The 72,089-nt window shown below is 45.4% G+C and overlaps 2 protein-coding genes, 1 long non-coding RNA gene and 2 pseudogenes across 3 annotated transcripts; 4 read left to right on the top strand and 1 right to left on the bottom strand.

Moving 5' to 3' along the window:
• The first annotated feature begins 2,086 nt into the window (after nt 1–2,086).
• Nucleotides 2,087–3,719, top strand: LOC119280721 (putative serpin-Z8). Its single transcript, XM_037561474.1, has 2 exons — nt 2,087–2,172; nt 2,641–3,719. The coding sequence occupies exon 2, from the start codon at nt 2,878–2,880 to the stop codon at nt 3,502–3,504; it is 627 nt and encodes a 208-aa protein (XP_037417371.1). The 5' UTR covers nt 2,087–2,172; nt 2,641–2,877; the 3' UTR covers nt 3,505–3,719.
• Nucleotides 3,720–17,432: 13,713 nt separating this feature from the next.
• LOC119280720 lies at nt 17,433–18,927 on the top strand (annotated as a pseudogene).
• Nucleotides 18,928–21,815: 2,888 nt separating this feature from the next.
• On the top strand, nt 21,816–22,825 carry LOC119279232 (putative cysteine-rich receptor-like protein kinase 20). The gene is made up of 4 exons (XM_037560549.1): nt 21,816–21,851; nt 21,937–21,984; nt 22,068–22,335; nt 22,596–22,825. Exons 1-4 carry the CDS (start codon nt 21,816–21,818, stop codon nt 22,823–22,825), a joined length of 582 nt encoding a protein of 193 aa, XP_037416446.1.
• A 10,330-nt stretch (nt 22,826–33,155) lies between these two features.
• On the bottom strand, nt 33,156–34,573 carry LOC119280719. Its single transcript, XR_005138162.1, has 2 exons — nt 34,353–34,573; nt 33,156–34,264 (listed from the first exon to the last, which is right to left on the bottom strand). It is a non-coding gene; the product is annotated as an uncharacterized LOC119280719 (long non-coding RNA).
• Nucleotides 34,574–63,690: 29,117 nt separating this feature from the next.
• On the top strand, nt 63,691–63,829 carry LOC119282959 (annotated as a pseudogene).
• The last annotated feature ends 8,260 nt before the right edge of the window (nt 63,830–72,089 follow it).

Genomic DNA, 72,089 nt, shown 5'->3' with positions numbered 1-72,089 from the left:
TGAAAAGCCCTTGGAGAAGGGAATGCTCAATACTTGTTGTTGCAACACAACTTGCCTTTCATGGTTATCTGTGGGCTTTGGGCTGGGGTAAGATCGATGACAACTCAATGAACAAGCCGAGAGCAGCGCCTGCAGGTTATGTATGTAGGGTGTATCAGTATCAGATTGGTCATGTGCTTAGCCTTCTCCTCTTGGAAGCTGGAGTAGAGGCCTGCTGTTGTTGTCTGAGGGTGATGATCCTAGTGCCGTGTGTCATCATCACTCCTAAAGCTGAAGCCCGCGACCGGGATCAGCGGCACTGAACTTCCCTCTCTTCTTCACCAACGGCTCATAGCATCTCGCAATCATCTCCTGTAGATGTGATCACATTTCAGAAACGGTGCAATAGCAATGGTGCATCAGTTTGCGTTTTCCTTCCATGACTCGAGAACCTTATTTACAGGGATTTCAGATGCTGCAAGGGTACTGCTGAAGCTGATGGCCTGATTCTCAGCAAGCATCCATAGAAACACCACGACAGCGATCTCATCTCACAAGGTTCGAATTCATTAATTTTTAAATTCGCGAACATTTTCCTAATCCGTAAACAGTTTTTGAATATTTTAATTTTTCGATTTGTTTTAAATTAGAAACCGACATAGGTAAAAAAACGACATAAGTATAAAAAAAACAATTGTAAAATTCGACTAAAAACGCTGGCTCTTGGGAGCCTGCGCGTGGCGTGGCATGCTGGTTCGCTGGGCCAAATCGGAAAATAAAAAAATAACGCTGACGTGATACCCCTAGAAAAACCCTCTTAATAAATAGCCAGAAAGTTCATTGACTAAACCCTAAACCCAGAGGCAGAACCAGGATTTCGCAAAGCCTAGGGCTAAAACTAATTGGCCAAAATTACGAACAACAATACGCATTATAAGTATGCCACAAACTCACGTTCAAAACGAAATATAAATTCATTATTATCATGAGAGGTTTTTTTTTTGCATTACTAGCTCCAACTGGTTCACTTTCTTTTGCATTACTAGCTCCAACTGGTATTGATTCTGTAGGTGATACGTTGTTGGTGTTGTTGACTGAAGGCTGATTCGATGTTGACTGAAAGAAAGATTTAATTGTACGAGTCCTCTTGTTCATCTTGTATGTCTAATTTGCTGACAACAAATGAAATAAAATTGACTAAGTAAATACAACTCACTAAGTTTGGCGGATATAAAGAAATTAGAGAAAACAAAATTAGATGATAAGTACAAATTACCTGTGCGGCCAGTGTGCGTTGGCCTAAGTGCGTGCACTACAATTCGGAATCAGATGGAGAAGAACAAATGGCGGGCGGGTTGTCAGGACGCCGGACCCGGTGGCTGGCGCGGCGGGGAATCGCCCATCGTTGGTTGAGGAGAGCGGCGGCGCAGTGCTTGGGGCATTGGGCTCTCTGTTGACGCGATCAGGCGAGGGGTGTTTTTTCTCTTTCTTGATTGACGAACGATCAGGCTACAGATCAGAGATCGAAACGTCAACCGTGTACTGCGTGATTCATTCTCTGTTCTGATCGATCGATTGGGTTGGGCTAATGGGCTGAACGCTTGTACGTGAGTATGTCTATGTTGAAGCCTGGGGCTGGGCTGCTATGTATCCCATTTTCTGTTTTTTTTTTACTATGCATATAGATGCTAGCTGGGCCATGCCTGGGGCTACAGCCCCAGTTGCCACAGGCCCAATTTCGCCCCTGCCTAAACCTACCGTGTGGTGTATTAGTACCTAGCCAGAAGAAGCTCGATCGAGGAAGGCGACATGAGAGCCTGACAGTACGGGCAGACGGCGCTGGCCGCGCGGCTGCTCAAGCGCGTCGCGGCGGAAAGAACCAGCGGAAACCTCATCTTCTCGCCGCTGTCCATCCACGTGGCTCTCGCGCTCATGTCGGCCGGCGCTGGGGGCGACACCCTGGGCGAGATCCTGGCGATCGCCGGCGCTCCATCCCGGGGCGAGCTCGAGGCGTTCGTCAAGGGCGCCGTGGTGGAGCGCGTCCTCACCGACCGATCCGGCATCGGCGGGCCGGCCGTGGCCTTCGCGTGCGGCGCGTCGAGCGACAAGAGGTGGCCGCTCAAGCCCGCGTACCGCGACACCGTGGTCGGCACGTACAAGGGCGAGACATGGGCCGTCGACTTCCACAATCGTGTACGTCTATACATGTCTCAACTCTCATCTTCGTACTGAAAAAAAAAGCTATCACGTGTCTATATAATTCAGATCTCATTGTCTTATAGAAGTTCTACGTGAGGTCAATTATGCTGAATTATTGTTCCATGAATTGATAATCCACACCGCATGGGGCTATTTTGTAAGTTGTCTGAATTTTCTGTTAGAGTAAAATAAGATTGAAAGTGAATAGACGGTTAGGCCTGATTTCTATTTATTCTCAAGTATTACCTCCGTTCCAAAAAGTTTGTCTTAGATTTGTCTAGATACAGATGTTAAATACCTAGACACAATCATATACGTCTATACAAGCTTTTATGAAAGATGTGAGAAGAAGAGGTGCCTGTTCTGGAGGCACACTTCACAATAGACATGTGCTCTTGAACTAATTAATTCTAACAGGGCGATCAACCGACTTTTTAAATTCAACACTTGTTTTATGTGCAGCCAGTGGAATCAAGGAAAGAAATAAACGCATGGGTGGCCAAGGCGACGAGGAACCTCATCACGGAGGTTCTCGACCCATACAAGAAAAGCCACACCCTCCACGTGGTCGCTAACGCCATCTACTTCAAGGGCGAGTGGCGCAAGACCTTCGACAAGTACGACACCGTCGACGATGAGTTCCAACTTCTCGACGGCAGCATCGTGGGCAAGGTGCCCTTCCTGCAGAGGCCATGGAGGATGTACCAGCAAATCGCGTGCCACGATGGGTTCAGGGTGTTGAAGCTGCCGTACAAGGCGTACAACGACGACAGCCCGCCGGCGTACAACTCCAAGCTGCGGGAGGGCCTCCCGGAGTTCTCCATGTGCGTCTTTCTCCCCGAGGACTGCGACGGCCTGTGGAGCTTGCTCGACAGGATCACGGCCCACCCAGAGTTCCTACACGAGCACCTGCCGAGGGACCATGTCCCTGTCGGCAAGTTCCGGCTGCCCAAGTTCAAGCTGACGTACATGAGCAGCATCCGCGGCGTTCTCAAAGACCTGGGCCTCCGGCTGCCCTTCGATCCCCTTCTGGCCAACATGACCGGGATCATCGGGGACGACGAGTCGGTCGTACCGCTGTGCGTAAGCGAGGTTGTCCACAAGGCGGTGGTGGAGATGAACGAGGAGGGGTGCAAGGCCGCCGCCGTCACCGTGGAGTCAGACGACGACTTGGGGTTCTCGCTTTACTGCGATTACGAGTACGTGCCACCACCTCCAACAGTGGACTTCATCGCCGACCACCCGTTCGCCTTCTTCATCGTTGAGGAGACTTCAGGCACCGTTGTCTTCGCTGGGCATGTGCTCGATCCTACCAAGGAAGAGTAGATCTCCGGGCATAATCGATACTAGCGGGATACGCACGCTTTGCTGCGCGAGTCTTCTTTTTGACGTCTTTCCTTTTTTTTTTGGCTGTTGTTTCCCTTTTTTGTGTGTGTGTGTGGGGTGAGTATGGGTCGAGCTAGTATGTTTTGTCCGGATTTAAATGTGATTTTGAAAAGAAAAAAAACGCCGTGGCTCACTACACGATGTGAAATAAGCCAACTTGGCTTTAAGGAGGAGTTATAGATTGACAAGGAGGTAATAGCACCCCAGGTACCCTAACTTGCACACAATGTGATGATTTAGTCCCAAAGTTGCAAAACTAGACCAAACCATACCCCAACTTGCATCCAATGTGATGTTTTAGTCCCAGGCCAATCAGAGCTCGCCAATTGGCTGCCAAGTGGCTGGGCCGGTCAGCGCCGGCAATTTTGCACAAAACCCCCTGCCGTTTCCAATTATGTTGTCTCCGCCGACTTTGTCGTCTTCGTCGTCTCCGGGGTGGCCAACTTCGTCGTCTCCGGCGGGCCGCAACCGGCAATCTCGACCACTCCGACAAGGAGTCCCATCCCCATGACACCTTCGGCTTCCTCCGATGCAGCTTTGGCTCCACCATCGAGGCTTCCCCATCGCTGCTCTGTGCCTCGCCTACGTCTGCCGGCACCGGCCCGAAGGCCGCTCCGACGAGGTGCCCCCCGGCACCCTCCGATGCTGCTTCGGTGCCGCCACGATGCCTCCCCTTGCAGCCCTATGCCCTCGCCTACTGCAGCACCCTGCCGCCGTCATTTGAAGCAAGCCCCGTCAGCCTCCAAGACAGCAGGGAAGGTGCTCGGTAAAATGCTTCTAAGTGCAAAACTCATCCAGTGTCTACTTATTTTCTCATTGATTTAGTTCGGAAAGACTAATTGTGTACAAATAATTATCCAACCAAATACTACCATTCAACTTGACTCATTTTGTTTTCAAACTAAGACTCAACTTGACCCGTTCGAGCATTTTTTAACAGGGTTATGTCAGCTTGGAGATTGGTCACCACCATAGCATATGAACCTACAGTATCTGACCTCACCATTCAGAGTTAGGCGTGATCTAAATGGCACTGTTAATAGCTCGAGGGAAGGAATTTCATTGACTGTGATTTAGGTTCGGAACTTTCCTAGCGAGTGGGTAGATTCTACAATAATTGTTTCTTCGCATTACTGTTTCGTTTTCTTAAATGTGCCTATACCTCATAATTTTTTTCCCGTAGATCATCAGTCAGAAGCCAGAACGAGAATGCTGACCAGGCTTATGAAAATTGTTCCATTATAATTATATAGAGGGAAGCGAACATTATGGTTTTTGCTGGGAAAATGAAGTTTCTGAAAAGTACAGGAAAAGGTTCAGCTGTCACATTGAGAATGTTTACATGGCTTGTGAAAGTTGCTTTATTGTTCAGAAGGAAGAAAACATTATGGCTTTTGGAGCAATTAGGAAAATTTCGAAAAATATTATACTAAAAAATTGTTCAAGAGTTAGTCTTTCGTAGGCGTTGTCGAAATGCGTGTGGTGGTGTAAGTTCGTGTGTTCATCTATGTTTCTTTATTCAGAGTTCAGAGATAGACTTTTCCCCCTCGGTATCAAGTTTCCAGCGCTATTGGCGCCCACGCCTAGCATTTACCAGTGGCGGGAGGCTTTCCTCATGGTATCTGGCTTGATCTCAACAATCAGAGCTCTTGTTCCCTTCTTACTATTCAGTGCTTATCTAAGATTATGACATGTGTCCATCTAATATTTGCTGTCATCTGTTGTACATCCCTTGAATGGAGCCGCATTGACTGCCTAAGTTATGTATTGTCATGTTTTCAAAATTGTACTATAATGCTTATGGTTGCAAATGCATTTGTAGCTGTACATGTAGATTCTTTGGCTTCACGTACAGGTTTTGTATAATGAATTAACTGTATTGATAATATATATCTTGAAGGAAGGGCCCTTCCCCTGATTTATTATGACGCTGAAACCATTTTGTACATTAGCGTTGCATGCTGTCAGGACTAGGCATGCCTCCCCAGCAAAAAGAAAGAACCAATGGCAGAGGGCGGAGCTCCGGCGACCCGCACGCTTTGCTCTGCTATGAAGAACAGAACGGGTTGATAATTGGAAACGGCAGGGGGTTTTCTGCAAAAATGCATGCGCTGACCGGTCCAGCCCCTTGGCAGCCAATTGGCGAGCTGTGATTGGTCTGGGACTAAATCATCACATGAGGTGCAAGTTGGGGTATGGTTTGGTCAAGTTTTACAACTTTGGAACTAAATCATCACATTGGATGCAAGTTAGGGTACCTGGGGTGCTATTACCTCATTGACAAGCATAGTAGGATGCTCTTCATTGATTACCAATAATAATACACAGAATATTTGCTGATGACTAATCTGAATACCGAAGTGTATAAACCAGCATTGTAGCAAAATAGTGAACATCCATGTGATTAGATTGAAACAGAGCTCACATTTGTTCTTATATAATACATGCTGTATAAAAGAAAAGAACTACATGTTACATATAGGACTAATATAAGCAAACAAAAATCACATTAAAGAACTTGTTGCTGGTGCGTCCCGTTTATTTCCATGTCTTTTGCTTGCATATTTCTATGATTATCACTACACTTCCTCGCTAACAGCAGCTTGGAATCTCTTCCAGAGCTTCCTCTTCAGCGAGCACACTGTCAAAAACTACACATGAAGGAAGTACACCAACGCCAGTGGTATGGTACACATCACAAATCATGGAGCGAATATCAGAAATCTGCTCAGTGATGTGTGTTCCATATCTGCAAGATTGCTACGCCAGCCATTGGTCAATTCCTATACTTTTTCCTGTAGAGCATGATTTTCCTCTTTAAGCCTACCCACTTCTTTGCTCCTATTGTACGCACTGCGTGCAAACATATATTTTTCATACCAATTTATGTCATTAATGTCAAAGCTATACTTTCTGCATAGAAAGGCTATCAGGTTATCTGCTGCTAGTTCTTCAGCACCCTCAAGAGTGTTGCGAGCCCTGTAACTGTATGTGAATGTTGTATCTAGCTTGGAAGGATCATCATGGTTTGGTATATGGGTAGTGGCACAGGAGTGCCATTCTCCATACTTTTTTTGCCTGCATCTTAAGTAGGCTGGGTACTTCAAGCACCATCTTCTAGCAGAACCTCGCGAGAGGCGTATTTTCTGAATTTGTGCTGCTCAACAGGATGGCAGTAAACATTCAGATGGCTAATGAAGTAGTCATATGGATGATAAAAAAAGATGACAATTTCGAATGTACATAAGTGAAATACTTATCTAGCCAGCAAGGCTAATAAAGCAGAATGTGTGTGAGATACATAGTCACTTCGTCATTCTAGTAGAATAATGTGCCAACTATCTCGGGATTTGTTCTTGGTAGGCTTGGGACACATTTTTACTGTTTTAGTAACAAGAGTAAATTGTAACCAAATTGAAACAAAAGAATTACCTTTTTCTAATTAGTTCCCACAATATAAAAGCACAACACAACAAAATGCAAAAATAGGAGTAGACGTGAACTGAACCAGTACAGACCTTGTCTAATTTAGTGTCCGGATGCTTATATTTAATAGCAGACAATTTAGGTACTATTTGTCATAAGCGGTTGTGTTAGTGCTTAAATCCTGCTGGTGAAATGGTACTGCACATTCAACAAATATTACTACTATCTTTGCTGCTGCACATTCAACAAATATTACTACTATCTTTGTTGCTGCACATTCAACAAATATTACTACTATTTTGCTACTGTACATTCAACAAATATTAATACTATCTTTGCAATTGGAGCAGTGCGTCCACGGTCCAGCATTAATATACTACAAAACACATGTGACTGGAAATTAACACATATATTTTTATCTTTGTAGGCAATGATTCGTAAAATCACATATCAATATGACTCCATACCTTAAGTGAGTGATCTGGTGATTTTAGATTCGTGGCTTCACTATTCCTTCCATCGAGGTTTACTCATTTAGTGTTTACTCAGCACAAATGCAAAACAGAAGAGCAAAAGTGTGAGTTGGACGCAACCCCACGCCATGAGAGAGAGAGAGAGAGAAGAAGAAACCCCACGCCACTATGTATATGTGATTATATGATGTAAATGATAATAAGATGCATCTACTCAACCATAACCAAGCATCTATTCCAGGCAAGGTTTTCGCGCTGAGGTTTAGCCACTTGGGTGAAAATGACTCATGGTGAATTGTGGATGTGCCACATGGTACACAACGGTGTACAAACACCTTGTGGATTTAGGTTTTTGAATCAAATTTTTTGAACTTCATTGCTTCATCGCTGTGTAGTCACCGTGTAGCTCTAGCGCTAGCTTCTTGTTTGTCTTTTGTGTGCCGAGGTTGTTTCTGTAGTTGCTGATTGCACGGATCACGTTGCATGGTTTCCAAATTGGGAAACGCTTGGGGTCGGGGCGCCGGCCGAACGCTCGGCCGGTCGCATCCGAGCCTTACGATCGTTTTCCATCGTGCGTTACGGGAGCGCTCTTTCTTTTTTTAGCAAAACATGAGCGCTCTTTAAATCATTTTTTCTAGATGCATCACGGGAGCACTCCTCAAATCGGTTTTTCCACGTACGCCGCCTTCTTCTTCCCTACAACTCTGCAATTGCTCCTTTTCTCCTATCTTCGCCGACATACGCAGCGCACCGCGATGACGTGCCCTTTCTGGTAGGGCGAGCCACGGCGGGGGCGAAGAAGATGACATGACGGAGAAGTCACAACGGGACGAGCTGCAAGAGGCCGTGTGCAATGTTGGTGACCATCGGTGACGCGCGACCAGCCATGGCGAGCAACCAACCATGGCGTGTGACAATGGAGACATTATTGGAACCATTTATTTTGAAAGCCGAGGGATGTTACATCCGGCGGCGAGGGATGTTATAACCGATTTTTTTTTATTGGAACCAACCACATGATTTTGTCGCTGATTTTTTATTTGCTGCAACCAGATTTTGTTTTGCTACTTCCAGCGTTTTCATGTGCTACTACCGGCAACAACCTTTTTTTGCGACACAATTCGTGAAGATGATGCAACCTTGATGACGGGCGAAAACCCTTTTTTTGCTGCAAATCATGATGTTTTTTTGCTACCACCGGCTACAAGGTTTGTTACCACCGTACACGGCGCCCGGCGTGACGTTTATTTTGTTTTTGCTACAACCACGTAATTTTTTTTGCTGCAACCGGCAACTACGAAAGCTACATCCGATCAACATTTTTGCTACAATGGCGACGGCAGACGGCAGCCGTAAGCTTTTTTTTGGTGGAAGCGATAAACTTTTTTGCTACAACCTTGCTGCAACCGACGAGAAAATTTGCTACATCCATTCATGGCGGGGATGCGACCCGGGGCGGCGGCGACGGTTATTGCTGCAACCTCGTTGTTGTTGGCTACGACCGATGAGGTTTTTTGCTACATGGCGTTGACTGGTGGCCGTCGTTCGTGCAACCCCGTGCAGCAAGCGTCGATGAAAAAAGCTTCAACGGGCATGGATAAAAGTTTCACCGGTGTAGGGAAAAGCTTCAACGGCGGGGTGCATAAAAGCTTCAACGGCGTGAGAAAAAGCTTCATACCAAGGTGCGAGCGGTGACGCTGAGAGCCGTGACCGGCGGTACGGTGGTGCTTCGATGGACGTGTTACGGCGGCGACAGCTAGGTGCTGCAACAGCAGAGACGTCAGGCGGCACAGTTTTGCTACGAGGGGCGACGTCGTACTATTAAAACCAGTGAGGACGGGTGCTACGAGGGCGAGCGTCAGCAACGAGGGCAGCGACAGGCGTTAAGGCAAGCGGACAGGACGTCCGGCGAGCTTGCTGCCTTAAGGCTACTGGCTACACGCTGAGAGCTGCATGGCTTTTCCTTTGTTTCCGTAATGAAGCCGTTTTTTTATAACTAGCAAATATGCCCGTGCGTTGCAACGGGAGAAAAAAATGCATGCCTCATAAACACAACGACATCAACAAACCCCTTAAAAAATTTCATGATGCCACACAACAAGCAACATGATAAGTGGTGTTGTGCAAAAACATAAAGGTGTGATGATTTTTGAAGTGTACTCAAGGTGTTTAGAATTCATTATACAACACAAATATCTACCTAGTTGCCAGTATATGTTTACGCATTTGTTGTTGTTTCTCGGTGATGCCCAAAAAAATATTGCATTAGAATGAAAATAGCAAAGTACATTTAAATATTTAATGACAACATGTGCATAAGAGCATTATTTTTGTCATATACTTCCTCTGTCCGAAAAAGCTTGTTCCAAACTTGTCCCTCAAATGGATGTATTTAGCACCAAGTTAGATTTAATGATGATATCATATTTGAAATCTACGTATTTTGTGTGTGTTTGCAATCATAATTCAGTTACTTAATTTGGTTGCAAATATATTGGATAGCTCCACCAAAAACAACCAATCTATAAGGACATATGCAATAGGCATTTCTAAAATATCTCATCATATAAAGAAGGTATTGTTTAAGTTTGCACTCTAAACATAATTTTAAAAATTAATGATGATAGCATATTTGGAATCTACGTATTTTGTGTGTGTTTGGCATCATAATTCAGTTACTTAATTTGGTTGCAAACATATTGGATAGCTCCACCAAGAATAACCAATCTATAAGGACATATGCAATAGGCATTTCTAAAATATCTCATCATATAAAGAAGGTATTATATAAGTTTGCACCCTGAACATAATTTTAAAAATTAATGATAATAGCATTTTTGGAATCTACACATTTTTCTGATGAATTTTCATATATGACATGTCACACTGAGTTACGGTTTTAAAGATATGAAATTTCAAAAATAACCAATCTATAAGGACATATGCAATAGGCATTTCTAAAATATCTCATCATATAAAGAAGGTATTATATAAGTTTGCACCCTGAACATAATTTTAAAAATTAATGATAATAGCATTTTTGGAATCTACACATTTTTCTGATGAATTTTCATATATGACATGTCACACTGAGTTACGGTTTTAAAGATATGAAATTTCAAAAATAACCAATCTATAAGGACATATGCAATAGGCATTTCTAAAATATCTCATCATATAAAGAAGGTATTATATAAGTTTGCACCCTGAACATAATTTTAAAAATTAATGATAATAGCATTTTTGGAATCTACACATTTTTCTGATGAATTTTCATATATGACATGTCACACTGAGTTACGGTTTTAAAGATATGAAATTTCAAAAATAACCAATCTATAAGGACATATGCAATAGGCATTTCTAAAATATCTCATCATATAAAGAAGGTATTATTTAAGTTTGCACCCTGAACATAATTTTAGAAATTAATGATAATAGTTTTTTTGGAATCTACACATTTTTCTGATGAATTTTCATATATGACATGTCACATTGAGTTAGGGTTTTAAAGATACCAAATTTTCAAAAAATATTTGATCTTTTAAAGAAATTAAAAGAAAAAGATGGAGGGTGTGGGTATCGAACCCACGACCTCCAGCACGCTAGGTCAAGAAACCAACCAGTGAGCTGCTCGTACCCTTGTTGTACATGCGGGGATCTACACCTTTTGAGTGATGGGCTAGCGCGGATAAAAAAAATAAATGTTTTTCTCACTTAATGGTGGCATTGGTGGGTAATTTTTTGCAACTTTAGGGGCAGTTTTAATGACGGACGGGCAGAAGCGATAGCCACTTTATTAGTATATATATATATATATATATAGATAAAGGCAGTTTTAATGACGGACGGGCAGAAGCGATAGCCACTTTATTAGTAGGTAAAGACTCTAACGAAGCAGTTAGCGAAGGAAAAGGCTACGTGCAGATCCAGCGGCTGTAACTTAAACGGATCTTACGCGAGCGGTGCGACCGGCCGAAATTTCGGCCGGCGCACCGGCGCTCACTGGCCTTCCAAATTTGATTTGACTACGTCGGGTTGGGCAGTTCCTATTTGGATGGATCGGTGATCATGTGTAATAGATATTTTTCATTCCATGTTTGTTGGCTAATAGGGACATTGCCACGCGAGTAGTTGGATCTGAGACGTTGACACGTATTGATTTAGAACGGTGCCTTCGATTGGTATCTGGATGATCGGAAAGCCCTCGAGTTTCGTGAAGGATCCTGTCGAATCTTGTTTCATCGTTGTTTGTCTCTATATAAAACCCTCCACACTCTCCCAACGTCGTCCTTCGGTCGAACAAGGAGTGGGCGTCGTCCCCGGCTCCGACGATCCTAGCCAGAGTTGTTAACGGCGTCGTCCGGGCACGCTCTGGGGGCGAACCTCCCACAGGAAGGTGCACAGAGAAAGATGCGTGCAGACCATGCCGGCGGCCATGAATGCGGTGGTGTCGGTCTTGCTCGTGAGTTGCGTCAGGCTGCGGCTGACGGATACGAGTGGGCAATCACTGGTGCTCATGAGCGCCGGCCGTCCGTCTCCGCTCCCCCTCTTTCTCTCTTATCTTTCACTGCGGCTCCATCCCCAGCACCCCGGCCTGTCGAGATCAGCCGCGGGCCTACCTTCTGCAGTCCTCCTTCCGTTCTCCTAGAAGCACCATGGAGTTTCAGCCAGCACTGTTGGGCGTCTGTACTCTGTACGCGATGACAACGTACATGCACACGTCGGCCAAGGAGGAGGCCCTGGTCACCGTCTAGCGAGTCTTGTGGATTCGCCGACCTCCGTGACCGCGGCCTCCGACGTGGTTTTCATCATGGTCGACAAACACGACGACGTCGGCACGGTCGGCTTGGACGCCGCTCGGAGGTCCTTGCAGTTGCAGGGCTCCGCCCGTACGGCATGCTCATAGATTGCACGAGCTCTTCCCCTCCCACGCGGCGCCTGCTGCCACACTGTTGACTCTGGCAGCGGCGTTGGCGCTCGCGATGGCACGCTCACCCTCCCCTATGGCAGCGACGAGGCCGTCCTCTGGCTCGGAGGACCTATCTGCATGGGCCCGCCGGCAGCGGCCAGAGCAGCAAAATTGCCGTGGCAGGCGTGGTGGCTGGCCTCGAGCCCTTAGCGAGTCCTTGGTCTGGTCTTTGCCAGCGCCGCTGGGCTTAAGCGCGGAGGAGGAGGCTCGGGTGAGCGGCGACTTCGCGTCCGGGGCGCCGTGCGGTACATCAAGGACCTCGGCATGGCACTGGAGCCTGGAGGTCGCTGACGTCCAGGAGGAGGAGGCCGGTCTGTATCCAGGTTTGTACCGGCAGTCCGGCAGATGTTCTCGGCCATGGAGGCGAACCGCAACGGCGGCGTGTATGGACTGGTCATCATCGTCGAACGCCTGAACGGGGTCCGCGAGTAAGGTACGTAAGGCAGATAGCTGCCGACCAAGGTTGTTGTTAAGGGATCGAGGGCGACGTCCGTGGCGCATCTAGTGGCCTCCATCGAGCGGAGCTACCCACGGCGGCTATCACCGTGTAACCCGACACGGCGCGCCACTTCCCGGGGTCTTTGCATTCATCTCGCGTGCTATATATATATATATATATATATATATATATATATATATATATATATATATATATATATATTGATCCATTCACAACGCTACTCTTCAAAACTTTCTACAATTATAATTTGTGTAGTAGTTTGAGTGGAGGATAAAGGCAAGGCAGCTCCTCCTCAGATCTTCAGAGTAAAGGCATAATGTCTGTATAGTGTCATTTACTGTTCTTGCTGCCAAGTTAGTGTGCATTTATGCCGTATTAGCTGCTGCATTTGCCTCCTCAGTATTCGATCAAATCCTGGTTGAGCCGTAATGATGGTGATTACGTCGTCGTCGTTGTTGGGCTAAGAGACACTGGATTAGGCCGATTCCTATACGTATACTCTGTCAGGCAGCTTTTGTATACTTGTTTCCGGTTTTGAGAAGTTTCAGACATTCTGCATTCTAATTCTAAATTCTCAATTCTCAATTGCTAGCTGGGATTTTTTAGGCTTTTCTGAGTGTTTTGGCAGGGATATTATAGCCAATGGGGTGATGACACATTAATTAGTGGGGATCTGATCAGGTGCACTTTGTGGTGAGGTGGATCTTGCAATTATGGTGGCGAGCAGTTCCTGGTCAACCACACATCCAGTTTGTCGGGCGGTGCTATTCTTTGTCTGTAGCAGGTGGAGCACGCAACATGTAGAGCGATGGGATGGGATTTTTCTGATGTGACCACGTGCATGCGCCGATTGGCTCTCTGCATGCAGCGGTTTTCAGATTTCTCTTCATTCTTTATTCATTATCTTAAAAGATAATAACTCCATTGGATATCCTGAGCACGACGGGTCGCCGTTTCGACCTTCTATGGTCGCGTGCGGTGGCCTTCGTATGGTCTAAGCCGGCATGCCTGCAGCCAGTGGTTGATAGCTCACGGCCCTAGTGCTCTCCATTCCATGATAGCTCACGTCTTCTCGCCGCCGGCGTCGGTAAATCCGTCGATGTTCTTGATTTCGAGCTCTCTCGCGCCTTGAACCCATCCAACTCGCCAGCTGTTCTAGCTTGCGCCCGTTGAGTCGACTTCATGCCCGCCAGACCGCCGAAGCAGATGGCCTGTGGGGCTACAGCTGCGAGGTCCAGCTCCAGTGATAGCATGTGCGGTGCATGATGAGCATGGCACGCCGGATCCGCACTTTTTCATGTTCACATTGTGAAGATCCTATCATTATATACACAGGTGCCAAGCCGCCTATGGGCCGGAGGCAACAGTTCGCAGAAGTGCTTTATCACTTCATCGCGAGCACTAATCCTGCAGGAGGCCACACTACGATGATGAAATCTAGCAATAATTATCTATATTTCTTTCATCTTGCTGCAATAGAGTCGTGCCACGACAAGAATAAATGATCCTATCAGAGATGTATGAACATGTGTTTATGTGTTTAGCAACATGCATGATGCCAATAAATTAGCTTATTTCCTACTTATTTTCCCTGTATCCACAATTTTATGTACAATAATCTGCTATATGAGATACATAAGACTAATGCAAAAACTAAACACAATTGAAATGAACACATCGTACCAACGGCGCGGCGTGTCGTCGTGCGGGCTATGCTAGTAAACAATTATTGAATAAATACAACATGATGTGGAGAGAAGGGGGCAACCGCCCCCTGCCTGATGTCCCTATTTTGGACAGGGATTTCACTCGGTCTAATATGCAAACTCCACCAATAATGGCTACAATTGACACGAGTTTTCTTGGTGCAGAATGGGACTTATCCATGCCTAACTCTTTGTTGCACAGCTTGCAGCGTTCCTCGTGGACGACGGTGGGACTCACGGATAGAGCCTTAATCAATAACATATATTTTTAAATGTTGTGAGGTTCTTGGTTTAAAAGATGAAAATGGCATGTTTGGGTGAGGTCCATACAACAAGTTTTCCAAAATTTTGGGTGACGTTTATGAACCATGCTATAAAAAAGTTAAAACTCTTATAATATTTCCACTCATCTCTGTAGAAACTTTGGGTCGCATTGCACATTAAACTAATAAAGTACATCACATCTGAACTTTTTCTGCCAGATTTTGCATTCTTCTTTCTTCATCTTTGGTTCGAAAGAAGTAGACGTTGCTTCCCCTCTAGTTGCACATGCAGCCGCATCATTGCCTTCGATTCTACTAAGGAGTGCACGGACGTCTATTAAGTTTCTTTCTATCAATAAATCAATGTATTCTCCTTCCCAAAACCAAAATAAGCATCCGTCTTCCTACACACATGAATGAGCATGTTTTAAATGAGCTACCGTAATTGAACCAAAGAATGAGCTATCAAAACTAGCCGAACAAAAACATCGACTAAGTTTTTTTACCGGAGCCGGGAGCTACCGGTGACCACTAGCCAATAGCAGTGCTCCAGCTCTGACGTATCTCAATCCTTCTCTATCGTATTTGATTCCTTTTCTGGTTTTTTATATGTATTTTCTTTACCCCGAGACCCATGCATGGAAGAGACAGTACTGACACATGCATACCTTTTTCTGCACATAGTACAGTACACATTGTCTGTTTTCTCTTATACAACTCATCGCTTATAATTTCCTGTTGATAATTTAGATGGCTCATATTTTTAAAACCAAAATTTAAATTTTGAAACTTTTTATATATTTGAACTCCTGATTTCATGATCTTTAGAACAAGCTTAGTTTTGGTTCCATTTATTTCACTCAATATGTTTCAGTTATTTCAGAAGAACTATTTATTTCAGTTATTTCGAACCACTAATTTCACACGTTTGAATCCATTGATTTTCTGAAATACAATTTCAATTATTTCGATCATTGTTAAAAAAAAACAGATTTCACTCATTTCAAAAGATGGATTTATCCCCATTCAAAAAACTATTTCACTCGTTTGAAAATATATATTTAAATCAGTTCAACACAGCTGATTTCACTAAATTAAGAAACATATTTCACTCAGTTTAATGGAATGCACTAAATTAAGAAAACATATTTCACTCAGTTTGATAGAATGATTTTATCATTTCAAAAAATGATTTTACTCATTTCAAAAAATGATTTCACCCATTTCAAAAAGTGATTTTAATCATTTCAAAAAATATATTTAAAACATTTCAAAACTTTTCCGTCTGTTGATTTCACCCAGTCAACGTTTCCGTCTGCTGCTAGTGACGCCCCTCCTTGAGAGTCATCTCCGTGATCCCAACCACCATAAGCCTCTCGTGTGTGCTAGGGCACATGACCGTAATACACTAACTCCTAGACTTCCAGGTTTCTTTGACGTTTCATGCCACCATGGAGAAGGTAGAAGGGCTGCTAAAGAACCTGAAGTTGTCGGAGGCGGAGAGGAAGGGAGTGCGGATCGGAAGGGCGGCAGGGGGTAGATCCAAGGAAGTGGAGCCACAGGCGTTAGGGAAGGTGTTCTTGGAGAAGCCGGTGTATGTGGAGGGGATGATCAAGTCTCTGAGTAGGGTTTGGTGTCCGCTAAAAGGGTTGAAGTGCAAGGAGATGGAAGACAATATTTTTCTGTTCACCTTTTTGCAGGTGGCGGGGAAGAGAAAGGCATTGGAAGATGGCCCGTGGATGGTGGGGAAGGAGTTGATTGTCATGGAGGATTTTGATCCAATTAAAACCGTGGAGGACTATGAATTCAAGATCATACCGATTTGGGTGAGGGTAACTAGGCTGCCTCTAGGTTATCTGAATCAAGAGAGTGGGGAAATCCTAGATGAGCAAATTGGGGAAGTGATGGAAGTGGACGTAGGGGAAGGAGGTGGGCAATCTGGAAGTTTTATCCGAGTTAAGGTCAAGCTAGACATCACCCGACCACTATTGAGAGCTATTACAGTGGAGATCTCTGAAGAGAAGGAGGATATGGGGAAGATGAACATGGTCGTGAAACTGAGAAGCTGTTTAGTTTCCAGATGTTCTTACAGCAACAATGTACTCCCTCCGTTCCAAAATAGATGACTCGACTTTGTACTAACTTTAGTACGAAGTCGAGTCATCTATTTTGGAACGGAGGGAGTATGTTTATAGCTTAGTATCCTAGAGATTCCATCTCATGCATGTTTAGTCGTGAGGTCGGGTGCCGGCTCTGTTGGTTTGGTTCCCCCTTGGAAGCCGGCGGCCGGTGGTGGAGGCCAAGTCATGTTCGTTCCCCGCTCTCTGTTTTGTGGCTCCATGTCTGGCCGCTCTGTGGGCTGCTGGGCGGCGGACGGCGCCCCTCCGGCAGTGGCTGAGGGGAGATAGTGATCTCTCCTCCGGTTGGTGGCTTTATAAATTTGATGAAGTTGGGATGTTATGCTTTTCTCTGAAACAGATCTGTCTTGCTCTGGTAAACATGGATTTGTGACCATCCATAGCTTGTGCCTTGTAGCAGCTCAGCTCGAAGCTTGTTCAATCATCAGAAATGGCAACGGGGGCTAGCGGAGGGCAGCCGAGCGTTCTGAGCACATTACCCAAGGATTTGCCGCTAGATTTTCTAAAGACTATCACCGATCAGTTCTCACAGAGCGTATACTCGGTACAGGCGCATTTGGAACTGTTTATATGGTAATATGGTCGTGCGTGCCTTCACATTTTCGTGCCAATTAGATGCCAACATTTGCTGAAAACGTGTTTTTTGAGCTTGAACAGGGGATTGCGCCAGACGGGCAAAAAATTGCGGTGAAGAAACTTGCCGAAAATACACCAATCGCGCGTGACAAAGTATTTACTAACGAGGTTGATAATATTATAGCTCTGCAACTGCATCATGAAAATGTAGTAAAGTTGGTCGGCTACTGCCATGAAGCCCAGAAGAAAGTGGTGCAGAACAATGGAAGATATATTGTTGCAGACATTGTTGAAAGTTTATTCTGCTACGAGTACTTGCCGCACGGGAACCTTCAGAAGAATCTTTTGGGTATATATATATATATTCCATTTTATTTTAAAACTGTATTTGAGTATCTCCATATTCTATTAAGTTGGGCATCTGCATATTCTATTAAGTTTTCAACGACAAGAAAAGGCAGTAACATTCAGTTTATCCAATGGAAATGTTATTTGCATTCTGAGAAATAAGTATTGCTGGAAGTTATTATCTGTGAGTACTTATATTATGCAATGTTTCACTTGTTTAGAGGTATCTAATGTAAAATATGTAATGGACTGGGACACACGCTTCAAAATCATCAAGGGAATCTGCCAAGGTTTAGCCTTCCTACACAACACTAACATTGTTCATATGGATCTTAAACATGAGAATATATTGCTGGATGATAAGATGACCCCGAAAATTGCGGATTTCGGTCTCTCGAGGCTCTTCGATCAAGAACAAACACGGATGAGAATACAAAATGTTGTTGGATCATAGTAAGTGAAACATCAAATCCGATAACATTTTGTTCCGTCATTACGAAGTGAAGTGCATTTTGTTCTCTCCGACAATACTTACTAAAATCTTTGTTGTCAGTGGATACATAGCTCCAGAATATCTATACAAAGGTGAGACTCCACCAAGTCAGACATATATAGTTTGGGCCTATTAATCTTGGAGACCACCACAGTTGAGAAAATTTGTTCCAACAACGAGCCATCTGCGACGCAATTTATAAAAAGTGTAAGAGAAATTATTACTTGATTCTTGAAAGACTGTGGTATATATATATATAGAAGCTTATGATACAATTGGTTTATATTATCCCCAAGGATCATAATTCTGATTCTGTACATAGGTACGTGATATCTGGACGGATGAGCACATAGTGTCTCAGTGCTCACATCTTGATGGGGATCGCCTTCAGCAGATAAAAGTATGCATCAAAATTGGACTAGAATGTGTGGAGATCGATCGGCAGAAGAGACCTTCCATAGAAGAGATTGTCGATAGGCTCAACGGACTACGGTCAACTGAAAGTTGAATGCCATATGCGGCATGAAATAAACGGGGGGCACACAATGGCTTTCTATTGTTATGATTTTGTTAGCCCCACCTCGATATAACATTGCCCAATGGCCCAAGTCCGAGTTCATTGTTGTAATGATTTTGTTTTATAAGAATGCAGAGGAAAAGTTTTATTCCTTTTTCTCTATAAGGACAATCAATTCTGTCAGAACCATTTAGTTGATGTCCCTAAAAAATCATTTAATTCATTCTGCATTTCAGCTGGTGGTTACATACGTACACTATATATGATTCAGGTCTTCAGTTTCCACGGAGCATGAAACTTCGGTCTTTTCAGGAGAGATGTGAAAGATGGAAGAACATGCTTCATTGTTGCTACTATGATTTAGGAATAATTCTCACTGATGTGCGTCATTGTGGATCATGTTAAATTTTATTTTTGGTGGTACTTAACAACTACTCTCTAAATACACTTTCTTTTACCTGCAACTTAATTTGATATAGTTTGATGACATATAATTCATATTTTGTTACCCAGGTTAGGGCCCCTGTTCTAGGGGTAACACCCTACTCTTGGTAGATGTTTCTCTCATGTGTGAACGATGTGGCTACAATATGATGTCCGAGTGACCTCGTAGATCTCGGTAATTCTAATGACCTTTTTTAGATTATGTTTTAACTTGGGATTATATAGGGGTGTCGAAGTAGAGAAAACAGTGGTATTATGGCCACAACTTGGTAATGGCGTAGATAAGTTGGCCGTTACCAGGGTCTAGATGATTTCATGGTGTAGCTGTTTTTCTTTATGTTGTTGGTAACATCAATCTTTAATGCCAGTTCAGTCGGATGAACGTCGTGGTGCGATCTAGGAAGGTGAGCGAAGAAGAATAGGTGAATAGTGTCTATTGGGCCATATCCTAGTCATGGGCCTACCCGGGGGATCTCACGATCATACATCAATCCTAAATAGGAAAAGGAGACATTCTTAAGCATTGGTGCCCAATTTCTCTATATGAACTCTGAAGGATCATATTAGTAATATATATTGCCACTTCAGCATTGGCACCCAATAAATCACTCATTCTTCAATATTAGTACCACTGACATCTTAGCTAAGCAACTCTTTGTGCACATGTTGTCTACATTATCTAACATGGCGTTTGTTGGGGCTTATGAGATGGTCCCTTCATATTGTTTCTGAAAAATGAAATCATTGCCTCTTTACAAAATCAACCTTGCAAATAACTTTAATATGTCTGCTTGGAAACTAATATTGAGGTACTAAAGTTTGATTCTGCAATTTTGCATGCGTGCGTGCGTTTGATGATGCTTGGACAATGAATCAAACCCAATTGGGTACATTGTGGTTTTATGGCTACACTTCTAACAATGGTCTACAGTCGAATCTCACAATAATGTCATATCAACCTTTCCGGTGTATTTAAGCTTGTGAGACGTGTACGGGGACCAAACTATTCTAATATAATTGTGGTGCCAACTCTGATTTAATTAACAATATATGTTGAAACCAACCAGCTGCATGCCAAGCTGGTAAATTATATTAATTGGACTAGCTCCCATGCCATACTCATGCAATTTGTGGCTACAGATAGTCCACTATATAAAGATCACAATGTAGCTACATGCATCGAAAACATAAGGGTTGTATATTTCATAGTTAGTACACAACAGTTCACTCTAGTGGGTCTCCAACCACTACATCATGAGATTGCATAAACTATATGTACATCAATCCTAAATAGGAAGAGGAGGCATCGAGAAATGAGGAAAAACCACATGGTTAAGAACCAGAACGATGGATGTTGAATGCGCTACGTTTAGGTGCTGTCTTAGAACCAGGGAAAATTGAGAAACCACTATGTGGCAAAGAAGACAAAAATTTGAGTACAAAGGACATTTTCATTTTGCACATGTATATTGCATGGCCTCGACAATATTGATCATTGCCTCTCAAAACTCTAGTACAACTCAATAGAAGCGACCGCAATTACAAAGGAGTCGGGACTCCACCACTGATACAATTGTTTCAGCTTGACTGAGTTTTAAAAGGTTTCTAGATACCTTTTCGAGTCGCCATCGATATATATATGGAAAGGCTTAATCGAGAATATATTTTCACAAAATTTGTTATGTTCTGAGTTTAACAGAGATGAAAATGACTTGTTTGGGTGACATCCATACAACAAGTTATCCAAGCGGCGACGTTTATGAACCTGATGTAAATTCTTTTACACTCTTATAATTTTTCTACTCACTGTAGAAACTTTGGATCACATTGCATACCAAACTAATAAACTACATAACATCTGGACTTTTTTCTGCCAGATTTTTCCAAGACACTAGAATTAATCAACACCACAACACTTGATTCTTGAAGTCACAAATCTACCATGCAATTTTATTTCCCTTCCTTAATTTCAACTATCTGAACTCTGAAGTTCGTTTTCTTCTTCTTTCAACAATCTATTCTGCCATGCCTCCTGAACACACGCGCACATTCAGACACAAACTGCTGCAGCCAGAGTGAGTCACTCACTCACTGGTCATGTGAATCATCAGCTCCTCCTTTGGCGTCCGGGTAATATCCGTCGGTCTTCTTGTAGGTGTACCAGCTGGCAATGAGCAGGTAGACGACAAAGTTGAGGAGGCTGAGCGCGGTGAGCAGCCAGGAGAAGTAGTCGAGGTGGCCGACGTTGAGGTTGTCGGGGATCCACCCTGGCTTGCCTCCCCTGATGGTGACCTTGGCCACCACCGTGACGAGCAGTGTGCTGAGGTAGTTCCCGAGCGCGACGGTGGTGAGCGAGAGCGTGGAGCACATGTGTTAGAGCATAATTTTCCCTGGATAGTTTTGGTGATTGATGACAATACTTTTACGGACTAATCATGTGCATTAAGCTTTTCAGGTTTTCTAATATAAGGGCACTAAAACGATTGTTTCCCCTCAAGGACTTCTCTGAAGACGGTTTTGTTTTCTTCGTTTCTTTTCGGTGGTATTGAGTCGTAGGAACAACTGTACTATCAAGAGGGGGTCCGTATTGGAACTGTTTATATGGTAATATGGCCATGCATGCCTTCACATTTTCGTGCCAATAAGATGCCAATATTTGCTGAAAAGGTATTTTTGAGCTTGAACAGGGGATTGCGCCAGACGGGCAAACAATTGCGGTGAAGAAACTTGCCGAAAATACACCAATCACGTGTGACAAAGTATTCACTAACGAGGTTCAGAGTATTATGGCTCTGCAACTGCATCATGAAAATGTAGTAAAGTTGGAGGGCTACTGCCATGAAGCCCAAAAGAAAGTGGTGCAGAACAATGGAAGATATATTGTTGCAGACATTGTTGAAAGTTTACTCTGCTACGAGTACTTGCCGCAGGGGAACCTTCAGAAGAATCTTTTTGGTATATAATTATTTCCATTTTATGTTTTAACTGTATTTAAGTCTCTGAAAAAAAATACTATGAATTTGTGTTTGGTTGTCTGCATATTCTATTAAGATTTTGATGCTATACATTGACAAGAAAAGACAGTAACATTATGTTTATCCAAAGGAAATGTTGCCACACAAACAGGTTTTCTTGTACTGGCATTCTGAGAAACAAGTACTGCTGGAAGTTATTATCTTTGAGTACTTACATTATTCAATGTTTCACCTCTTCAGAAGTATCCAATGATGGAATGGACTGGGACACACGCTTCAAAATCATCAAGGGGATCTACCAAGGTTTAGCCTTCCTACACAGCATTAACATTGTCCATATGGATCTTAAACCTGAGAACATATTGCTGGATGATAAGATGATCCCGAAAATTGCGGATTTCGGTCTCTCGAGACTCTTCGGCCAAGAACAAACACGAATGAAAACACAAAATGTTGTTGGATCGTATTAAGTCAGACATCAAATGCGATAGCATTTTGTTCAGTCATTTATGAAGTGAACTGCATTTTATTCTCTCCAGCAATACTTACTAAAATCTTTGTTGTCAGTGGATACATAGCTTCAGAATATCTCTACTATTAAAGGAGAATCGAACGTCGTGATGGTTCAACCTCCTTCGATGCCCCCTCCTCGCTAGCTTTCCCACCCACGTCCTCCTAACGATTTTTTTTCAAACCCTCCGAAAACCAGAGGTAAACCTCCTCTCATACATCGATCCGGCACCCAACTCGCGAATTAGAAAAACCACACGTCACCCACGTTCTTTCCCGATCTGGAAGACTATCCCACCTCCCTCAGACAGCACGAAAGAAACCAAAGCTCCTCGCGATCGCCCGACGCGCCCCGATGGCCCGACGTGCCCTCCTGCCTCCTGATGTTGCTCCGCATCGACGACGCCACACCACGATTCGCACCGGCACCTCACCAGCCGTGCCCTCCCCCCAGCCTCCTGTCCATGCGCCCCAGCGATGCCATCCTGCGCACTACCGCTTCTCTGGGCTCCCAAATCCGGGGCTCGCCGCAATTCCCGAGGCTTCCGGTGGTGAGCCGTATGGAGGAGGAGCCGGCGGCAGGGAAGGGAACGGTCATAGCGTCGACTACACGTCAGAAGACAAGCACGGAGGACTACGTCGTGCAGTCCATGCTCGGCTGGGGGCCCCTCTCTCCATCATCTGCCTCATCTACGAGACCGCCCACTTTGTACGTGCTAACCCATTGTCTCGAATTCTCTTATTAAGTCATTCTATTAGTTCTATGATTCGTGATGATATGTAGGAAAATATCGATCTGGGTGTAGCAGTTTCCCTGCCCACCAGATGCTTGCTCTTTTTCCTTGGAGCATAAGAAGAAAAATTATTTCATCTATTGTAATAATTACTGTTCGATCCGTCAATTCTATCCTCCTGCAAGCGATTTTTATTTTATTTTACCACTGTTCTGGAGAGGTTCAGCTACCTTTGTCTGGTGTTTCTAAATATTTTAGTTGTATATATACGTGCAGAGGTATGTGCTTCTGAAGGTGGGAAGATCCAAGACAAAGAAAGAGGGAGGGAGACAGGCAACATGTAACATGGAGATGACCCAGCCATGCTGAATCCGCTAGACGCCGAACCTACCATGGCCATGTCCCCGAGGTGAGCCCTGATGCTCTTTGATGACCGCGTTGTGCCCACGTTGTTCAGGGAGGAGCAGTACATGGCTGGCATCCTCAATGGGAGCCATGTGTGCATGCTTTTTTAGTTTCTTCCTGATAACTTGCTGACCATGATGAAAAGTACGCCGAGTCGCTGAGTTTGTCGGTGAATTGTTGGCCTCAGTGTAGCTCCTTCAATCATATATATCGCCTCATATTTCTTTCTATTTATGCCAGGTAAATGCCAAACCAGTCAGCTACCTTCTGGATATCATGTTTTGGGTAGGTTTCCTATATATAAATTTATTGAAGTATCAATTACTTCATGAGCTACTATTTCTACTACCATGTTTTGCAATAGCATAGGATATTTCTGTGGTGCGCAAGTAGGATATTATTCACCAGTTAGCAACTGTGCTTTGGTATAACTCAGGTGTCTCAATGAATGATTTAATTGATTATCCAATATTTATTTAGTATATGGTCATGTTGTTGGCAAAGAAGATGCATAATTCTTTTGGGAGGAAAAAATGACATGCATGCTACTCCCTCCGTTCCTAAATATAAGTCTTTGGAGAGATTCCACTATAAACCACATACAGAGCAAAATGAGTGAATCTACACTTCAAAATGCATCTATATACATCAATATGTGGTTCATAGGGCAATCTCTACAAAGACTTATATTTAGAAACGGAGGGAGTAGATGTTAACAAATTAGCATAGGTCATCTACATTCTATGTTGCGTCCGGCTGACGGATGTGCAACTTCTGATTATCTGAATACTAGAATAATAATTCTTATGTAGCAGCAACACATGATGTATACATTGAGCCATGCTGAAAACGAGATGCTTAAATAATTGCACATTTGATTTGTAAAATGAAAAAATTAACACCGAAGATAGCATAATAGAAGCATCTCTCAGTTATTTAACCCATAGCTGTACTATTTTTAGAAGAAGAGGCTGAAGCTGATGGTCCAGCAAAGAAGTTTAGAGGTGGAGACCAAAACTAGGGCCTGATTTTGTTGAGTGATATTCGTCACATATAACTAAGTATAATCTCTATTAGACAATCTTCTTGCGAACCAAAAACATAGGTGCATGTTATTTTCTTATATTTGATGTACATGATGCAAGGAAACTGTTAGAAGGGATAGAGAGAGAGATTGGCGGAGTATGATGGATGTTGTATTGAGCCTCACAGATGGCTTATATAGAGTAGAAGGCTTGGAGGGCAAGAAGCCTCTCCTAGAGATAAAGCAGGAGATAATTACAAATCATAGTCTACCATATACAGAGGTATACCTATATACTCTAACATCCCCCAGCAGTCGTAGCGGTAGCGTCGCGCAGACAACAGGAGCGTCGCGGACGGTCAAACTGGAGATAAAAGCAGCCGACGGGCTGACATCCCCCCGCAGTCGCAGCGGGAGCGTCATGGACGATGTCGCATTGCGGATGCATTAACTGTAGAGGAAGCCGACGAGTTGCTCAAGCGAGGTGGTGGCCCTTTGTGCCGTTGTCGAGGTAGCCGAGAGCATGGGTGGTGTAGCCATGGTCGAGGTACTCATGCGAAGAACGCCCTGATCGATTGTCGAGTTTGGTGGCAGGTGTTGTGGAAGTCTCCGTGGAGCCACAGGCGCAAGGAGGCGCCGAGTTAGTCATGGGTGCAGTGGTATCGAAGTAGTGGTGCGCCGGAAAGAAGACGTTGTTGACGAGGCGTCGCACCGGGTTTGGCAAGCCTGGGGACACATCATGGACGAAGGCACGCGTCGATGTTGCCAGCACCGGGCATGCGTAGACGCACGATGTCGATGTTGACGATGCGCCGCTCCAGACTTGTCGGGCCTAGGAATACACTGGGGATGATAGCACACGTCGGTGTTGTCAGCACCAGGCATGCGAAGATCGGGACTAAACCATGTTGGAGGAGTTAGAGGAGCCAGCAAAGAATTACTCAACCACGGTTGCGGCGCCAATCAGTGAGGGGCCGATGTTGCCGACGGTGGTCGGAGTAGACGAAGTGATCGGGGAACATGACGATGACGTTGGCGATGAGCTGGTGCTGGACGAAGACAAAGGGGGTGGACGCGCGCCGTGGCGCTACGGCCTGAAGGGGTGATGCAGCAGCAACTCGCGGGTCGGGATGACGGCGAGAAGACCTCGGGGTGGCGGCATGGACCGTGAGCCGTGGCACTACGTCCCGAAGGGGCGGTGCAATGGCGGTATGCTGGTCAGTGCAGCCGTGAGGACGGCCTCGGGTAGTGGCCGGGACCGCGTGCCACAGTGCAATGGCCCAAAAAAGAAAATACCGGGCAAGCAACCGGCGGAGAGAAAACCGATCAAGAGATCGGAAAAACTCACCAGGGCAACCATTCACGGATCAACGGACGAACCCTGCTATGGGTCACGCGCCCCACGGAAGAGATCATGATGATCGACCTTCCCAGGGGTGGCGCGGTGCGGAAGCGTGCGACGGTTAGGTCTAGGAACTTGCGGCTGATACCATGTTAGAAGAGATAGAGAGGAGAATGGCGGAATATGATGGATGTTGTATTGAGCCTCTCGGGCAGTTCATATAGAGTACAAGGCTTAGTGGGCAAGAAGCATTTTCTAGAGATAAGGCAGGAAATGATTACAAATCATAATCTACCATATACAGATGTATGCCTATAATCTAACAGAAACCATGCATTTAGAAGTCAATAACCGAATTTTGTTACTCTTGAGATGATTGCAATAAGTAAGCATCTGGTAGATGAGTAAGAGTAACAATTATGGGAATAACCTACTGATTATATATCAGGAACCCAACATGCTTTCCATCTTTTGTTCATCATGGTCACCGCTTCCAAAAAGTAGTGACGGATGTTGTCGCCAGATGTCCAACCCTTCATTATCCATGTTGTAACCCGAGCTGCTTAGTGCGCGACCATCATATAAAACGATTGCAACCCCGGTCACCCTTTTGTTACCAATGTTGTATGTTGCTATTTTTCAGACTCCTACTTCATTAATCGTATCAATACAAGTATATGACAGGCTTAATGCTCGGTCATGTGTATCCTTTTGATTTCGAGGCATGATGGCACATGAAAAAGAAGGAGCCATGATGGAGATGTGGCAGGGCTTATGAGGAGATGACACACAATGCGAGCCATGGTGGAACAAAAACAGCAATACGGGTTGGGCCTCCGGTTAGTAGGTTAGTCCCAAAAATGATATAAATGTGTAAAATAAAGCCCATAAACATCCAAAAGGGTAACATAATAGTATGGAACAATCAAAAATTATAGATACGTTGGAGACGTATCACACCACAGAGGCCAGATCGTGTCCCACTACTTGCACGAACACAAACCCACTCACACACTACCTAGACCACGTACAGGCGCGGTGACCATGCACACGCGCACTCACACTATGTATGATAACATCTCCATCAAGTTAGACATATACAGCTTGGGCCTATTAATTTTGGAGACCACCACAGTTGAGAAAAATTGTTCCAACAACGAACCATCCACAACGCAATTTATAAAAGGTGTAAGAGAAATTATTACTTGATTCTTGAAAGAATGGAGTATATATATAGAATAGAATAGAAGCTTATGATACAGTTGGTTTATATTATCTCTTCTGATTCTGTACATAGGTACGTGATAACTGGACGGGTGAGCACATAGTGTTAGACCTGGCCATGGGAAGCCCGGCCTGACGCTGCCCCCGGGCCGGACTCAGGCCTAGATTTTGAGCCTGAAGGTCGGGCCGGGCCGGGCCCATCGTTTTCACGTTTTTCTAAAGGTCGGGCCGGGCCAGGCCGAAGCCCGACGGGCTTTTACGTGTTTGGGCTGGGCTTGGGTCCAGAAAACAGGCCCGATGGCCGGGCCGGACCCGGGCCTGGGTTTTTTGCATCGGGCTTGGCTAGGCCGGCGCGAGATATGGCCAAGTATACATAGTGTTGATGTGGATCGCCTTGAGCAGATAAAAGTATGCGTCAAAATTGGTCGCTCCTGCACCCGCGTGCGTCACCGCACGTGCACAGCCGCCACGCCTGCGTACGGATTGCAGCGGCGTTTGCGTTGCGGGTGCACCAAACCAAAACAAAACGCGCATGCTTCTCTGGCTGATTGCCAGCCTAGCTATTGCTAGATAGCTCAGTCCGTCCTCCGCAAAATCCCGTCTTTTCTTTTCTTTTTGTTTGTTTGCTTCCATGAGCGCATCCACATTGGTTGGAAACCAAAACTCACAGCTGCTCAAGGTGGGTTGGATTGAAAGAGGCCCTCCCGCTTGACTGCCGTCGTTCCTCCTCCCTCGGCAACTAATCCCGGCCGCAACGCCCCGACACTCTAATCTAACCTAATCTAATCAGCGCCATGCCACGCCTCAACCGCAAAGCAAAGCCGTCTGGGCCGCACTCACCGCCAGCGGACGAGCGACGACCATCTTGCTCTCCGACCTCCTGCCGCACATCGCCGGCCGGCTGCTTCTCTAACACCTTGGATTTCTCTCCTCTCCTCTCCGCTTCTGCCTCTCACCGCCGGCCTAACATGCATCCCGCATGCGCACCCTGCACGCGGATGGATGTCTCTTCCTGGTATATATAGAGAGACATAGAGCTGACCTTAGAAGAAGAAGAAAAAGAAGAAAAAGAAGAACTGAGGCATGCATGCCGGAGAGGAAGAGGGTGACGCGGATCACTGAGGTGGCGCAAGCCAAACCCTTGATGGCTGGCCGGCGGGGATCCATATGACGTTTTAATGATGTGATGATGATGATGATCCCTTTTCACAAAAAACGTGGCACAGTTTCATACACCTTTTACTTGAAAGCTGGTGGGCATTCCAAGGGCTACATGAAGGGTTTCTCTGGTCACGGGGGCGGCAGCTACCTAACAGCTAGCAAGGTTCAGTGACAAAATTGACACTATTTTAAAGCTAGCAGGTTCGGGTGGCAAAATTGACACATGTGGCTACAATTCGTAAGCCATTCCAATGTTATTATTATTTTGACTGGATTATTCCACAAGGCATGGTAACTGTTTGATAACTTTTCAATGGATTTTAAATTTTTTGCACAACATAACAGCATCTCACGCAGAATGACGGATGAAATTTTTAATGTTGAGCGTGCCAGGCAGATGAACAATATTACCCAGTGGGTGGCAACATTTTATGATTGTAACCACCATAAGACATGATCTCTTCCTTTTTATTATACTTAGCACAAGACATGAACGATTATTTGTCGAACCTTTGATTTTCTAAAGGCCAACGTCCTCCCTTCTTTCTTTCTATCAGAAAATCCAAGGCCCTCACATACAAAGCCGTGTACTTTCTACTATACTGTACACCTATGCAATCACCTAGGATTTTTTTAGAAAAGGAGGAGGACCCCGGCCTCTGCATTTGGACGATGCATGCAGCCATTTTTATTAAAAATTCACACAAGACCTTATAAAGTCATACAACAGTAAGACTAAAGCCACTGTCTAGGCAACATCTGTCGCTACTCCTATACAGTTGATGAAGGGATGCTGATATTTTGAGCCTAATACACAGACCTCACAGCCAAACCTACCATCTAAGACCTGAGGTCCCAACCAGGACGCCTGCCGGGTATGGGGCACCCACCAGTCCGGCGCACTTCTCAACCAGGACGCCTGCCGGGTATGAGGCCGCCGCAGCCACCTTCCACCAATCCATCTTCAGTGTTGTACTGTTGCATCAACCTTGCCCGGTCTAGTTGCCGTCGACGCCACCACGATGCCAGACAGCGCCACCTCCCTGCGCAAGTCCATCTCCGCGCATCAGACGTCGGCGCCATGCCGCCGAGATCCGCCGCCAGCAATGTGTAAGCTGAAACACCGCTCCGCCAAAAAGCCTTCCACTGGTCCCTCGGTCCGTATACACCTTCACGAATGACGCCCCCAAGAGGGAAACGACACCATAGAGTCGTTGTCATTTGATCTACTGATCTAGGGTTTCCCCCGGAGGTAGCATAGTGTGGCCTTGAACTTCTCCACGACGATGCCTTCAAGAAGGGAACGATGCAAACAGCGCCGCCACCGCCGGCCTTGATAGCTAGCCGAGAGCAGGTTGAAAGCTTGGTAGCTAGCCGAGAGCAGTTTGAATGACTAAAGTTTAATGTTAAAGCAAATATGGGTAGTGTGCTTGACAAAGTAAAGGTTGGATGTCTCATGCCCCTTGAATACAAGTACCTACGCCATGGTTACTCAACTTGGGACACAAAGCAAATTTAAGTTATCTATAATGGTATCATTAAGAGCCTCAACTGGGGTACCTCTTGTCCCATGATATGGATCAAGCCCACATCAAAACAACAAGACAAACAAACAAATGAACAATCTCAACACCCTTTTTATTTACCACTTGGTGTTGGCTTTTTATTGTGGGGTGTATCATAGATGGTTCACCATAGCATGTAAGTAAATTTCCACCATGAATGATGCATGACTTAGATTAGTGGCCCAGGCTTCTCTCTAACCATTTATACAAACTTATTTAAACTCACTTTATTTCCACATTATTTCACCATGATAGGCATCTGTAAACAAAAGTACATGATATCAACTAAATAAATGAAGGAGCATGTTGAAAGCTTTGCATATGACAGCACATATGGGATAACTCCCAACCTCAAACATTTTATCAAGCCACTAGCATCATAATTTTAATCACAATGGGTCATATTTATTTCATACTATGATAATAAAATGTGCATCAAGTTCGTGAGAGCTATTTTAACCAACTTTTACCATTACAATGAATAACATAATCATTTTCATTCAGAGGTATAGATAACACAAATATCATGATAAACATACTTGGGATAGCATAAAGCTAATAGGTAGATATGGTGGACTCACTGGAAAAACTTTGGTTGAAGGTGTTAGAAACAAGTTTTTACTTGTTGGGATTTTTGGGCTAGCAAAAGGGAGAAAGTTGACCATCTAGATGCATGCATGAGTGTCCATAGAACTAACCAATTCATGTCAAACAAAGTAAAATAACATACATCATCAAAACATGAATAAGAGATAGCTCATGATAAAGCATTTGTAAATTATTACTCATTAACAAGCTCATGAATCATGCAACTATATGTGTCATTAAAAATCAACTTAGGCATCCCTTTTCCCAATATGATAAAATCATGCAACATATGTCAACCCATATTTCCAGTAGCTCTTTCTCATATAAAAATGATAGTGTGGTGGTCTCACAAAAAAAAATCAAAGCAAAAACAAACAAAAAGACGCTCCAAGTTTATGCGATAAAGTGCATTGATCGAAAAACAGAAGTTAGACGTGTGCAAACCGAGAGTGTGTAGGTTTAGTGGGGATGTTTTCACATCCCCAAGCTTATGGTTTTCACCATCCTTGGATAACTCTTGGTGCATCTCCTCCAATCCCTGTGAAAAAAACTTCAAAACACCGTTTCTCCCATTTCTTTTCCGTGGGGTGACATTAGTAGTGATAAACAAATAGGTTTCTTGCTGCAAATAATCCTTGGACAAAAATGCATGAGGATGTCCAGAAAGTATATAATGTTGTATGCCTACTCATAAACTCAATTGGATCACAAAGATTCAACTTAAAAGTTCAAAATATGCATAAAACAATATGGGACATAATCTGTCCAGAAAAACAGCAGCAGCAAAACATATTTTTCTGCCCTACTTATACTTGTCGAAAAATTCTGAAAACAATCAGGCATACAGAGGATGAAAAGTTGCAACTTCAGTTAAAATTTCAGCTCATTCGGAGTTACAAAATAAAAATTAAAAATCAAACCGTGCACAGACTTTGTGCAGGAATAACATCTCCGAATACAAATAGCAACTTTGTCAAACCAAAATGGGCAAAACTTGGCACTTTATTAAAAACTAGCGTGTAGTGCGCGGCGGCACGCCGCGCCATACTGATTGTTGTGCGACGATTTTCCTTTTGAAGTTCTTAAAACTTTGTTTAGTACTTGGTTGATAACATAGTCATTCACACATATAGATAAGGTTCATTGAGTCAACACAGGCAGAGTGCAACGTTTCTACTTTCCACTTAGATTTGAGATCCTCGGCTAAGTTTGTTTCTTTGATACAGTGGTAGAGAACTGGCACCGCGCTTTATTTGCATGTTTCAGTGAAGTTTTGTATATATTGAGAAAAGGCTCATGTGTTGGTTATCCATTTGTTGGTTTCTTCAGGAATGCGATTCTTGCCTACAGGTGTACATGCAAACATAGATTGATGACTATAAGTAGGGTCTGTTGGTAACTTGGTAATGCATAACTCATCGCCCATAGTAAGCTTACACACTTATAAGCCAATTACACCATCGTCGCCGGTTGGGGTGCGGAGAGGGGAGATGGAGAGGCGGCGCGCTGGCGCCTAGGATAAGGAGTGAGGAATCGATCGGGAGTGGTGGCTAGGGTAGGAGGGGATTGCTGGAGGCTACGTACTGTGAAGAAAGAAGGGCACATACATGAGCAAAGACTTGAGATGTTGGGTTGTGCGTGGGCCGGGCTTTTACGCAGGCATTTGTCCATGTGCATCTAATCTGTCTGATCGATTACTTTGGTTAACTAAAGTACAAGACCGGAATTCGTAAATTAATTTTGGTTCTTACAAAGTGCAGACTGAACTAAGAATTGGAATTTTCGGCTTCGGTCTTTTCGAATTCGGTCCCGGTTTTTTCTGTTCGGTAGTTGGGTGCTAGGTTAATATGCCCACCCCTACATGCATGTATAGCCACTCAATAAAAACAGAACAGTTTTTCAAACCATGCAAGCAGTCACTGTTCACGTAACATGCAATTAACTGAGATCTGCTATATATATCACCCATCAATATACGTGCTGGGATTTCATCAATTATTAGTCCAAGGCTATTAACTCTACTCTCTTCGGACAGTAGGTTTGTAAGGAGAAATAGCAATAAACCAATGAAGAAATAGGAGCTTCGCAGAAGTATCGATTTAGTGCCTGTTCGGTTTCTCTCCGCTCCCGCGACTCAGATCCCGGAGCGGAGCAGGCTGTTGCAGCTTTTTATGGAGCAGCTCAAACCGAGCTCTGCAGCTCCGTGGAGAACGGAGTGGAGAGATTCCAAACGGGGCCTTACTCTTAGAAAAAATGACGTTGTATTCTTTTACATTCAGAAATTAGCTGCTCTGAATACACATACCAAGTGTTCAACATGCAACTGCTTACATAGACTGAGAATACACATATACTGCATACCACACAACCACAACCATGCATGAGTGTTGTCAACACCCGGATCAGTAGCAACCGTCACCAGTCCTCATTGGCCATAAATAAAATATATAAAAAATTCTGCATAGTCCACCCATTGTTGCATGCACACTTGTCATTTTTTTTGCTAAACCAACCCACCAATTAATGATGAGAATCCTCATACAGATGCATCCCTACAAATACTAAATCAAACTTAAACGAAAGGAAGTCACTAACACCAATTGTCATGCAACCAGCCAATATGAGAAAAGAAACACAGGTCAAGAAACCATTAGTCAGTGGGAATCAAATCAAAGCATATGCAGTCATTAATTGACTCTCAAGAGGACTCGCATGCAGATGAATGAGGCGAGACAAATAGTAGGTCCTAAGTTAAAAACGTGCAAGATTATGAAGTTGTCCTGTCAGTTCATGTTTACATATCCGCAAGAAGTTTTGTGCGTAAGAAAGTTTTCAGTAAGTAGTTTTCAGTAAGCTGAAGAGAGTCTTGTGCTTTGAGAGCTTATCTTCTGAAGGCGAGAAACAATCACCGAACGCCGTCGCTGCACCAGAGACGGAAGTAATCCCGCCGTCGAGAGGACAACGAAAGGGGGGCGTCGCCAAACCTGTGCTGATTGGGAGAACTTGTGCTGGAGAAATAACGTATGTAACACATCGCTGACCAAGACGCTTGATCTGTAGCCGGCGAGAAAAAATAGCAGCTTCACACTGCTTCTATTTGTGCTTCCACCTTCCCACGTTGGCATTCTGTATGGCGATCGGTGACTTTGCTAGCTCTTGCACTATTCATGCTTCCGTATCAAGCACCGGTTGCAGGTCTGTTCATTCAGATCAAGGGCCAGCTAGCATTTGACTCCCGTAGTCCGCAGGAAAAGGGCGTGGTGGAGAGGGTGACTTGCTGCTGGGAGGATCTAGCGAGAGCACGAAAGAAGAGGCGCCCGCTCCTGATGCGTACATGCTGCCGCTACCTGCGGTGACTGCAAGGATAGAGAAAAATTGAAAGATGAGTAGGAAAGAAGCAGTGCGGGGAAGGGAGCCATCGACCTTATTAGCGAGGGAACGCACCAGCGACTGAAGGCGGCGCCGGTTCGTCTTGATGGCGGCGGCACGCCCGCGTTGGAGGATCACGACGCTGCGGAGTCGCGCGGGCCCATGACCTGCGAGCGGCCTATGATAGAACCCTAGGCACTCCACGGTGCCGTCGGCGGCGCTTCATCAGACACCAACAGGGCAGAGCTCACATTGTGTTCGACGGAAGGGGTGTCAGGAGTGAAGGAGCAGGGATGATGGCGCATCCGAGATAGAAGACGCACACGGAGTGACGCATTTTTATAGGGCCAAACAACGACCAAGCGGTGGAACGGGATTTCACGGGATCCTTCCAGAGAGACCAGGCGAAATATCTAGCCGGTCTAGAGAAAAACACAACATATGTCCAAACTGCTTACCCCATAATTTCATTGACCTATACGTGTCCATCATGGAAATAAGCAGTCAATGACCCATGGGCAGACGTGGCCACATGCATGGATCAAGCAGTGGCACGTGGAACAAGAGCAATCCACACACCTCTAGACTGGACACGTGAAATCAAAAGTGCAAACCGCACAGTAAACCAAAGTTTTTTAAAGAATGGAAGAACCTTCCCGAAGAGTGCAGCACACACCCGTCGATAAACAAGAGCTCATAACGTGGCAACGGCAACACCAAACCAAACATGCCCCACGACCTGACCAAGCAAAAAATGAGATCCATCAAACTCTAGGAAGCCATCCTGCACACGCGTCACTCAATCAATAATGGTAAAAAATTTCCAAAAAAACCAGGTAAAAGGAACCCTTACGGGCCTAGTATTCTTAGTATTTCAGAAACTAAGCTAAGAGATCTCTCTCTTGTTACAGCAAGAGGACACAAAGAAAATCCAAAATAAAAACCAACTGGGTTGCCTCCCGTAAAGCGCTTTCTTTATAGCCATATAGCTAGGCTTACTTGTTGTTTACCGAGGATGAAGCTCATGAGGGAGCTTGAAAGTTGTGCCCTTCATCCTTGGGAAGTGTTCCATGCATTTCTTATGTGAAAACTGAAACTTCATATTCCCTTCCTTTGAATCAATAATAGCTCCTGTCGTACGAAGAAAAGGTTTTCCAAGAATAATAGGACTAGAGGTTTTATTCCCCATATCCATGATTAGAAAATCCACAGGCACAAAAGTCATATGTAACTCTACCATAACATCACTTACTTTTCCTAAAGCATGTGTAATGGTACTCAGTCTGGTACATTTATTTCAGTCTTTACGTATTTCTAAGTTTCAAAAAATTATGAAACAAAATCCGGAGGTAGCCAATGGTATACCATACAAACGTGAAAAGGTAATTTCAAATAATTTGTATTCCGAACTGCACCAAAATGACAAAAGTGTGGATCTTGTATGTATATTTTTAATCTCTAAATTTTAATAGGTTTTATCATTTTTGCATAAAAAATACAAAGTATTTGAAAATGATATTTTTCACGTTTGTGGAATACATCAACGGCTACATCCTGGATTTTTTTCAGAATTTTTTGAAACTCGGAAATACGATTTTCAAAAAAATTTAGTGGCAGGAGCACTAGTGCTCAGGAGTCGAAGACACTTTCCGCTCCGTTCGTTCCTATATGATACTATTTTAATTGCTTCATAGGTTGTCTATATACATATTAAAATGAATGAATATTTACACCAAAACGTGTTTAGATAAATTTGTACCAACATGCTAATATGGATAAATGCTAAAAATATATATATTTAGAGACAGAGTGAGTACTTGTTTGCAATGCCCAACTTCATGTGGTCCAAGATAGGCTGGACATGTGTGCGTCGAAGATGATCTTATTGTGTTATTGGCTGACACTCAAAGTGATGACGCCAACTCAAGTGCTATTCGTCTTCATTGCCATATAACATCATCTGAAGTGTTATTCTTGCTTGACTCTGGCAGCTCCCAATTTTAGAGTTATCCAATACCAGTTGTGAACCAAATAATGCTGAATGTGTACATACTTTTCTCCCATGAATCCTATTGAAGTGTTTGGATCCTCACCTCAACTTAATGACAATGCCGGGTGGAGTCCCCATCCGATCTTGTTATTTCTTAAGATAACCAGTGGAATTTACTTGATTTTTAAAGAGGGTCACTATATCGATGGCACCAAGTTTGCCCAACTACCCTATGCAAATACACCATAGGGGTCTTTATCAGCGGATTGTACGAAGTTTGGTCGACGAAAAGTTGTGATGGGATCCTGACATCTGGCCACTTGTCGGATTCTATGAGCTTTTCAGACAAGCTGCAGCTCAAGGAGGATCATGGCTGAAGGTCTGTCCTACTGTTACCACAATCACATTGCCACCTTCCTCGATGAGGGTCTCTTTAGCTATGACTACTACATCAACTACGTGCAAGTCCACCTCGACCACATCTACGACATGAGCCAGATCCGGTAAAAACAATCTCATGTACCATGGGATCCCGATGGCATTGGCTTGGGAAAGCCAAATATTATGAGGTGAAAGTGTTAGTGAACCCTTCTATACTAAGCATGGGCTGGCGGTGGGCCGCCATATGATGGTCTTGGGCCTGCTCAGCAGCCATGGAGTGAAGGCCACTACAATTACAAAGAGATGGATGACATGGTTTGAAACGGACTTTTGACTTGGATAGACGAGGACACCGGCGTTTTTTCTTCCTATAGCCTTCTCAATCCTTCATGGACAAGTTTCCAATCTCTTTCGTGTTGTAATCTAAATCTTGCTCCAACAAAGTGAACTAGTAGGGGTTGCTTACATACTTCCTCCGTTCCTGAATAACTGTATTTTCAAATTTGTCCTAAGTAAAAAAATTATTAGTCTGACCAATTTCAAAGAAAATATAGCATTATAATAACAAATTAATATCACTAGCTAGATGCATCTTAGATTGTAGTTTCATAATATACCAATTTAGTGCTAGAATACTGCTATATTTTTAATAACGTTTATCAAACTAATTTTTTTACTTAGGACAAAATTACAAATAGATGGGAACATAGGGAGAAAAGAATTTGCAAGTTCTGCACATTTGTTTCTAGAGGAGATACATAACGGATGGAGGCTATCAAATAGACGGGATACATAACAGATCTGGTGGGCTCCGGGCATTTGCATGGAGGCGATGACAGTGGAACGGAGGGGCAGCACGAAATACCGGTTCGATTCTTCCCGGAGAAGTTCGGGAAACTGCTCCAGACCAGTTTCTCGAAAATGCACTGCGCGTTGCTTCTGGTGGGCTTCTCGGTGGAAAGAAACTGGACACTTCTTTTAGGCTTATGTTGTTTGGTAGCTAGAAGCCATCTCATAAACCCAAAAGAAGTCACCCGTAGTTCGCTCTGATCAGCTCATTCCCTATCAACTGATGATTCGATAATTTATTCCACCTCGAAACCATTTCTCAATCCCAGTGTTTCATATTTTTTTTAAAGATTACTATGATCCCAGTGTTTCATTACGAATCTCGTCAAATTCCACTACTATAGTCTAGTCTTGGAGTTTATAGCACCTTCCGTGAAACTTCGTCTGTGTGCATCATATCAGTTTATCGTCTTTGGCACCAGTAGTATCGGCAGATTACAAGTGGCTGCTGCACTATCTTATAGTACTATTTTGAGTTGCAAAAACCGACCATATTTCTCGCAGTCCGATGTCAGCTATGACCTATGGAACACGATAACGTTGTCCAACAAACAGAGATGATATTTGTAAGCATGCATGAACCAAACTAAGCACATGCTGACTGCTACGCAACGTACTAGGATATTCGTTTGTGTAGGTTTGGACGTTGTTGGTTGACGTCTTGGTCGATCTTTCCCACCAACTTTATTATCGTGGGAAATGGACTCCCAACTAGTACAATTGTGAGTTTGATGATAGCACTATGAGGACGTCTCCTACGGGCTGCTTAAACGGACCCGACTTTATCTTTGATTCAGTCCGGGCAGGTGTTCGGCTGTTTTTCTGGTAGTGCACTAGGGATGTGAAAACGGGATCCATTTGTCTCATTTATTCTCTATTATTTTGTACATGTCGACATGTACAAAATGGAGAATAAATGGGACAAATGTATCCGGTATTCGCATCCTTACAGTGCATCCTACGGGGCTGCTTATTTGACCTGCCATTTCATTTTTTTCCGGATTTGGGTATTTCTCTCAAAACAACGGAACAAACTTAAATAAATGGTAAGAATAGTAAAAATATCTGAAAATTGAAACACATACGAGAATAAATTCATAGTTTTAAAATTGAATAATTTAAAATCTTATAGATTTATTACAACCAAATAAAAGCCCTACTGGTTCCCTACGAAAGTCCACATATGCTCAACCAAAATATCTTGAAGTCGAGTGTGAGTGTCGCGATCACGCAACTCATGCTGAAACTAGAGGAACTCCTAAAATGTTGCCAGTCCTGGTTGGGGCTCAACATTCTGACCCTGGAACTCCCAATGATCATCATGCATCCTTTATGATCATGTTGTGCATGATCACAGAAGCTATCATCACATCACATAATCTCCAGGCTCCATGTCCTAGCAGGGTGTGAACAATAGCCCACCGAGATTGGAGAGCACTGAAAGCACGCTCCACATCCTTCCTATCACTCTCATGTTTTTTGGCCAACCAAACCCTCTTCTCTCCATGAGGATTGGAGATGGTCTTCACAAATGTAGACCACTGGGGATAGATACCATCAGCTACGTAGTATGCCTTGGTGTATTCGTGCTTTGAGAGCTAGAATACTGCTATGTTTCATAATGTACCAATTTAGTGCTAGAATACTGCTATATTTTTAATAACATTTATCAAACTAATTTTTTTACTTAGGACAAAATTACAAATAGATGGGAACATAGGGAGAAAAGAATTTGCAAGTTCTGCACATTTGTTTATAGAGGAGATACATAACGGATGGAGGCTATCAAATAGACGGGATACATAACAGATCTGGTGGGCTCCGGGCATTTGCATGGAGGCGAGGACAGTGGAACGGAGGGGCAGCACGAAATACCGGTTCGATTCTTCCCGGAGAAGTTCGGGAAACTGCTCCAGACCAGTTTCTCGAAAATGCACTGCGCGTTGCTTCTGGTGGGCTTCTCGGTGGAAAGAAACTGGACACTTCTTTTAGGCTTATGTTGTTTGGTAGCTAGAAGCCATCTCATAAACCCAAAAGAAGTCACCCGTAGTTCGCTCTGATCAGCTCATTCCCTATCAACTGATGATTCGATAATTTATTCCACCTCGAAACCATTTCTCAATCCCAGTGTTTCATTTTTTTAAAGATTACTATGATCCCAGTGTTTCATTACGAATCTCGTCAAATTCCACTACTATAGTCTAGTCTTGGAGTTTATAGCACCTTCCGTGAAACTTCGTCTGTGTGCATCATATCAGTTTATCGTCTTTGGCACCAGTAGTATCGGCAGATTACAAGTGGCTGCTGCACTATCTTATAGTACTATTTTGAGTTGCAAAAACCGACCATATTTCTCGCAGTCCGATGTCAGCTATGACCTATGGAACACGATAACGTTGTCCAACAAACAGAGATGATATTTGTAAGCATGCATGAACCAAACTAAGCACATGCTGACTGCTACGCAACGTACTAGGATATTCGTTTGTGTAGGTTTGGACGTTGTTGGTTGACGTCTTGGTTGATCTTTCCCACCAACTTTATTATCGTGGGAAATGGACTCCCAACTAGTACAATTGTGAGTTTGATGATAGCACTATGAGGACGTCTCCTACGGGCTGCTTAAACGGACCCGAATTTATCTTCGATTCAGTCCGGGCAGGTGTCCGGCTGTTTTTCTGGTAGTGCACTAGGGATGTGAAAACGGGATCCATTTGTCTCATTTATTCTCTATTATTTTGTATATGTCGACATGTACAAAATGGAGAATAAATGGGACAAATGTATCCGGTATTCGCATCCTTACAGTGCATCCTACGGGGCTGCTTATTTGACCCGCCATTTCATTTTTTTCCCGGATCTGGGTATTTCTCTCAAAACAACGGAACAAACTTAAATAAATGGTAAGAATAGTAAAAATATCTGAAAATTGAAACACATACGAGAATAAATTCATAGTTTTAAAATTGAATAATTTAAAATCTTATAGATTTATTACAACCAAATAAAAGTCCTACTGGTTCCCTACGAAAGTCCACATATGCTCAACCAAAATATCTTGAAGTCGAGTGTGAGTGTCGCGATCACGCAACTCATGCTGAAACTAGAGGAACTCCTAAAATGTTGCCAGTCCTGGTTGGGGCTCAACATTCTGACCCTGGAACTCCCAATGATCATCATGCATCCTTTATGATCATGTTGTGCATGATCACAGAAGCTATCATCACATCACATAATCTCCAGGCTCCATGTCCTAGCAGGGTGTGAACAAGAGCCCACCGAGATTGGAGAGCACTGAAAGCACGCTCCACATCCTTCCTATCACTCTCATGTTTTTTGGCCAACCAAACCCTCTTCTCTCCATGAGGATTGGAGATGGTCTTCACAAATGTAGACCATTGGGGATAGATACCATCAGCTACGTAGTATGCCTTGGTGTATTCGTGCTTTGAGAGCTAGAATACTGCTATGTTTCATAATATACCAATTTAGTGCTAGAATACTGCTATATTTTTAATAATGTTTATCAAACTAATTTTTTTACTTAGGACAAAATTACAAATAGATGGGAACATAGGGAGAAAAGAATTTGCAAGTTCTGCACATTTGTTTATAGAGGAGATACATAACGGATGGAGGCTATCAAATAGACGGGATACATAACAGATCTGGTGGGCTCCGGGCATTTGCATGGAGGCGATGACAGTGGAACGGAGGGGCAGCACGAAATACCGGTTCGATTCTTCCCGGAGAAGTTCGGGAAACTGCTCCAGACCAGTTTCTCAAAAATGCGCTGCGCGTTGCTTCTGGTGGGCTTCTCGGTGGAAAGAAACTGGACACTTCTTTTAGGCTTATGTTGTTTGGTAGCTAGAAGCCATCTCATAAACCCAAAAGAAGTCACCCGTAGTTCGCTCTGATCAGCTCATTCCCTATCAACTGATGATTCGATAATTTATTCCACCTCAAAACCATTTCTCAATCCCAGTGTTTCATTTTTTTTAAAGATTACTATGATCCCAGTGTTTCATTACGAATCTCGTCAAATTCCACTACTATAGTCTAGTCTTGGAGTTTATAGCACCTTCCGTGAAACTTCGTCTGTGTGCATCATATCAGTTTATCGTCTTTGGCACCAGTAGTATCGGCAGATTACAAGTGGCTGCTGCACTATCTTATAGTACTATTTTGAGTTGCAAAAACCGACCATATTTCTCGCAGTCCGATGTCAGCTATGACCTATGGAACACGATAACGTTGTCCAACAAACAGAGATGATATTTGTAAGCATGCATGAACCAAACTAAGCACATGCTGACTGCTTCGCAACCTACTAGGATATTCGTTTGTGTAGGTTTGGACGTTGTTGGTTGACGTCTTGGTCGATCTTTCCCACCAACTTTATTATCATGGGAAATGGACTCCCAACTAGTACAATTGTGAGTTTGATGATAGCACTATGAGGACGTCTCCTACGGGCTGCTTAAACGGACCCGAATTTATCTTCGATTCAGTCCGGGCAGGTGTCCGGCTGTTTTTCTGGTAGTGCACTAGGGATGTGAAAACGGGATCCATTTGTCTCATTTATTCTCTATTATTTTGTACATGTCGACATGTACAAAATGGAGAATAAATGGGACAAATGTATCCGGTATTCGCATCCTTACAGTGCATCCTACGGGGCTGCTTATTTGACCTGCCATTTCATTTTTTCCCGGATCTGGGTATTTCTGTCAAAACAACGGAACAAACTTAAATAAATGGTAAGAATAGTAAAAATATCTGAAAATTGAAACACATACGAGAATAAATTCATAGTTTTAAAATTGAATAATTTAAAATCTTATAGATTTATTACAACCAAATAAAAGTCCTACTGGTTCCCTACGAAAGTCCACATATGCTCAACCAAAATATCTTGAAGTCGAGTGTGAGTGTCGCGATCACGCAACTCATGCTGAAACTAGAGGAACTCCTAAAATGTTGCCAGTCCTAGTTGGGGCTCAACATTCTGACCCTGGAACTCCCAATGATCATCATGCATCCTTTATGATCATGTTGTGCATGATCACAGAAGCTATCATCACATCACATAATCTCCAGGCTGCATGTCCTAGCAGGGTGTGAACAATAGCCCATCGAGATTGGAGAGCACTGAAAGCACGCTCCACATCCTTCCTATCACTCTCATGTTTTTTGGCCAACCAAACCCTCTTCTCTCCATGAGGATTGGAGATGGTCTTCACAAATGTAGACCACTGGGGATAGATACCATCAGCTACGTAGTATGCCTTGGTGTATTCGTGCTTTGAGAGCTAGAATACTGCTATGTTTCATAATGTAGAAATTTAGTGCTAGAATACTGCTATATTTTTAATTACGTTTATCAAACTAATTTTTTTACTTAGGACAAAATTACAAATAGATGGGAACATAGGGAGAAAAGAATTTGCAAGTTCTGCACATTTGTTTATAGAGGAGATACATAACGGATGGAGGCTATCAAATAGACGGGATACATAACAGATCTGGTGGGCTCTGGGCATTTGCATGGAGGCGATGACAGTGGAACGGAGGGGTAGCACGAAATACCGGTTCGATTCTTCCCGGAGAAGTTTGGGAAACTGCTCTAGACCAGTTTCTCGAAAATGCACTGCGCGTTGCTTCTGGTGGGCTTCTCGGTGGAAAGAAACTGGACACTTCTTTTAGGCTTATGTTGTTTGGTAGCTAGAAGCCATCTCATAAACCCAAAAGAAGTCACCCGTAGTTCGCTCTGATCAGCTCATTCCCTATCAACTGATGATTCGATAATTTATTCCACCTCGAAACCATTTCTCAATCCCAGTGTTTCATATTTTTTTTAAAGATTACTATGATCCCAGTGTTTCATTACGAATCTCGTCAAATTCCACTACTATAGTCTAGTCTTGGAGTTTATAGCACCTTCCGTGAAACTTCGTCTGTGTGCATCATATCAGTTTATCGTCTTTGGCACCAGTAGTATCGGCAGATTACAAGTGGCTGCTGCACTATCTTATAGTACTATTTTGAGTTGCAAAAACCGACCATATTTCTCGCAGTCCGATGTCAGCTATGACCTATGGAACACGATAACGTTGTCCAACAAACAGAGATGATATTTGTAAGCATGCATGAACCAAACTAAGCACATGCTGACTGCTACGCAACGTACTAGGATATTCGTTTGTGTAGGTTTGGACGTTGTTGGTTGACGTCTTGGTCGATCTTTCCCACCAACTTTATTATCGTGGGAAATGGACTCCCAACTAGTACAATTGTGAGTTTGATGATAGCACTATGAGGACGTCTCCTACGGGCTGCTTAAACGGACCCGAATTTATCTTCGATTCAGTCCGGGCAGGTGTCCGGCTGTTTATCTGGTAGTGCACTAGGGATGTGAAAACGGGATCCATTTGTCTCATTTATTCTCTATTATTTTGTACATGTCGACATGTACAAAATGGAGAATAAATGGGACAAATGTATCCGGTATTCGCATCCTTACAGTGCATCCTACGGGGCTGCTTATTTGACCTGCCATTTCATTTTTTTCCAGGATCTGGGTATTTCTCTCAAAACAACGGAACACACTTAAATAAATGGTAAGAATAGTAAAAATATCTGAAAATTGAAACACATACGAGAATAAATTCATAGTTTTAAAATTGAATAATTTAAAATCTTATAGATTTATTACAACCAAATAAAAGTCCTACTGGTTCCCTACGAAAGTCCACATATGCTCAACCAAAATATCTTGAAGTCGAGTGTGAGTGTCGCGATCACGCAACTCATGCTGAAACTAGAGGAACTCCTAAAATGTTGCCAGTCCTGGTTGGGGCTCAACATTCTGACCCTGGAACTCCCAATGATCATCATGCATCCTTTATGATCATGTTGTGCATGATCACAGAAGCTATCATCACATCACATAATCTCCAGGCTCCATGTCTTAGCAGGGTGTGAACAATAGCCCACCGAGATTGGAGAGCACTGAAAGCACGCTCCACATCCTTCCTATCACTCTCATGTTTTTTGGCCAACCAAACCCTCTTCTCTCCATGAGGATTGGAGATGGTCTTCACAAATGTAGACCATTGGGGATAGATACCATCAGCTACGTAGTATGCCTTGGTGTATTCGTGCTTTGAGAGCTAGAATACTGCTATGTTTCATAATGTAGCAATTTAGTGCTAGAATACTGCTATATTTTTAATTACGTTTATCAAACTAATTTTTTTACTTAGGACAAAATTACAAATAGATGGGAACATAGGGAGAAAAGAATTTGCAAGTTCTGCACATTTGTTTATAGAGGAGATACATAACGGATGGAGGCTATCAAATAGACGGGATACATAACAGATCTGGTGGGCTCCGGGCATTTGCATAGAGGCGATGACAGTGGAACGGAGGGGCAGCACGAAATACCGGTTCGATTCTTCCCGGAGAAGTTTGGGAAACTGCTCCAGACCAGTTTCTCGAAAATGCACAGTGCGTTGCTTCTGGTGGGCTTCTCGGTGGAAAGAAACTGGACACTTCTTTTAGGCTTATGTTGTTTGGTAGCTAGAAGCCATCTCATAAACCCAAAAGAAGTCACCCGTAGTTCGCTCTGATCAGCTCATTCCCTATCAACTGATGATTCGATAATTTATTCCACCTCGAAACCATTTCTCAATCCCAGTGTTTCATATTTTTTTAAAGATTACTATGATCCCAGTGTTTCATTACGAATCTCGTCAAATTCCACTACTATAGTCTAGTCTTGGAGTTTATAGCACCTTCCGTGAAACTTCGTCTGTGTGCATCATATCAGTTTATCGTCTTTGGCACCAGTAGTATCGGCAGATTACAAGTGGCTGCTGCACTATCTTATAGTACTATTTTGAGTTGCAAAAACCGACCATATTTCTCGCAGTCCGATGTCAGCTATGACCTATGGAACACGATAACGTTGTCCAACAAACAGAGATGATATTTGTAAGCATGCATGAACCAAACTAAGCACATGCTGACTGCTACGCAACGTACTAGGATATTCGTTTGTGTAGGTTTGGACGTTGTTGGTTGACGTCTTGGTCGATCTTTCCCACCAACTTTATTATCGTGGGAAATGGACTCCCAACTAGTACAATTGTGAGTTTGATGATAGCACTATGAGGACGTCTCCTACGGGCTGCTTAAACGGAGCCGAATTTATGTTCGATTCAGTCCGGGCAGGTGTCCGGCTGTTTATCTGGTAGTGCACTAGGGATGTGAAAACGGGATCCATTTGTCTCATTTATTCTCTATTATTTTGTACATGTCGACATGTACAAAATGGAGAATAAATGGGACAAATGTATCCGGTATTCGCATCCTTACAGTGCATCCTACGGGGCTGCTTATTTGACCTGCCATTTCATTTTTTTCCCGGATCTGGGTATTTCTCTCAAAATAACGGAACACACTTAAATAAATGGTAAGAATAGTAAAAATATCTGAAAATTGAAACACATACGAGAATAAATTCATAGTTTTAAAATTGAATAATTTAAAATCTTATAGATTTATTACAACCAAATAAAAGTCCTACTGGTTCCCTACGAAAGTCCACATATGCTCAACCAAAATATCTTGAAGTCGAGTGTGAGTGTCGCGATCACGCAACTCATGCTGAAACTAGAGGAACTCCTAAAATGTTGCCAGTCCTGGTTGGGGCTCAACATTCTGACCCTGGAACTCCCAATGATCATCATGCATCCTTTATGATCATGTTGTGCATGATCACAGAAGCTATCATCACATCACATAATCTCCAGGCTCCATGTCTTAGCAGGGTGTGAACAATAGCCCACCGAGATTGGAGAGCACTGAAAGCACGCTCCACATCCTTCCTATCACTCTCATGTTTTTTGGCCAACCAAACCCTCTTCTCTCCATGAGGATTGGAGATGGTCTTCACAAATGTAGACCACTGGGGATAGATACCATCAGCTACGTAGTATGCCTTGGTGTATTCGTGCTTTGAGAGCTAGAATACTGCTATGTTTCATAATGTAGCAATTTAGTGCTAGAATACTGCTATATTTTTAATTACGTTTATCAAACTAATTTTTTTACTTAGGACAAAATTACAAATAGATGGGAACATAGGGAGAAAAGAATTTGCAAGTTCTGCACATTTGTTTATAGAGGAGATACATAACGGATGGAGGCTATCAAATAGACGGGATACATAACAGATCTGGTGGGCTCCGGGCATTTGCATAGAGGCGATGACAGTGGAACGGAGGGGCAGCACGAAATACCGGTTCGATTCTTCCCGGAGAAGTTTGGGAAACTGCTCCAGACCAGTTTCTCGAAAATGCACTGCGTTGCTTCTGGTGGGCTTCTCGGTGGAAAGAAACTGGACACTTCTTTTAGGCTTATGTTGTTTGGTAGCTAGAAGCCATCTCATAAACCCAAAAGAAGTCACCCGTAGTTCGCTCTGATCAGCTCATTCCCTATCAACTGATGATTCGATAATTTATTCCACCTCGAAACCATTTCTCAATCCCAGTGTTTCATATTTTTTTTAAAGATTACTATGATCCCAGTGTTTCATTACGAATCTCGTCAAATTCCACTACTATAGTCTAGTCTTGGAGTTTATAGCACCTTCCGTGAAACTTCGTCTGTGTGCATCATATCAGTTTATCGTCTTTGGCACCAGTAGTATCGGCAGATTACAAGTGGCTGCTGCACTATCTTATAGTACTATTTTGAGTTGCAAAAACCGACCATATTTCTCGCAGTCCGATGTCAGCTATGACCTATGGAACACGATAACGTTGTCCAACAAACATAGATGATATTTGTAAGCATGCATGAACCAAACTAAGCACATGCTGACTGCTACGCAACGTACTAGGATATTCGTTTGTGTAGGTTTGGACGTTGTTGGTTGACGTCTTGGTTGATCTTTCCCACCAACTTTATTATCGTGGGAAATGGACTCCCAACTAGTACAATTGTGAGTTTGATGATAGCACTATGAGGACGTCTCCTACGGGCTGCTTAAACGGACCCGAATTTATCTTCGATTCAGTCCGGGCAGGTGTCCGGTTGTTTTTCTGGTAGTGCACTAGGGATGTGAAAACGGGATCCATTTGTCTCATTTATTCTCTATTATTTTGTACATGTCGACATGTACAAAATGGAGAATAAATGGGACAAATGTATCTGGTATTCGCATCCTTACAGTGCATCCTACGGGGCTGCTTATTTGACCTGCCATTTCATTTTTTCCCGGATCTGGGTATTTCTCTCAAAACAACGGGACAAACTTAAATAAATGGTAAGAATAGTAAAAATATCTGAAAATTGAAACACATACGAGAATAAATTCATAGTTTTAAAATTGAATAATTTAAAATCTTATAGATTTATTACAACCAAATAAAAGTCCTACTGGTTCCCTACGAAAGTCCACATATGCTCAACCAAAATATCTTGAAGTCGAGTGTGAGTGTCGCCATCACGCAACTCATGCTGAAACTAGAGGAACTCCTAAAATGTTGCCAGTCCTGGTTGGGGCTCAACATTCTGACCCTGGAACTCCCAATGATCATCATGCATCCTTTATGATCATGTTGTGCATGATCACAGAAGCTATCATCACATCACATAATCTCCAGACTCCATGTCCTAGCAGGGTGTGAACAATAGCCCACCGAGATTGGAGAGCACTGAAAGCACGCTCCACATCCTTCCTATCACTCTCATGTTTTTTGGCCAACCAAACCCTCTTCTCTCCATGAGGATTGGAGATGGTCTTCACAAATGTAGACCACTGGGGATAGATACCATCAGCTACGTAGTATGCCTTGGTGTATTCGTGGCCATTGATATGATCGCTCACCTCCGGGGAGTTGCCTGCCGCGAGTCTGCCGAACACCGGAGAGTGTTGAACCACGTTGATATCAGTGTGAGAGCCTGCCATGCCAAAAAAAGAGTGCCAACTCCAGAGATCATGTGATGACACTGCTTCAAGAATGACCGTGCACTTTCCAACATGCCCCTTGTACTGCCTCTGCCAAGTAAATGGGCAGTTCTTCCACTCTCATTGCATACAATCTATGCTTCCAAGCATCCTAGGAAAACCTCTGCCCTCGTTGATCGACAACATCCGCTGAGTGTTGGAAACAGTTGGTTCTCTCAAGTACTCCGGGCCAAAAATTTGAACCACAGCTTCATAAAACTTATACATTGAATCCAGGCATACAGATTCACGTATGCATATGTATTCATCTACCAGATCACCGGCTACTCCACATGCAATCATCTGAATTGCTGCGGTGTATTTTTTATAAGAGGAGAAGCCAAACTTACCACATGCATCTGGTTTGCACTTAAAAAAATCATCGTACTCCATCACTCTAACTCGAATGCGGTTGAATAGATCTCTCTCATCCGGAAACGGCGCCGGAATAGCTTGGCACTGTACACTAGATTGGTGAGATCGAAGTAGTCCTTGTAAAGCTAGGCATGGCCACCTTCTCTGTCCTGATCCAGGGCGGGATCATGGCCTGGCATGGACCCTCTGAAAACTACCCCGTCGCCGCTCGCTTCGTCATGGACAAGTTTTTTTTTCGCGAAAACGCAAAAGTTTTGCGTTTCGATGCATTGATAGAAAAGAAAAGATTTACAAGCTCAAGAAAGAGCTGATACCACTCAAACAACACAACATGGTAGAGTATAACGTCTACAACTCGCTAACACAAGCGGAGAACGCACTCCACATCCGGCTAGTCCGAAGACAGCCACTACTGAAATCTGAACTACAAAGCAAAAGAGAGCCTGTCCTAACCCGAGTATCATCGCCGCGTCTCAACCGCCGCCTATCACGTCCAAAGGCCGACAGCTTTGCCTGAATTTCCCTTGTCGACGCACCATCCACCCTTGATGCCTAAGGATGGCAGGTAGATGGCGGGACTTGGTCGATCCCGATAAAAGACATCTCCTTGTACTCACCGGTGACAGCATCAGCCTAGGACAACGTCGTGCGCCGGAGAAGAAAACAAGAGCCCCGTGTCTCCAAGCGCGATGCTCCCAACAGAGGGACGACGTCAAGGACGCCGCCATCACGCCGATCCAACTGAATTTTGGCTTTCACCCGGAGACATCCACCAGTCCCAGAGAGGTAGGGAGATGTTGACATGCTTCAACAACACCTCCAAGGAGGAGAACGACGCCCACGGGCGCCATCGTCGCCGGCACCGATCAAAGATGGGCAAGACTTTCATCCGCTATGTCGCCCACCTCCCACCATACTCGCCAGATTGAAGAAGGCGGCATTGTCCTTCGCACTGCCCCCTCCGCAGCCCCTCGCCAACGTAGCCAGCTCTCGTGGTCCAACCAACCAGCGTCCACAGCCTGTCAGACGCCGGACACCCACGCGCGGTCGGCCAAACCGTCCGCAGCGCTCCAAGCACGCTCCAAGGACCAACCATCCTCACCAGCCTCGCTGTTCACCGAGAGTCTCGATGCCTCCAGTGAAGCCCACTCCAGCACATCCACTTCGGCCAAACACGATCAAAAGGCGCAAATTTTTCCAGGGTGTGGCCACACCGCCGCTGCCAAGAGGAGCAGCGCGCAAGCCTGCCCATGGTCTGCGCGCAGCCACTGCTCAGAGGAGCAGTGCGAGCATGATTGCCGGCGAGGGGCCGGATGCCGCCATGAGGCGCAGCCCGAACCCCGCCATGCCCTCACCGCTGTGGCAACTGGCCGCCGCCGCTGCTCAGGCGCAGCGCAAGCGCGAGCCCAGGCCAGAGGCCGGCGGCCGCCGCTCAGGGCGCAACGCGAGCCCCGCCGTGGCCTCATCGTCGTGGCCACCAGGTCGCCTCCGCTAATGAGGGCGGGGAAGTCAGGAGGGGAGGAGGGTGGAGGAGGGGACCTATTTGGACACCCACCGGGCCGCGCCGCCGTCACCCGCACGAGAGGTCGAGAGCTCGCCGGGGAGAGGGGTCGCCACGGCCATGGCCGACCTCGTGCCGGAAGGGCATCTGGCTGCCAGCTCACAGCCGCGAGGGAGAAACACCGCCGCCCACGAGCAGCAGCCGCGTCCTCGCCCAAGTGCCATAGCAACCTCACCCAGGCGCCGCCGCAGCAGCAGCCGAGCACCACGGCGAACCCCAAGGGCCGCCGCCCAACAGATCCAGAGAAGCCGTGCGAGAGAACCCCGCCACCGCTGTCGGCCACGCGGGCTTTTTTCGCCCGGTGACGTCCTCCGGCAGCGGCGCGGTGGGAGGAAGGAGGACGAGCGGCAGCGGACGCTAGGGTTTCGGGTCGCCCCCGAGTTTTGCCCTTGGGCATGGGCAACGCGAGGGAGAGGGGTCTCGTGGCCGTTCAGACAATACCCCTGCAAGGTTTAATTCATGATGATCATAAGCAGTAGAAAGTTTCTCGTGCAAGGTTTAATCCCACCGTAAACGAACTACAGGCGAAAAAGTCATTTAGGGGAAAGCTTGATCTGAATAATTTTTGCAGCCGACCAAGGTGTCTGCCTCCTAGTACCAGTCCAGTAACAATAGTCGTCAGACATGGTCACAACATTGCAGGACAGAACCAAAAAAAGACCGCAACATTACAAACCATAGGAAACAAGTAAGTTGTGTGTTCATCATTCCACATTCTTACAAAACAAACATAACGCCGAAATTATTCATGACTCCACTACATTACAGATCATAGGAACAACTACATTATTTAGTGATGATGAGTTGCAGGCATGACATTATGCATCCTCTGTAAAGCGGATGCAAGGGTAAGTAGAGCACCTTTTTCACTCGCAAACCTGGCGATGAAGAGTCATTTCTTCACCTCTCGCCCTCGAGTCCTCAGGAGCCTGTTTTTTTTCAAGGTTATCAAATGGTTGAAGCAGTAAGCAGCAAATGTATGTTTTAGATGCCAGCAAATGTATGTACTGGCTCTTAAATTTCAGATCCTTACTTGGTACCATTTTCCAAACAGAAAATAGAGAAAAGGTAGAGTTGTAGTAGTACCTTTATGTCATCGCCAGATGTTAACATATATTTTTTTAGGAATATATGCTCAATCTTTTGCCAGTTTGGATGTCCGATAATCCGAAAAGACTTTGTGAAGGCTGCATTGCAGTTGCAAGACACCACGTTAAGCTCCTCAATGGACCTGGATATTCAAGCATGAAATGATGATCAGTTTCTTGAGCGACGTGAGGTATTCCATGTTATCAGGCAGGGCGTCCCAGCTGCAGTCACTGAACCAGAGCACTTGAAGACGCAGGAAATTCTCAAGTTTAGGAGCAGGTCCAAGTTAAGTACAGCCCCAGAAGAAGATCCTTTCCAGCCCCTTCGGGCCGCCGTTCTGTGTGCCCTGCCCACCATCCAGCTTGGATACCTCGAACCATGGTAGCCCCAGATTTCCAGAGATTGAAGCTGCGCCGGAGGACAGAGGCCCTCCATTACCTGCGCCTCTGCTTTGACGTTTGGTCTGCGGCTCTCACGCTCCCAGCATAGTTCCAGGTCTGCCAGCCGTTCCTTGGCATCTAGATTGGCTTCCAGAGCTTCCTCCTTGCCTTCAACATTGTGGAGACCGAAGATATAGAGCCTGCCGCGGAGGTCATTTCGGTCCCTCAGCTGCTTGATCCGGTATTCTTCTTCCTTGGTCACTGTGAACTCTAGTCTGTCGTCTGAATCCCCCATTAGGTGCAGCAAGTCGCCGGCTGCTCTTGCCAACATGAAAGTAGAAGGAAAATGCATCACTGATTATGCACATGGTAATCCCAGAAGCAAAAAATCATACATAGGATGTTGGGGTATATTATTATTACCTAGGCCGGCGGGTGCGGGAGTGTTAGACTATGTATAGCTTCTGTACCTATGTACGTATATGGTACATATTGTAACACAACCATTATATATAATGAGATAAGCCACCCCTAAAGGGTTGTGCTGGTTCCCCAAAACTTATTGTCTTACATGGTATCACGCTAGGTTGCGATCGCTTCCGCTTCTAAACCCTAATACCCGCACCGCCGCCGCAGCCGCCGCCGCCTTCACCGCCGCCGCCGCGCCACCGATCGCGCCGCCGCCATGTCGAGCGCCGCCACCACCGGTTCCACTGCTGCGGGCTTCCTCCCGGCCTCTCTTGCGGCTCTGCTCAACCTCCCGCTCGATGCCGTCTCTGTTCCGGCTCCGACCGGGACAAGGAGCATCGGCTCCGTCTTCTCCACGCCGCCGGCGCCCTCGCTTGGGCGTGACCTCGTGGTCCACACCGCGGCGCCGCCGTCCGCTGCGGACTCTGCAGGCGTCGTCCCGCCGCTCCTGCCGCAAGCGGATCACACTGCCCCGCTGGCGGGGTTGGCGGCGTCCGCCCCGGCCGCGGGCCTTGCGGCGCCCCCCTGGCTGCGGTCCCGCCTCCTCCCGCATCGGCTTCGGTGCCTCCGGCTGCCTCCATGGTGTTTGCACCCCAGGCAGCCTCCTCGATGGGATTGTCTTCGCCGCCGCCGTTTCACTTCGGTCATCTCATCACCATCAAGCTCTCCGCCGACAACTACATCTTCTGGCGTGCGCAGGTTCTCCCGCTCTTGGGGAGTCACTACCTGCTAGGCTACGTCGAAGGATCGCTTCCCTGCCCACCCGCGCTGGTAGACAGCGTGCACGGTCCGGTCTACAATCCAGCCCATCGCGTCTGGACGGGGCAGGACCAGGCGAACCTCTCCTCCATCCAGGGGTCGCTCTCGCCGGCAGTTGCCGGCCTTGTTGTCTTCGCGAAGACGTCTCATGAGGCCTGGACCATCCTTGAGCGCACCTTTGCAGCGCAGTCCCAGGCTCGTGTCTCTGCACTCCGTCGTCAGCTTGGAGAGTGTCAGAAGCTTGACTCCACTGCCACTGAGTTCTACAACAAGGTCAAGGGCCTCGCCGACACATTGGCCTCCATTGGACAGCCCCTCACCGACTCCGAGTTCAACTCGTTTATTGTCAATGGTCTTGATGAGGAGTATGATGCCTTAGTCGAGATCATCAACGAGCGGGGCAACTCGACACCCATGCTGGCACACGAGGTTTTCTCTCGGCTCCTTCTCACTGAGCAACGGGTCGAGACTCGCCGCACCAGGGGCACTGGCTCCCTCTCGGCCAACGCCGCCACCAAGGGTGGCCGCTCTTCTTCATCACCCCGGTCTCCCTTGGGGCTGCCACCGTCGCCCGCCTCGGCCCCCCCACCTACTGCGACCTTACCGGGGGCTGGCGGTCCACGTGTGTGTCAGCTTTGTGGCCGCGATGGGCACTGGGCCTCCAAGTGTCATAAGCGCTTCCAGCGAAGCTTCCTTGGTCTTGGCAATGACGGAAAAGACACACGCAACAATGCCCTTCAGGTCGCCATGGCTGATCGTCCCGCGCCGCAGAAGCAACAGGGACACACTCAGTCCTACTCCATCGATCCACACTGGTACATGGACTCTGGGGTGACAGAGCATCTAAACAGCGAGATGGGGAAGCTTCACACTCGTGAACCCTATCATGGCTCCGACAAGATCCACACCGCCAATGGAGCAGGTATGCACATCTCTCATATTGGTCAAGCATCTCTTCTCACTAGACATGCCAATAGGAGTCTTCAGCTTCGCAATGTTCTTCGAGTTCCATCTGTGACCCGTAATCTTCTTTCAGTTCCTAAACTCACACGTGATAATAATGTGCTTTGTGAATTTCACCCTTTTGATCTTTTTATTAAGGATCGGGGCACGAGGGACATTCTTCTTAGTGGGCGGTTGTGCCAGGGCCTCTACCGTCTGGAGCATCCTGGTGTCGCTCGTGTTTTCAGTGGAGTTCGGGTCTCTCCGTCACAGTGGCATGCTCGTCTTGGTCACCCGGCCACACCTATTGTCCGTCATATTTTGCGTCGTCATGAGCTTCCTAGTTTGTCTAGTCATAAAGATGTAGCAGTGTGTGATGCTTGTCAGCAGGGGAAGAGTCATCGACTTCCTTTTTCGGAGTCCAGTCGTGAGGTGAAACATCCTTTAGAACTTGTGTTTTCAGATGTATGGGGTCCTGCTCAGACTTCTGTCAGTGGTCATAATTACTATATCAGTTTCGTTGATGCTTATAGTCGCTTTACCTGGCTTTACCTTATTAAACGCAAATCTGATGTGTTTGATATTTTTGTTCAGTTTCAAAAACATGTTGAACGTCTTCTCAAGCACAAAATTGTTCATGTCCAGTCAGACTGGGGGGGGGGGGCGAGTATCGCAACCTCAACTCTTTCTTTCAGTCGCTTGGGATAGCTCATCGTTTAGCATGTCCACATACACATCAGCAGAATGGTTCAGTCGAACGTAAGCATCGTCATATTGTTGAAGCTGGTCTTACTCTTTTGGCCCATGCATCTGTTCCGTTTCGGTTTTGGAGTGATGCTTTCACCACTGCATGCTTTCTCATCAACCTTACTCCTACTCGTGTTTTAAACATGAAGACTCCCATTGAGGTTCTCCTTAATGAACAACCGGATTATACCTTTCTCAAGGTATTTGGGTGTGCTTGCTGGCCGCATCTTCGTCCATATAACAAGCGCAAGCTTGAGTTTCGTTCTAAGAAGTGTGTTTTTCTTGGCTATAGCTCTCTTCATAAAGGTTACAAATGTCTTCATGTTCCCACTAATCGTGTCTATATATCTTGGGACGTCGTGTTTGATGAGCATGTTTTTCCCTTTGCCAACCTTCCTGTGTCCACTGTCGAACCACCATCCCTGCATTCATCCTCTGTTGCTTCTGACCAATTTGATGATGTTGCATACTCTCCTTTGCTGTTACCTAACCATGGTGGAGGAACCGGACGTGGAGCTCGTTTGGAGCTGTTGGAGGATTCACCATCATCATCGTCGTCTTCTGGTGGGCACGTCGATCGCCCTATGTTGCATGGCATCGATTCGCGTGCCCATGCATGGTCACCCGACGAGCCCGTCGTGCTGAGCATCTCCACTGCTCGGTCCGTTTCGCCAGCGGCCACCGAGTCGCCCGCGGCTCGGCCCGTCACGCCGTCTTCGCCTGCGGCTCGGCCCGTCACGCCGTCTTCGCCCGCGGCTCGGGTCCTCACGTCGCCTTCATCAGCGGATCGGCCCGCGACACCGGCCGCGCCACGGCCCACTATGCCGAGCTCGCCATCGGCCCGGTCTGTGATGCCGGAGTCGCCAGCTGCTTCGTCTGCTCTGCCGGTTTCGCCGGTGGGTCGGCCTTCTTCGCCAACCGAGTCCGAGGCTACCGTGACTGGCTCCTCGTCACCGGCTGACTCGTCAACGTCGCCGTCCTCCAGCCCGTTGCAGGCTGCTCCGTCGACCTCGGTGGTTCCTGTGTCCCGACCACATACACGCAGTCGTAGTGGCATTTTCAAACCTAAGGAACGTAAGGATGGTACGGTTGCTTGGTTGGCTGCTTTTTTGGCTGCTGCTGCTGCGGATCCATCTTCTGAGCCTCGCTCATATCAGGCTGCCCTGCGCATTCCACATTGGCGAGAGGCTATGGAGCAGGAGTTTCATGCTCTTCTTCGTAACAAGACATGGACTCTCGTTCCTCCACCACCACGGGTAAATGTTATTGACTTAAAATGGGTATTCAAAGTGAAGAAGCATTCGGATGGATCTATTGAGCGTTACAAAGCGCGACTTGTTGCTCGCGGTTTTCGGCAGCGTCATGGTCTTGACTATGAGGACACCTTCAGTCCTGTCGTCAAGCCTACCACTATTCGGCTTCTTCTCTCCATTGCTGTTTCTCGTGGTTGGTCACTTCGTCAACTTGATGTGCAGAATGCTTTTCTACATGGATTTTTGGAGGAAGAGGTTTATATGAAACAGCCGCCTGGTTTCTCTGATCCTGATCGTCCTGACTATATCTGTCGTCTTTCCAAAGCACTATATGGTTTGAAGCAAGCTCCTCGTACCTGGCATGCCCGCCTTGCCTCTGCCCTTCGTGCTCATGGGTTTGTGCCGTCTACTGCTGACACTTCGTTATTTCTTTTTACAGAAGCCAGAAGTCACTATGTATCTTTTGGTATATGTCGATGATATTATCCTTGTCAGCTCTTCTCAGTATGCTGCTGATGCTCTTGTCTGCTCTCTTGGTGCTGATTTTGCGGTCAAAGATCTTGGGAAGCTTCACTACTTTCTTGGAGTTGAGGTCACTTCTCGTGCTACTGGTCTTGTCCTTACGCAGAAGAAGTACTCCTTGGAGTTGTTACAGAGAGCTGGCATGCTGAAGTGCAAACCGACCACCACACCCATGTCATCTACCAACAAGATAACAACTGTTGATGGTGAGCTTTTGTCTCCTGCGGATGCCACAGAGTACAGGAGCATTGTTGGTGGACTTCAGTACTTGACGATCACGAGACCAGATATCTCTTATGCTGTTAACAGGGTTTGTCAGTATCTTCAGGCTCCCAGAGATACTCATTGGGCTGCTGTTAAACGCATTCTTCGTTATGTTCAGTTCACCCTGACATTTGGTATGCATATTCGGCCGACTTCCTCTCGGGTCCTTTCGGCCTTCTCTGATGCAGATTGGGCTGGTAGCCCAGATGACAGGCGATCCACGGGGGTTATGCAGTATTCTTTGGCTCTAATTTGATCGCCTGGAGTGCTCGGAAACAGACTACTGTGTCACGTAGCAGTACTGAAGCTGAGTACAAGGCTGTGGCTAATGCTACTGCAGAGATTATTTGGGTGCAGTCTTTGCTTCAGGAGTTGGGTTTGTCTCAACCACAGCCTCCTATTCTTTGGTGTGATAACATCGGTGCTACATACCTTTCTGCAAATCCAGTATTTCATGCCCGAATGAAACACATTGAAGTTGAATATCACTTTGTACGGGAACGTGTATCACAGAAGCAACTCCAGATCAAGTTTATCTCATCTAAGGATCAACTTGCAGACATCTTCACTAAGCCTTTACCGCTGCCACAGTTTGAGGCTTGTAGGCGCAATCTTACCCTTCTCAGATCTTTAGAAAGTGGCTAAGATTGAGGGAGGGTGTTAGACTATGTATAGCTTCTATACCTATGTACGTATATGGTACATATTGTAACACAACCATTATATATAATGAGATAAGCCACCCCTAGAGGGTTGTGCTGGTTCCCCAAAACTTATTGTCTTACAGGGAGGTGACGGAATCCGGCCGGCGATTGGAGCAGGTCGTGGCCGCCGGCTGGCTGAAGACGTGGGAATCGATTCCGCGGCCGGGGACTCAGGATGTGTTCAGCGGATTGAGGCCGAACCCCCAGCTGAGCTTCTGCAGGTATCTATGGTATGGTGGCCACCGTAAACGAGAAATTGAGCTAATCGATGCTTGCTGATCCACACGACACGAGTAGAACCACCGTCCACACTGCTAGCTGACAACAAGAGAGTCACGGTCGTTGGAGGGAGAGGGCGGTTCTGTCGACACCAACCGAAAATTTAATAGTGCAGTGGCCAGAGCGAACCAACCTGTGATTGGATGGTTAGAGGGACTGTGGTATCCTCAGCCCACCAGGGTTTAAATCCTGGTGCTCGCATTTATTCCTGAATTTATTTCAAGATTTCCGGCGATGCGAATTCAGTGGGAGGAGACGTTTCTGTCGATGACGAGGTGCCTACGGCGACTTCGTAAATCTCAAGATGATATGCCGGCTTAGTCTTTCAGAGGTGCTCATAGGGGTAGGTTGTGCGTGTGTGCGTTCATAGGGGTGAGTATATGCACATGTATATGAGCGTTTGTGTCTGTACTGATGTTCAAAAAAAAGAATTGCTTTAGAAAATATTATAAAGATAAAAATGCAGGGAAAAAGAGGACACGGGTGTTTGAACTTGTATGGCGTCGTTAATTGTGCGAAAATCTGGTTGTTCCAATTTAAATTTGGTTATTCAGATATCTACGTAATTATTTTCACCGGAACATTAACAGTGTCTGAAGCCTACTGGCCAGCAAAGTATGTTATCTTCCTCAACGCGTAGGCGTAGCTGATCCAAATGATGAAAACCAACATGGATATACTATTTTCTCCGTCCCACAATCCATCAACAAATAGCCGAGCAATCATCCAACGAAGCCACTCCATATACATGAAATGGCGGGAATATCGATATAAGTTCTCAATGTTAGTTTCAATTTTTTTTAACAAAGACGCAAACAACGGATTAAGTGTGGTGGCTGATAAGGTAGTACGAGCTTTTTTTTTTTGAGGGAACGAGCTACTTAGATGGTTTCCGGTTAATGCTGAAACATCCTAAATAGGGTCATAATTTTATATGGAGAAAAATGCCGATGGCCTCCAAAATTGGGCCTAGGGCTTCACCCAATGACCACTTTACAGTTTTCTTTTTTTGCAAAAACCTTCCGGTATTCAGTAATTGAGCATCAGTTTTGCATGTGGTTGTATTATATCTTGAACTTTGCACTTGGCTATGTAATTTTTTTCGTTTTGTTTTTTTGCAGAACTAAGTAAAACAAATATGGTATACATATTTTGTTTCTGCTCTCATCCAATTTGTTTTCTGGAATGTACTCCTACTCCCTCCATCCAAGAGGGAATACATGATATAGTTAATTTATTTTCTTGATATCTATGAGTGGTATTTTTCTAAAAAATTCCGTTGCAACGCGGGTGGTATCCACTTCGGTACAACCCCCTCACAAAACGTATAAAGGGCAATATAGTCATTTCACATACCGTATACAGTTTTGTATGTACGTATTTATGTATGGCGGGCGTCAGTACAGTGTTACTTGCACCTTGTTTTTTTTCTAATCTTCAAAAATAACGGCCGCACTATGATGTGGGGCTCGAACCTACATGCTGCTCCTTCAATACTCACCTAGACGGAGGAAGTACCAAAATACTTGTTTCCTTCTTCCTATTGAACGATCATGCTAATAAAAAAGCATGCATCTCCAGTCTGATTTTTTTTTTCAGTTTGTCGGTTTTTCTTTGGGGTTTTTTCATTCTCCATTTTTTTCCTTATGTCTTTCTATTTTTGTTTCCTTTTCTTAATTTGCAGACCTTTTAAAATGGAAAACAATATAGATCACCTGGAGGATCGCAGCTCCGCGTCCGCCGCCTTTTCTACACGTCACGTGCCTCATGGCCAGCAACACTAGGTTTTTACAACTGGCCCGTTGTTGCAATCAACGTCTGTTGCAGGATCTGGATCCTTGAGAGAAGTCGCCTCTCGTGTTTCTCCCAAGCTCTCGTCGGTTCCTCTTCGCATGACTCCAACTACCTCGAGCTCCATCGAGTCCCCGTCTCCCTGTGCTGCTCTGACTGTAGCCACCGGGTGTTTGGGTTGGACAGAAGGCTCCCTGTGAGAGCACGTTATTTTTCTCGACATCCTTCAAATGGCCCAAAAAAAATTTCACCAGTTTCCATGACAAATTCAAGGCACCATTCAAAGTTGTTTGAGTTTTCAACAATTCTTGCATTTTCTAGAGTTCAAACCTGGCATGGATGCCTCATATATCCATGTCAGACTGCTGCAAGAAGTTGGGGTCTTTTATCCATGTCAAAAAAATAACAGTTGAGAGGAGTGTGCTAAACTAGGCGTGCGCAAAACAAAAGAGAGAGAGTTTAGACCAATAACCAGCAAATCACAGATCACATATCCAGTGTATCGACTCAGCAAGAGAAAGCCAATAGTCAACAAAAGCCGCTAACTCCCCTAATAAGCCAAAATAGTGTCTTTTAACACAACAAGAGCAACAGCTCCTAATTGTAAACATCACAGAAGGAGCTTATTGTGTATCAATATGGTAAAGATTTCGTTTATGGTGGAATAAGTCAAAAGAAACATGGCACATAATAGTTTTGAGTCAGTTTTTAGTGAAATGAATATCTATCTACCACAAGACCATCACAATCACAAGGCTGGTTCCAACCACCACCGCCACAAACAGCATCATGGCCATCTCAAGGCACAGGGAGAAAAGAAAGAGATCAAGGACTTACCAGAACTAAGGAAGAGGCAACCGGCACCGCCCAGTTGTGGCCAAACCGTTGTCATCATGCTGTAAGGAAGCAGGCGATAGGACATGGGCGACCCGACCCGTCCGGCGAGCAAAGGTGCTGCACGGCCACCCTGTCTATGCACACAACAAGTTTTGATTTAGTGAAATGAATTTGTATCTAGTGCATATGTGCATGCTTTCTCTACTGCCTATGTACGCATCCAATTCAACAGGGAAAAGGAAACATTTTTTGCAAGAAAAAAGATGGAGGAGAGAGAGCTCACCGGCAGCACCTTTGTCGCGCAGTAAGATCTTAGACACGTGGCTGCCGACAGCAGGATCTTGGAAACAGTGCTGCTGGCAGTAGGAGTTTGGAGACGTTTCCTCCTGCAGCATCTCGGGAGGTGGTCACTGAAAACTGCCGGCAGCAGCTCGTGGAGGACTGCCGGCAGCAGTAGCGGCCCGGGCAGGCTCACCACCAATCTCTCACTCCTTGCCTCATAGCTGCCATTCCTGCGATGCGGTGAGCTCCTCCCACCGGCTGCGATGGTCACCAACGCACCCGTCGATCTGAGTAATCCTGCAAGATTTAAGAAATAAGTTCATGGCATTCTTAGTAAAAGTTAGCACTAGTACCCCCACAAATGGGTGATAAAATGATTAAAACAACTAGTTCCAGAATCATACTACAATTTATATTCATGACATGTAATCTACAGTTGCGAACCTGTTGGGGAACGTAGTAATTTCAAAAAATTTCCTACGTACACGCAAGATCATGGTGATGGCATAGCAACGAGAGGGGAGAGTGTTGTCCACGTATCCTCGTAGACCGTAAGCAGAAGCGTTATGACAACGCGGTTGATGTAGTCGTACGTCTTCACGATCCGACCGATCCAAGTACCGAATGTACGGCACCTCCGAGTTCAGCACACGTTCAGCTCGATGACGATCCCCGGGCTCCGATCCAGCAAAGCTTCGAGGATGAGTTCCGTCAGCACGATGACGTGGTGACGATGATGATGCTCTACCGGCGCAGGGCTTCGCCTAAACTCCGCGACGATATGACCGAGGTGGAATAAGGTGGAGGGGGGCACCGCACACGGCTAAGAAACGATCCGTAGATCAACTTGTGTCTCCTAGGGTGCCCCCCTGCCTAGTGGCAAGTCTACTAGGTGGGCTTCATCAGGCTTAAGCCTACCCTCCACAAACATATTTCAGCTAACCATACCACTTAACAATTATATTTATGTGCTTTACAAGTAAGAATCACAATGCAATTGCTAATTGGGCTTAGAATTTGATGTTTGAGCCTACTCTTCATTATCATGCTAGATTCGCCACTGCCCCTGCCCCCCTATATAAAGGAGCAAGGGGGGAGGCCGGCCGGCCCCTTGGGGCGTGCCAAGGAGGAGGAGTCCTCCTCCTAGTAGGAGTAGGACTCCCCCTTTCCTACTCCTACTAGGAGGGGGAAAGGAAGGGGGAGAGGGGGAAGGAAAGAGGGGGGCGCCGCCCCCCCCCCCTCCTAGTCCAATTCGGACCAGAGGGAGAGGGGGCGCGCGGCCCACCCTGGCCGCCCCTCTCTCTTCTCACCAAGGCCCATGTGGCCCATTAACTCTCCCGGGGGGGTTCCGGTAACCCTCCGGCACCCCGGTTTTTTCCGAAATCCCGGAACACTTCCGGTGTCCGAATATAGTCGTCCAATATATCAATCTTTATGTCTCGACCATTTCGAGACTCCCCGTCATGTCCGTGATCACATCCGGGACTCCGAACAAACTTCGGTACATCAAAACTTATAAACTCATAATAAAACTGTCATCGTAACGTTAAGCGTGCGGACCCTACGGGTTCGAGAACTATGTAGACATGACCTAGAACTATTCTCGGTCAATAACCAATAGCAGAACCTGGATGCCCATATTGGTTCCTACATATTCTACGAAGATCTTTATCGGTCAAACCGCATAACAACATACGTTGTTCCCTTTGTCATCGGTATGTTACTTGCCCGAGATTTGATCGTCGGTATGTTCCTCACCCTCACGATGCTCTCCTCCTCCTCTCTTCTCGCCGTCGCCCAAGTCCTAAGTCACACGCGCACCCCGCATACGGATGGATGACTCTTGCTACTATATATAGAGAATTAGAGATAGATAGATAGATAGATAGATAGATAGATAGATAGATAGATAGGGGTGGCCTTAGAAGAAGGAGGAGGAGGAGGAGGAGGAGAAGGCGGCGGCATGGCGGAGAGGAAGAGGAGGCCACGCTGCCATAGATCGGTGACGTGGCACAATCCTTGCCCTTCCTGGCTGACTTGTGGGTATCCCTATAACGTTCAATTAAAGCGATGGAGATGATCCGTTTCCCCAATAAAAGGAGTTATTACTACGTGACGCCTCTTATTTAAAATCCGGTGCTCATCCCTAGGGCTGAATTCTTTGATCATGGCGGCACCTAGTTATTCTAGAGTCCATATCTTGTACACGGTTTTGGTTAGAGATAAAACCAAATCGTATTTGTACTTTCCTTCTTCTTGTTTCCCACGTATGTAACAATCAGATCCTGTACATGCCGTGATGGAGGCTGTTTCCATCCTATATAAACACGCAGACGCGGCCTACTCAGGTAGGTAGAAAACGCTTACCAAATTTACATGGTAATCAGAGCCAACCTTCCAAAACACATCTAGTTTCCATCCTTTCCTCCACCTTCCATCCATGGCGTCCTCCAGTACCACGGCGCCGGCTCTCTACTCCAACCAAATCTCCGAGAAGCTTACTCGTGAGAACCATATGCTATGGAAGGCTCAGGTGCTTCCGCAGATCAGGGGCACTGGGTTGTACGGGTACCTAGATGGATCCGTCGCGGCACCAGAAGAGAAGATCTCGACCACGGACAAGGAGGGCAAGGTCACCTCCGTCCCCAACCCCGACTTCATCGCCTGGAGAGGGCAGGATCAGCAGGTCCTGTCCTACATCATCAACTCGCTGTCCAAGGAGGTACTCGTTCAGGTTCTTCATCTGGAGACCTCACACGCGGTATGGAGTGCCCTCACCAACATGTTTTCATCTCACTCCCGATCCCGCATCAACAATCTGCGCATCTCCCTCGCCAATGCTCAGAAGGGGAACCAATCTGTCCCGGCCTACTTTGCCCGGATGAAAGGTTTCGCCGATGAGCTTGCTGCTGCTGGAAAACCAGTTGGCGAGGATGAGCTCATCTCGTTTATCCTTGCTGGCCTCGATATGGACTACACCCCATTAGTCTCTGCCCTTGATGCGCAGACTACTCCTGTATCTCTTGATGCTCTCTATGGACAGATGGCGAATTTCGATCAACGGGTCGAGCTGCTGCAAGGGACCAACTCCGGCTTCAAGTCCTCGGCTAACATGGCTGCACGAGGGCGCGGGCGTGGCCGTGGCGCTCCTCGTGGTCGCGGCGGAGGCCGTGGCAGTAGCAACACGAGGGGTGGCAGCAGCACCAACGGCAACAACAACGCCCATCCCTTCAACAACAACAACAGGGGTGGACGTACAGGCAACATCAACAACAACCGTCCGACTTGCCAGATCTGCGGCAAGTCAGGCCATACGGCCATGGACTGCTGGTACCGCTTCACCGACGATTACCTTCCAGAAGAGAAGTCAGCGGGCGCCGCCAACCTGTCCTCCTACGGGGTGGACACCAACTGGTACGCCGACAGCGGGGCGACAAATCACATCACCGGAGAGCTAGAGAAGCTCACCGTCCGCGACAACTACCGCGTCACCGATCAGATCCACACCGCTGATGGTTCAGGTATGGACATATCCCATATTGGTCATTCGGTTATTAACACTCTCAATGATCAAATTCATCTCAGAAATATCTTGCATGTCCCCCACGCATCTAAAAATCTCCTTTCAGTGCATAAAATTGCTGTTGACAATCATGCTTATCTTGAGTTTTGGCCTACTTTTTTTGTGATTAAGGACCAAACAACGGGGAGAATTCTCTATCGAGGCAGATGTAGGGGAGGCCTCTATCCATTGATTCCAATTAGGACGTCGAATAAACAAGCCTTCGGTGCCATCAAGCTATCTCCAACACGGTGGCACGATCGTCTTGGCCATCCATCTTTTTCTATTGTTCAACGTGTGCTTAGGAATAATAAGCTCCCTTGTCATGGAGAGCTAAACCTTGAGTCTGTTTGTGATTCTTGCCAAAGAGCAAAGAGTCATCAGTTACCTTATCAAGTGTCCACAAGTGTGTCTACTGTTCCTCTTGAGTTAGTATTCTCTGATGTATGGGGTGATGCTCCTATTTCTGTTGGTAGACACAAATATTATGTTAGTTTCATCGATGATTACAGTAAATTTACTTGGATCTATCTTATTAAAAATAAATCCGATGTTTTTGAGGTTTTCCGCAATTTCCAAGCACATGTTGAACGAAAATTCGGCCGCAAAATTCTCGCTGTCCAATCTGATTGGGGTGGTGAATACGAGAAACTAAACCCTTTCTTTCAAAAGATTGGGATCTCACATCATGTCTCCTGCCCTCACACTCATCAACAAAATGGGTCGGCAGAGAGAAAACACAGACACATTGTTGAAGTCGGTCTCGCCCTCCTAGCCAATGCATCCATGCCACTTAAATTCTGGGATGAAGCCTTCTTAGCAGCCACCTATCTCATTAATATTCTGCCAAGTAGTGCTATCAATTTTGACATTCCCTTTGAACGTCTATTTCACACCAAGCCTAACTATGCATCGCTCCGTGTTTTTGGTTGCGCATGTTGGCCTAACTTGCGCCCATACAACACTCGGAAATTATCCTTCCGCTCCAAACAATGCGTTTTCTTAGGCTATAGTCCTCGTCACAAAGGAGTTAAATGTCTCGATGTCTCCACGGGTCGCATTTATATTTCTCACGACGTGGTATTTGATGAGACTGTTTTTTCTTTTGCTTCGCTTCATCCCAATGCAGAAGCTCTACTTAGGAAAGAAATCTCCCTCCTACCAGAATCTCTTAAAAATCCTTCATCCTTTGATCATGGGGGTGATAATAACTGTGATGATCAAAATATGGCATATGTTACTGACCAAACTGATGCAGGGAATAACACAGGAGGTGCAGAACCCATACAAAAAAATCTGGGCGAAAACCACGTCGAAACCAGGCTAAATTTGGCAAGAAACGATCCTTTATTTTATGCTGCAGATGAGGACACAGGCACAGGACACGGAGGTGATCCTGGCACGCGATCCCAGGCAGATCGCCCTACAGCAGCAGACACGGGCGGCGCAGAGGCTGCAAATCCGAGCTGCACGCGCAGGCAATCAGGAGGCGACATGCGGACGGCTGTCGAGCGCTCCCCCGACCGCTTCGGGCCCGCTGGCTCCCCAGGCGCCAATGCCCCGTCTTCACCTGGGCCACCTGGGCGCTCCCCCGACCGCACGCGAGTGCGCGCTGCGTCTTCTGGGCTAGCTGGCTCGCTAGGCGCCAATGCCCCGTCTCCACCTGGGCCGCCTGGGCCTGATTCACCTACTGCAGCGGACGTCAGCGACAACGATCGCCAGGATGGTTCGATTTCGGGATCACCTGCGTCCGCTAACGAGGTGGGCGCTGGATCTTCTGTGGCTGATCGCCAGGTGGGCTCCGGATCTTCTACGGCTGGATCTGGACCAGTCCCAACTGGTGCTATCGTGAGAGGGCGCACACGCTCTAAATCAGGCATCTCAAAACCACTACTCCCCTCAGACGGTACAGTACTCTATGAGAAAAATTTTAAGGTCAAATATGCATCGTTTTGTGCAACAGGAGAGCCGCAAAATGTGCAAGAGGCCTTAAACAATACAAACTGGAGAAAGGCTATGGATGTTGAGTATTCAGCATTAATGAAAAATAAGACTTGGCACTTAGTTCCAGCCAATCATCGAAAAAATGTTATTGATTGTAAATGGGTTTATAGAATAAAAAAGAAAGCTGATGGCAGTATAGATAGATATAAAGCTAGATTAGTAGCAAAAGGATTCAAGCAAAGATATGGAATAGACTATGAGGATACATTCAGTCCAGTAGTTAAAGCTGCTACTATCAGACTTGTTTTGTCTATTGATGTATCCAGGAGATGGAGTTTAAGGCAGCTAGATGTGGAGAACGCGTTCCTTCATGGTGTTCTGGAAGAAGAAGTCTACATGAGACAACCACCTGGTTATGAAGACAAAAACTCACCCTTTCATGTGTGCAAGCTAGATAAGGCTCTTTATGGACTCAAGCAAGCTCCAAGAGCATGGTACTCTCGCTTAAGCTTGAGACTGCAGGAATTGGGATTTTCCCCTTCAAAGGCCGACACCTCCCTATTTATCTTTAATAAGTCCGGGGTGACAATATTTGTGCTCATATATGTTGATGACATTATTGTAACCAGCTCCTCTCAGGAAGCAGTTTCAGCATTGTTGCAGGACTTGAGCTCTAGCTTTGCATTGAAGGACTTGGGAGATTTACACTTCTTCCTTGGGATTGAGGTAAAGAAAACTGAGGATGGTATTGTATTAACACAACATAAATATGCTTCAGAAATCTTGACCAGAGTTGGCATGGAAGATTGCAAACCATCACCAACCCCTCTATCAAGCACTGAAAAATTGTCAGCCTATGATGGTGAACCTCTTGGACCAGATGACAGTACAAGGTACAGGAGTATTGTTGGAGCATTGCAATATTTGACTCTTACAAGACCTGACATTTCTTTTTCAGTCAATAAAGTTTGTCAATACTTGCATGCGCCAACTACTGTTCATTGGACAGCAGTAAAGAGAATTCTCAGATATGTTAAGTTCACCATAGATACATGTCTTGCATTTAGGAAGACACCATCTACATTGGTAAGTGCCTTCTCAGATGCAGATTGGGCAGGATGTGTTGATGATAGAAGATCAACAGGAGGGTTTGCTATATTTTATGGATCGAATCTAATATCCTGGAGTGCCAGAAAACAAGCCACCGTATCTCGGTCAAGTACTGAAGCAGAGTATAAGGCATTAGCAAATGCAACAGCTGAAATCATTTGGGTGCAGTCATTACTCAGAGAATTGGGTATGCCTACAAGACAACCTCCGTGCTTGTGGTGTGATAATCTTGGGGCGACCTATCTCTCAGCTAATCCTGTTTTTCATGCTCGTACTAAGCATATTGAAATTGATTACCACTTTGTCAGAGAAAGGGTAGCGAAGAAACTTCTTCAAATACAGTTTGTATCTTCAAAGGATCAGGTTGCAGATGGGTTCACAAAAGCTTTACCAGTACGGAATCTAGAAGAGTTTCAGCGCAATCTCACTCTTACCAAAGTGTGATTGAGGTGGGCTGTTAACGAAAATATTCTAGAGTCCATATCTTGTACACGGTTTTGGTTAGAGATAAACCAAATCGTATTTGTACTTTCCTTCTTCTTGTTTCCCACGTATGTAACAATCAGATCCTGTACATGCCGTGATGGAGGCTGTTTCCATCCTATATAAACACGCAGACGCGGCCTACTCAGGTAGGTAGAAAACGCTTACCAAATTTACAGCTAGCACGTACAGTGGTGGATTTATTTTTTATTTTTGGGTGATACTACAGTGGTAGAGTTGACACCTAGCAGGTTCCGTGGTAGAATCGACACAGATGACTACGATTTCGTAAGCCATTCCAATAGTTATTCTGATTCTGCAAGGCGTGGCAATCGCTTGACAACTTTTCATCGGATTTTTATATTCTGCACAACAAGGTTTTTCTTTTTTTAATTATTGCTTTGTGCGTGTGAGGCAGATGAACATCAACCATTGTTTTGTTTTGTTTTGTGACGCTAATATAGAGATTACATTACCCAGTGACAACATTTTATAATGATTGTAATTAACCATCTCTTTCTTTTTATAATAGGAGTAGTTAGCACAAGACATGAAAAGTTGCCAAAACTTTGGATTTCTAAAAGCCAACGTCCGTCCTTCTTTCTTTCCATCAGAGGCCATGCAATCAGTATGGATGGGATGACCCAGATGCACTCAAAGATGAGAATTCCTTTCCTTTGTGAATCACCCAAAAATCAAAATCATTCTGCCAAGCCAACAAGTTCCACAACAAAAAAGGAATCAACCACATCAAGCTAGCTCCTGACCGCAATCCTTAAGGCAACCAACAAGCTATTTCAACGCCACAATAACCAGCCTGTCTGCCTCCTACACTTTGCCACAAAACAACCAACTCGTCCGTAGCTTCAGCCTCTCATATGCTTACTACTTCCTCCGTCCGAGAATACTTGTCATCAAAATGGATAAAAAGGAGATGTATCTAGAACTAAAAATACATCTAGATACATCCTCTTTTATCCACTTTGATGACAAGTATTTTGGGACGGAGGGAGTAACATTCAAGCAGCAGGCTCGGTGGTTCAACTATATACAAACAAACAAGCCAAAGATATCTCCCACTTTGATTCTATGCTTCACAGACAATAAATGGGACGATCTGGAGCAGGCCAACATATATCGACTTGGGCAGAGACTACTAGCTACTTGCCCTACAACACAAGTCGGTCGCTGATCCTCCTTCGGAATTTTAGTCTAGGTTTCAGTGACAGCCGCATTCAACCTTCTTGAGATCTCGTCATCCCGGTCCATGCTTGATGACACATCATGCACCTTTCTCCCAGTTGCCAAGCATGGCATTAACCAAACCTACATACCAAAAAACAGGAATTGACACTCGAGCCAGTTAATGCACAAACAAGTGTAGATCAGCCCTATTATTTATAAGATTTTTTTTTGGATTTTGTCAAGCATGGAGCAAAGAAAGGATTAATCAACAGTGAATGAAAGGCAAAAAACTAGGGATGGAGTGTGCTCATGATCCTTGCGTGTCTCCAGTGTTGCAGCACCGCTGGAGATCGCAGGGAAACGAGTAAGAACATATTCATTTGCATTGGCACAAACATTAAGCTCAAAAAGGCCTTTGGGCAATGACGCCTAGAAAGCCTTTGATATATGCCAAATCAAAACCAGTCTAGCAATCAAGTGCGCACATGTTGACCTGCTCATGGATGAACGAGTCTCGCTCGCATGCACCGCCCCATGCTCGCATGGTGCCGTACTACGAACCAAGCTCCCTCCCATGTGCACGAGTGAAAAGCCATCATAGGAACTTGAGTATAATCTATTAACCGCACTGTACAAATCTCAGAAACACCTGTAGCATATATATATGACTAAAAACCTAAATAGGTAAACCACAACCAAAGACCAAACATAAACATGATGCCATTGTTCTTTTCCCAAATTGATTGCTATCTAACAGTAGCATAGAATAATCTTATCTCCCCCCGGTCATTAAACATGCATACTAAACCTGAAAAGCTCGGCTGTGTGCATCGTACTATGATGCAGAGGCCAGGGTTATCCCCTTTTCGAAAAGAAAAAAATAACCTGAAAAGCACTATAGAGACATCTAATAACAGAATTTAGCAAGCCAAAACAGCAACAATGGCCATGTGCTCACATCAAGGGGCGCAGGGACAAGAGGAGCTCTCACCTGTGCAAGTTCTTGCCAAGGCCAGACATCACCGCCGCCATGCCTGTGGCATGGCGTGTGACGCCCGGATATTCAAGCTACAGTAACCCTCCGCTAATGATGCCACGTCACCTCGATTTCTGTTATTAAACTCACGTTAGTTCGAAACGATTCAAATTCAAATTTTAATTAAAGGCAAAAAAATAAAAGTTTTCAAATATAAAAACTAAAATGTTCAAGCTAGGACAAATAAATCCTAAGTAATAAAGGTGGAGAAACCACAATTGTATAAAATGTGTAAATACTCAAAAATGAATAAAATAGTAGCAAAAACAATTAGTTAAATGATTATAAAATAATAAACAATTACAGACTATTTTGTATTAGGTGCCAAGTTAATTGTGGTAGTGGCATAAGTATTAATAATATTTTAGGCACACCTTGGGTATTTCATAAAAACAAAAATTAAATAAAACAGAAAAGAAGAAATAAAAGAAAATAGAAAATAGAAAACATTAACTAATCTAAAACAAAAGAGAAAACCCTCCCTCCCTCGCTGGGCCTCGACCCAGCTAGCCATCAGGCCACCAGGGGGCCTATCCCGTCCCACCTTATCCCCCCCGAGCAACCGAACCCTAGCCCGCACCCACCACTCGCCCCCCACTCACCCCCACGTTCGTCCTTCCCCGATCCACATCGGGATCGAGAGGAAGGGTCTGCATCGCCGCACGCCCCATCGCGATCCCCGCCGCCCGACGCCGTACGCCGCCGCCTGGTGTCGCCCTGGCCCCGTCGCCGGACCTCGCCGAACGCCTCGTCCTCGCCGGCCCCTCCCGGCCTTGTTCCTCACCCTCCAGCACCGCGCCCGTCTTCCCCGAGCTTCACAGGACGTCGTGCTCGTCGCACCGACGCCAACCGCTGCCGCCTGGAACCGTCGTCCTCATCCCCACCTCGTCGGACGGCCTCGACCTCCCCCGGCTTCACCGAGCCCTCCACGAGCTCCGCAGTGAGCCTCTCCGACGACCCCCCACCTCCCCCCTCCATTTCATTGTCGTAACCGCCGTCCGCGTCCTCCCGTTGCCGCGCCCGGTGCCCCCGCTTCGCGCACGACCTGGCCGTGCCCTCGCGCGCGCACGTCCGCCCGAGGCGCGCCTCTGTCCCTACTACCTGTCGTCGCCACACCATGTCGCTGCTCACCTGCCTACTGCCTTGGCCGCTCCCCTACGCGTGTGTCGCACCACAGCCGCGCTTGCCCCCTTGCTGCCCGACGCACCTCGCCGTCGGCCCCGACGCCCCGACGCCTCCACTGGTCTGGGCGGGCGCCCAAACGGGCAGCCTCGCCCGCGCCCGTTAACCCACCCCGTTAAGCCCCCAGGGGCCTATGACAAAGGGGCCCCACGCCCCTGAAACATTTATAAAAAAAGAGATTAAATAATAATAACAATATCAATTAATTAATTAATTAAAGAGTTAATTAACTTAATTAACCTGTGTTAGTTAAATTGATAACCTAATTAGTCTATTTAATCTGTTAGGTGAGTAAAATAGTATATGGCAAGGGGGACCCACCCCCTGTTGACCAGTCAAAGTTTGACTGGTCAACTGGGACCCCTTGGACCCACATGTCCGCCCCTCTGGTACACTTATGTGTACCCAGAGCTGGGTACACCTAGCAATTCACATTTATTCGAATTAAATTAAATTTAGAAAATGATTTAAAACTTCAAAATTTAATATAAAATAAACTGTAGCTTAGATGGAAAAACTTTCTACATGAAAGTTGCTCAGAACGACGAGACGAATCCGGATACGCAGCCCGTTCGTCCGCCACGCGTCCCTAGCATAGTGAACCTGCAACATTTCACCTCCGGTACCTCTGCCCGAAAACGCGAAACACCGGAGATACTTTCCCGGATGTTTTTCCCCTTCGTCGGTATCAGCTACTACCGCGTTAGGGCACACCGAACACTGCGTATTGTCTTGTTACGCTTTGTGATGCTTTGATTGCTCTGTTATTTATTGTGTTCCCTCTTCATTACTTCTTTCCGATAGACCATGAGACTGC

Source organism: Triticum dicoccoides, chromosome 3B, assembly GCF_002162155.2.
Source record: "Triticum dicoccoides isolate Atlit2015 ecotype Zavitan chromosome 3B, WEW_v2.0, whole genome shotgun sequence".
Taxonomy (NCBI): domain Eukaryota; kingdom Viridiplantae; phylum Streptophyta; class Magnoliopsida; order Poales; family Poaceae; genus Triticum; species Triticum dicoccoides.
Note: the sequence above shows the minus strand (reverse complement) of the source record. Positions and strands in the feature narration are given on the sequence as shown.

Excerpts from the sequence above, each read along its gene's own strand:
- LOC119280721 (XM_037561474.1), top strand. The coding sequence starts at position 2,878 with ATGTACCAGCAAATCGCGTGCCACGATGGGTTCAGGGTGTTGAAGCTG.
- LOC119279232 (XM_037560549.1), top strand. The coding sequence starts at position 21,816 with ATGTGCATTAAGCTTTTCAGGTTTTCTAATATAAGG. Across the intron at positions 21,852-21,936 it reads TCAGGTTTTCTAATATAAGG|GAACAACTGTACTATCAAGA; the intron begins GCACTAAAACGA and ends ATTGAGTCGTAG. Across the intron at positions 22,336-22,595 it reads CCTTCAGAAGAATCTTTTTG|AAGTATCCAATGATGGAATG; the intron begins GTATATAATTAT and ends TCACCTCTTCAG.